Source organism: Carassius carassius, chromosome 2 (genome assembly GCF_963082965.1).
Source record: "Carassius carassius chromosome 2, fCarCar2.1, whole genome shotgun sequence".
Classification (NCBI taxonomy): Eukaryota; Metazoa; Chordata; class Actinopteri; order Cypriniformes; family Cyprinidae; genus Carassius; species Carassius carassius.
The window spans coordinates 24,155,838-24,227,926 of record NC_081756.1 but is presented as its reverse complement, the minus strand read 5'-3'; the positions used below and the strand labels follow the sequence as shown (position 1 = coordinate 24,227,926).

At 39.7% G+C, this 72,089-nt stretch overlaps 1 protein-coding gene across 2 annotated transcripts; it reads right to left on the bottom strand.

Moving 5' to 3' along the window:
- Nucleotides 1-24,446: 24,446 nt before the first annotated feature.
- LOC132106964 (cyclic AMP-responsive element-binding protein 3-like protein 1) lies at nt 24,447-54,803 on the bottom strand. 2 transcript variants are annotated; one of them, XM_059513087.1, is made up of 12 exons: nt 54,377-54,803; nt 41,887-42,091; nt 37,979-38,154; nt 35,080-35,164; nt 33,240-33,439; nt 32,964-33,113; nt 32,745-32,803; nt 32,114-32,182; nt 29,473-29,572; nt 28,064-28,214; nt 27,177-27,420; nt 24,447-26,526 (listed from the first exon to the last, which is right to left on the bottom strand). In XM_059513087.1, exons 1-12 carry the CDS (start codon nt 54,476-54,478, stop codon nt 26,490-26,492), a joined length of 1,578 nt encoding a protein of 525 aa, XP_059369070.1. In that variant the 5' UTR covers nt 54,479-54,803; the 3' UTR covers nt 24,447-26,489. The 2 variants fall into 2 exon arrangements, with proteins under 2 accessions (XP_059369070.1, XP_059369076.1); XM_059513093.1 differs by lacking the exon at nt 24,447-26,526 and having other exon boundaries at nt 27,173-27,420.
- Between the last annotated feature and the right edge of the window lie 17,286 nt (nt 54,804-72,089).

The window sequence follows — 72,089 nt, the reverse complement described above, 5'->3', positions numbered from 1 at the left end:
GGTGGTTGTCCTGCTTCGTCAATAAACAAGCTACAGGTAGTCCAAAATGCAGCAGCTAGAGTCCTTACGAGGTCAAGAAAATATGATCATATTACCCCAATTTTACAGTCTCTGCACTGGCTACCTATTAAGTTCCGTATCAGTTACAAATTATCTATAAGGCCCTAAATGGTTTAGCTCCTGCGTACCTAACTAGCCTTCTACCATGCTACAACCCATCACGCACCCTAAGGTCACAAAACGCTGGACTTTTGGTAGTTCCTAGGATATCAAAGTCCACTAAAGGAGGTAGAGCTTTCTCACATTTGGCTCCCAAACTCTGGAATAGCCTTCCTGATAATGTTCGGGGTTCAGACACACTCTCTCTGTTTAAATCTAGATTAAAAACACATCTCTTTCGCCAAGCATACGAATAATGTATCTTTTAAATTGTGAGTGTAGTTGCATCTGATCAAATGTGCATTCTTATTCTTTAGCTTGGGTTAAACTAATTTTACTTTGTTGGATCAGCAGCTATGCTAATGATGTCTCTATTTTGTTTCTATGTAACTAGGATTTACACGAGCTCCAGTCTGGATCCAGAACACCTGAGAAGAGATGATGCTGACCCTCAGAGGACCCCAGATGATCCTTACCTTGAATCAACAAACAGAACTAACAATTATTGCTACATGTGTGACTGCATCATATAATAACTATTAATTAATAATATTGATAGTTCATCGTTTAGCTGACTACGTCTTGTATTATTATTATTATTTTTATTTTTTCTAAAATCCTGTCAAACGTGCACAAACTACTAGCTACTACTAAATATTGTAGAAACAATTTTCTGTAAAGTTGCTTTGTAACGATTTGTATTGTAAAAAGCGCTATACAAATAAACTTGAATTGAATTGAATACTGTTTGAGTAAATGAATTAGGTCCCAATTTATATTAGGTGGCCTTAACTACTATGTACTTACATAAAAAAATAGGTACAATGTACTTATTGTGTTCATATTGTATTGTAAAACACTTTTGCTGCTATTGAGGTGGGATAGGGGTAAGGTTAGGGAGAGGGTTGGAGGTATGGGTAAGTTTAAGGGTGGGTTAAGGTGTAAAGTATGGGTCAACAGTGCAATTATAAATGTAATTACAGAAATTAAATACAGATGTAATTACATCTAGTTTTTTTATAATATAAGTACAATGTAAAAACATGTATGTACACAATAAGTACATTGTACTAAATTATTAATTAAAATGTAAGTACATAGTAGTTAAGGCCACTTAATATAAAGTGGTTCCATGAATTACTCCGGGATATTGGTTTATTCTGACTCAGAGGGGGTGTCAGTCACGTTAAAAAAGGTAACAGCTTAAGTAATTTGTGGATTAATGCTTATTGGAAACGTGAACCGTTTCAAATGATTCAGTTCGATTTGGTGAACTGGTTCAACCGGTTCACTAAGAAGAACCGGTTAAATTGAACGATTTGTTCACGAATCGGACATCACTAGTTCACATCCAGCTTGCAAAGACAGACAGTCACGCACACTCATTTGTAGGGGGGGCATAATCTCATTGTGAAGCCAAACATTTAGGAAGACTCACAATTCAAGTTGCATTCCACAAAACAATTGGCTTTGATCTCCTCGTGAAGTGAAACACTCAGGAACTGTCGCAATGCAACTGCCATGACATAAAATTATAAACACTCTAATCTGAGGATCTGGAAGAAAGACCATTTGTTCGTCAGTGCATTCAACCATCTTTCTCCCCTGGGCAATTGGTCCAGGTCACTAAAAGCTGACAGAGGCAAATTGCTATGCTCATATAAAACATTTACTATATCTTCAGAACTCCTGATTATAAACTTTTCATGTTTGATATCAATTTTACAGTTTCGGTGCAATTGGAAATATAATTTCAGTCCCATTTCAGTAGAACAGACCAAAAATGCAGATCTCAAATCTGAGAAAAAATCTGTTCGTCTGGTATGGGTTGTGTCCCTGATAAGGTCTTTGTTCTTCTACTCCAGGTTAGATATGGCTTTCAGGTAATTTCATGTCCCAGTAAAAGGTCCTGTGAAGTTGGGATGGGCGATATATTGCATGCAATTGTCATGTGCATTTCATCAGTAAAGCCGGTTCCCTGATTACCGGTAAATCGACATCACCTGCTTTCAAATGGAGCGCCATTTAATAGACAGAGCCGTAGATCACTGACAAGCTACTAAATATCGCATTCATTATCGTCTTCGATATATATCGCCCATCCCTACTGTGAAGCTTTTATTATGCTAAAGTTATGATTGTTTTGTTTGGATTTGAGTATTTAAAGAGGATTGGCGAAACATTCAAGGAAGCATCTGTAAACAGAACTTCCCACATGATTTCCATGAGTCTCTCTAGGTGCCAGGTATGCAGACTCTTTGATATGATTTCAACATTATTTTTCTTATTTCATGTTTTTTTGTTGATGCTGATAATACATAAATTGCAAATATCACCAATACTGTCAACCATTACAAGCTTCTGTCTAAAGAGCTGTACAAAAGTGGGGCAATTACAAGGGTAAGCTGCAGGCATCATTTTATTTGGTCTGTAGTAATGGTCTAAATATGCATGCATGTCTCTTACATCATGTCTATAATTGGTGCAAGCAAAGTCGTGTTGTGCTGCAACAGCTTGATGTTATCTGTAAGTTAGATCACCTCTCAAAAAAAGGAAAAACAAAAATGCTAACAAACTACACATTCTTGTCACTTGTGATCTACATACAATGGGGCTCAAAAGTTTGGGCACCCCTTGCAGAATCTGTGAAAATGTGAATAATGTTCAAAAAATAAGAGCGATCATACTAAATGCATGTTATTTTTTATTTAGTATTGTCCTAACCCCATTCAAAAGTTTGGGAACCCTTGGTCCTTAATACCGTGTGTGGTTACCTGGATGATCCACGACTGTCTTTCTGTTTTGTGATGGTTGTGCATGAGTGCCTTGTTTGTTCTGAACAGTTAAACTGAACACTGTTCTTCAGAAAAATCTTTAAGGTCCTGCAGATTCTTCCATTTTCCAGCTTCTTTCGCATTTTGAACTCTTTCCAGCAGTGACTATATGATTTTGAGATACTTTGAGATCTTTTCATGAGATACAATATTAAGAACCAAGGGTCCCCAATCTTTTGAATGGGGTTATTTTAATAATTTCAGCAATTTTGTCTTGTGGACTAAATGTAAACATCTTTCATGTGCAATATCTTACTACGGACAATACTAAATAAAAAATAACATGCATTTAGTATGATCTCTCTTATTTTTTGAAAATTATTCACATTTTCACAGATTCTGCAAGGGGTGCCCAAGCCCCACTGTAACTGGCTGCAGTATTTTAATCACTAAAAACTAGAGCCCGACCGATATATCGGCCGATATAAGCTAATTGCATTTAAATCGGCATCGGCATTTATAACGGCCGATGAAACATGAGAAACAGAGTCTCATGCTTCACTCATGTTATGAGTGTTGCATAGTGTGCCCACCAGAGGGAGCTCTGCAGCTCCAGAGTTAACAACAGCGCCAGAAGTCCACTACAGAAGAAAGCGATCAGCCAAGGAGATGAAGGAGATGTAACTTACTGTTTTGACGGTGAGTCTGTCGTTCGTCATGTGAAATGATTGTAGATTTAGTTCATACCCTGTATATAAAAACTGTGTGGTAGTTCTAGCTAACGGTCCTATCATTATCACTTCTAAATATTCTGTAACATCACTTACAGCTGCTAATGCATTGCTATATTAGATTAGCCACAAAGCTAATACCATGTTTATCAGTGGAAGAGCGCGAACGTTAATAGGAGGTCAAACTATAACGTTAGCGTTTAACTTATTCTTATTCTATTGCGGTGTTTCCCACATAATGACCGCGTAATTGGGCCTTTCACACAGGACGCGGTATGCACGGCGCTTGCCGCTGGGTTCAGCGTTGCCCTTTAGATACAACGCGATTTGCGCTGCACTATGGCGTAGGCGGAGTTTTAAAAACGTTTAGCGGGAGCTCTTTCATAGTCTGTTGTTCCTCCTTTCGGTCAGAAGCCAACATGTATCTGTCCCGTTGTAAGAAGCGAGCGATAGCGCTAGTCCTGCTGTTGAGAATTAAGAGAGAAGCAAGGAAGAAGAGGCTACCCTCAGGTCCAGAGAACAATTTGGTGAATTCAGGCTGGTTACGTTCCTCTAACGCTAATAGCTTCCTTTTTAGCAGGCCCCTTAAATGTTTGCTATTAACTTGTTTGAAGGTGGTTATTCTTCTTAAAATTGACAGCGGTGTGTTCATGACACTAACGTTAACCATTCAACTTCGAATTGATTCCGTAATCTTCCGGAAATAGTAGGCAAGACGATGTTCTGTGAGAGCAAATATAGTGTAGTTACAGTAACTACAGTAGGTGCGTCAGTAATGATTAAACCAGAGGGGACATGTAAATAAATGTGAGCTGAACTAGCGCTTTTTTTTTTTTACATATTGTTTCAAAGCAGCTTTACAGACATAACAGGAAAATGTTGAAATAATATTGTTAAATATAAGTAGGTAATACCTATTGCTTGACAAATAAAAAATATATATATATTTCTCATTTTTGCCTATGTAGGAGATCCCAGTTTATTATTATTATAATTCTAATGATGACATGAGTAATGATACATGGTGATATTATTAATACACATGCTTATTCTTTCTCTGTCTCTCTTTCTGCCTACAGATGGCTGAAAAAGGTGAATGCTGTAGCAGCAAAGTGTGGGACTACTTCTGCAAATACTTTAACTTTAGTATTATAATTTATTTACAGTAAACACACAGACTGTTAAAACCAGCTTCAACTGGAAGAAAGTAAAAGTGTTAAATGTTTAAAACCAGACTGTTTTTTGATCATTAAAAAATATATACTTTTGATGTGCAATTGTTTAGTCATTGAGACTGTAATCTAAGGCTTTTTTTTTAACATAATCCATTCTGGAAAATGGTTTATACAGCCCACATACATAGAACAGGCAGATATTTTGCTATTGAATGTTGTGTAAGTGCAGTTTATAGGAAATGGGTCTAATATCCAGATTATTTTTAAAATCAAAATATCGGATTATAAATCGGCTCTTTTCGAGTTAATATCGGCATCGGCCCCCAAAAATCCATATCGGTCGGGCTCTACTAAAAACAGCAGGACATTCAAAAATAAGGTACATACTGTATCTGGTCTTTTAATATCACTGTCTCAGTACTTTAGTACTTGGTACAAACTGGAAAAAAATAGCTGGCTTGCAAGCATGTAAGGGCCTGTTTATTACTGGTCACTTCAAGCATTTCTTCTAATCGGATAACTATCTGATTGTGAAAAGAACAGGTGTAAATACCCTCTTGAAACGCTTTCAAGACAGATTACTGTAAATCCAATCACTCAAACCAATTCAGGAGGTGGTCTGAGACAAATTCTAGATGAAACTGGACAAGAGTATATGCATCTTGTTGTTGAAACCACAAATGTAAATTTTACTCCTCCCAGTAGAAGGTAAAAAATGTGTGAGAGCGTGTTATAGGCAATATGACGTTATAGTCAGATATGACAGCAAAACTGAACACAAATCGACACAGATGAGTAGCTGAGTTTCTGTTCAGCAAACCAACTCAGAAACTGCCACAAATGAGGCCATCCTTAAAAATATTTTGGTTTGCAGTAACAGTTTTTTTTTTTTTTTTAAAAGGGTCGGTAGGTCGGTCTTCTTTTTTTTTTTCAAGTTTCAATGTAAAAAAAAAAGTAAATTTTTGTGATGGTGATGACATCGGTATGAATTTAAACAAATTAGCATATCGTGACGTCACTGACTGGGTCTTCAACCCGTGCCTTCGGGCGCATCATTGCAAACCTCATTTTGATACAGGCTATATAGAGCACAAACAAATTTAAATCTTTGTCAAAAACATGTTTATTGCATGAATTTCAGGTGAGAAAAAAATGAGGTAGCCTACTGTTTTACTTGCATCCACCGCTACGTATCAATGCAACCTACAAATGAGAGAACGTTTACTTTGCTTTCTTGGGTTGTCACTTTTGTGAAAAAAAACCTGTTTGATTTGAGTGACGAGTGTTCATTGAATAGATTGTAAAATCGATTTTGCATGTCTAAAGTTTTATACGGCAAATAACACCAAATAAAGGTAAATCCACGGACAACAGGCAGGAGGAATGTAAAGATTCAATATATTGGTAAAGACCAATATTTCTGATGATTTATTGGCGTGAAGTTACGTGCAAAATGACAAACAGGAGTGCAACATTTTCAAAAACAATAAGCAGAGTGGACTGCCATAATGCAAAACATTTACTGCAGGCTTCAACATGGCTGTGTTTACGATTAAATTTCAACAACAACAAAAAAATCGCATAGGCGATTTTCTTAGGCTATCAAAAAAAATATTTTTTTGAATATTCTTCAAATTTAATATAAAAATCCACATTCGAATGCGCATATGAATTTTAGGTGTGCATTAAGGAAGCTGCCTTATGAGCCCCGGTACGTGTTCCATTCCATCTCACCGCGCGCACAGCTGTGTCTACACAACTTTCAAAGGCGGACAAGCTGGACACGCAGTATCTGCTTTCTCATCTTTCACCTCGTGTACACGAGATGCGATGACAATATATGTGTTCATGCATTATAAGGTTATGTAACCTTATCCAGTTGAAGCCACTTAAAAAAAAAAATAATAATAATAATCAATGTGGAGAAGATCTTGTTTACATCAAAACTGAAACTAAGCCGTTCACACAGAACGCATATTTCGCGCATCTCATGTTTTTAAATGAAAAAAATGTATCCTGTGTGACTGGTTTTCCGCCCTTTTTATTTATTTAACAATGCATGCATACATGATGCTGTTTTGTTTATAGTTCTTTAAGCAACTTAATTAATAATAATTGGTTCATAAACATTATTTTAAATATTATGTTTTTTTTTCACAGTCATGTATTCTAATGCTTTGAATAAACATGCAGTAATATTTTGCTCGATGCGCTATCTTGAGCCTCAGAAGAGAAGCAAAAAGCTTTTCTTCACCCTAACTGAAATTATGCATTTAAAATTCGAATACAATTCGAATTTTGATCATATTTAAGTAAAAAATTCGAATTTAGTTTTTTCAGCTATTTTGACAGCCCTAGGCGATTCAAGCCCGAAACTGTATGAGACTGAATACCGGCTGAATTCACATTTCTGTTGTAAAAAGAGAAACATTGTGCAGAAGTATTATTTGCTGTTATGCGTGTTTGTCCGAAGCTGCAGTTGCTATGTGAGGCCTTTTCAAAAAAAAAAAAAAAAAAAACCTGGACGCGCTCCGAGAAAAGGACGTTAAAATCATTTTCTTATTTTTGTTTTCGAAACTTGTGTTGGTTGATTCGTGCTTGATTCGTGCAATAGATTTTCGAACATAAAGTGACAGTCGACACGGTCACGGTTTTAGACTAGAGAGGAGAAGGGATGGGAAAAGATCTGGGCACAGTTTTTCCAGAACTTTGTGCCAAGTTAAAGCGGTGTCGAGCTGTTTTAATGAATTTTTTTAGATGTATTATGGTGCCCGAACTCGTATGACTTTGAACAGTGACCGCGAACATTTAGTTTACTGCAGCCGCGGCCATCATTACCAAGCGCGAACCGTTGACTCTGACAGTGAGTGAGAGTATGAGACGAAGCGAACGCACAGGCCACAGTTTGACATCCGTGTAAACACAGATGACGTCAAGGGTATTTTTTTAATTAAAGAAGATAGCCTTCATTTGTATGTAGGCCAAGGCAATTTATATATTAACAATACTTACTTAAATATAATTAATAGTATTTTATTGCGTTTGTATTAGTTGTTTGAAGAGTAAAAAAATAATTGGTCGGTCTTAACGCAAATTTATAATCGGCAAGTCGGTCGGACTAAAAGCAAAAAAAAAAAAAATTTGAGTCGGTGCTAAATTGACAGGGTCGGTCGGGTTACGGCAAACAAGAATATTTTTAAGGATGGCCTGAAACAAAGTAAATCACAAATCAACACACAATCATCTTCATTAGAAGTAGTGAGACTACATTTTATAATTTGACTAGTGCTGATGCCACTCTTTCTCCTATTCCGGTCTTCGATCTTGAGCTTAGCTGAAGATGATAAGAAAGCAGCTTGTATCTGTTGCTTTAATTGACGTGAACTCAGTTAAATTAGCATATAGCACAGAAATCGATTGGATTTATATTTGTTTCAATATATGTGGATACGTGTAAATGGAACCATTAAATATTTTTTACCAAATATCCAATCTGTAAAAAAAAACATTATGTGATCAGGTGTAAACAAAAATTTTCTCTGAAAAAAAATCTCTTTCGAAACTACATGGCTTCATCGTGTAACGTAAAAAACAAAACAAAAAAAAAACAACTCTTAATTTATTCCTTCTTTTACTAGCTTGTACTTATTTGAACAATGTCTAAAACTTCAGACACTTCCTGTGTCTGTTTGCCTCTTTAAGAAGAATCGCTTTATGTATCCCCCAACTGTAAGTAGCTTTGGATAAAAGCGTCAGCAAAATTACAATGTAGATGTAATGTAAATGTAAACAGTCGCTTATGGAACAAAAACTCCTCTGATTGGCCATCGTGTTTATGTGCTCATTCAGCTTAACAGACATTTCTTTGATTGGCTACAATGAACAATGCTACAAAAACATGCTGTAATCAGAGACTGACACTCGTCAAAGAGCGCTTACATAAATACACACAGGAGCGTCTGAAAACAGCTGTCATATTCATGAGATGAAAAAGCTGTCTTTAAAATCTAAACTTGACATTATCATGATATTCACAATATTCACATTGATATAATCACAATATCTTAGCTGACAATATACACTTATATTTTATGTACTGCTCAGCCTAGCACTGCATGAGACTTGGCATTTACAGCGGAATAAGGACAGACGCACATATACAAAGGGCCTGGATATACTTAGCCTATATTGAGCTACATTTACACTGTGACTGGTTTCATAAGCAAACGGATGTCTGGCCACAATCTAAAGAGGCTTCAGTTAATGAGTCAAGACTCTGCGTTTCATTTGAGCTTCGTTACGTTGTCACCTTTTACTGGTCTACATACAAGAAACTCTATTTTTAAAAGTATAATATAATTGCTAACACCCACCCACCCACCCACACCCACACCCACACACCCACACACACACCCACACACACACACACACACACACACACACACACACACACACACAAACCTATCCACAACAGATGAACAGAGCTCACAGTAAAACTTTGCTTTGTATTCTTTTGGCCAGGTGTGCCTGAATTCCTCCTTCTCCAACTACATATTCAAAATGACCTAAAGAACAGCACGGTTTCTATTACGGTTGAGAAGTGAAATTTTAATTTCAGTAATTTCATTGTTCATGGATGTAGATGCTGCCATAGGAGCACACTGACAAGAGAAGAAAAGAACACTCACTATAAGGGAGAGAAACAGAACATGTCAAGACAGAAACAGGGTTCAGTCATTTTACCATAAATGAAAAGTCTGACAAATATGATCAGAATTCTGTGCTCCACAATAAAAAACATGTTCTTGTCTATAACCAGAATGATAATGTTTTTACAACGATAGGCTTTCCTGCCAGTCATTATCCTTATTACCGCATCATTCCCCTTTATGACCTGACCTTTCAGGTATTTCATTACTGCAGCAGTGGCCTATTCTGCAGAAGAACACATTTTCTTCCCATTTTGATCCTCTTACTTCCCAGCAGTACAGAGAAACCTTGGTCATTATCTGGCTTTAATAAGCCCCAGTCTTGAGTGCTCTGGTTTCTGGGAAATCACAAGTCCCCACTCTGGACAATCCACATACTGGTGTGTACAGAACAAACCAGCAAATAAAAAGAGAAAATCTAGTCATTGCAGCCTACAAATGCCTTACTTATAGATGTCTCCAGATACTAAGATTTTAGAATATTATGGTGTAAGACTTAAATATTTGTTTAATCCAGAGAAGGTCAAACAAGGGCCTGCAGGTCAAAGTCGGCCTGATTTTCTTTTTTTTTTACTCTTAATTAGCGAAGATACAGAATGGAAGTAAAAAAAAAATCAGACAGGGTATGTGTTGTATGAATGGACATGAGGTTTCTGGTAATAGTATTACGTATTGAATAATGTGGTGAATTCAATCCATTGATACAGAACACAGCCCTGGTAAAACGGAGAACTGTTTTGGAAAAATCAATGCAACACATGGCAATCCGAGTCCATGCAGGGCCAGCAGCAACCCTCCCCCCAACTTCATCAAAAGCAAATCTGATACAGACATGAGTAACTCTTCTTGAACCATATCACCGTCTCCTTCATCTTAATCAGGTCTGGTAGACTACAAAGCCCATTATTCATAATTCATGTAGGTCTGTTGGTTTTAATGTCATTAGGCCGCTTCAATGGGCCATGTGTGGTTTCAAAAAAGACCAGCTGGTGGTGTGTCATCTGTATAAAGACAGATCTGCTCAGTTTCTGCGTACATCTCCAAAACAAGGTCTGAACCATCTGACTGGATTGTGTCCCATGCCACTGAGCTTTGATTATCAAGATATCTCAAATAATAACTTTTTATGGATGGTGTTCCCTAGATTTTTTTAATTTAGATTTAACATTTAAGTTCTTTTGTTCTTCATTTTAATCTCTCATTCCAACCACAGCTCCAAAGATCACTACATAATATGGTATTCAGCTCATCATTTAACCTAAGAATTCTGGTAAAAATTAATGTTAATACATTTCAAATAAAGACATAATCTCTTTAAAGGCTGTGTGTTACAGTGTGTTTTACATTTTCAACTTCCTTTAGTGCATAATGTTGCTGTTTGTGCATGAAAAAGCTCTGCAAAGTTACAAAGCACAAAGTCCACTCCAAAGTAGTTATTATCTATTTCAGTAAGAAATGTTTCTGAACTTCCTTAAATGCCTCGACTCGAGTCCTGAGTTGTTTTTCCAGGAACAAACAGGCCACAGTAGTATCCCTCATTTAAATAATCTGCACCCAAGAAATACACAAAAATAAATATGAGGGGGCGAGGCTGGATTGAGTTGCATTAGTAGTGTGTTGCCACCATGTCCAAGAGACTGTGTAGCAGATCTGACCCGAATCAGACAAATTAAAGAGTCGATTAGGACTGTGGTTGAAACACGAGCCGAATTCCTCAGAAAGGCAACAGGAAGTCATAAAACATTCTGTGCCACAAGTCCCAAGCAAGATAACCAACCAACCAACTCTTTCACAGAACAGCTTTGAACATTAACACCACTAGAACAATTACTGACAATTTCAATTTGGAGAAGAGATTTTTGGGGCAATTAATTGAGATGCAACGCCGGACATCACATGTAAACCCATGAGAGTTATACACCATATCCTTAAACACTTCCCCCACCTAGCAGAACCAGACTGAAATTCCTAAGGGCGGCCTTTTAACCTCTGGTCTCCACAGAACATCCCTATGTCAGATAATGGCACAGAAACTATGTCTTTTCTACATAAATATGGACCAAAATGAACTCAGAAAGATTTATAAATGAATATCAGTCCATCGCTTCACTCCATATTCATTTATATGTAACCCACACATTTGACTATCATGTTATAATCACTTATTGTGTTTGTCTTTTAATAACTATTGGATAGCTTAAAGGAGCTGTATGTAAGAAATCTATTTCAATTAATCATAAAATGGCCCTGATGCGTCACTAGACATTAAGAAATCATGTTCATTTCAAATACTTATATCACTGACAACAGTAGTCCAGCCAGGATATTGTCATTTAAAAAGTCAACTGATGTTGATGTTGTCATTTTGTGTTTTGGCGCCTCCCTCCACCTATCTACCAATCACGAAGTCAGTAGTGTTTCGGGATCCGTGTTGCCAGCTTTGCTGTAACCTACTCTAACTCCAGTCGGATAAAAATGTCTAATGTTACTAAATCAAAAAGACCTCGTTATAATTCAGAAATTCATCGTGACAAAGTCCGAAATAAAACCAGAATTTGTATTGGAGATGCTTTTGAAAGATGGAGACGGCTGAAAACGGAGAAGAATTTGAACACAGACGCCAACGTTGCTAATTTTCTCCTGGACAGGTAAGATTCATCTATGCTTGGCTAACTTGTACTTGATGTCACTGGACATTTCATATATTCATGACAGTCGAACAAATTTATGCAAGTTTGTATAAAGTAACAATACGTTAGATCACATGGACGTATGCTAACATTAGCAATGTATTATAGGAGCCCGTTTCTCTGTCATTATGCTGAGACGCTGAGTAAAACAACATTAGCACGCCCATTATGGCAATTTGAAACGTAATTGAGACAGTAGCCTGATGTTACCTCAGTAAAAATGATTCGTCATTTGTTCTTCACGTACATCGTGGACTAAGTTACACATAAGTTACACTAAGTTACGCTGCAAGTTGACCTGTATGACCATTGCTTATGTAATTTAGTTACTCTAACAATATTTTCTGATGGAACTGATGACAGATACATAACGTTACAAGTTAGACTAACAGCTACTGTTCTGTCTGTCACGTACGGGCATACATCTTTACGATTATACGGTCACATACAAGCATAAATCTTTACGATTATACTGTCACATACGAGCATACATCTTTACGATTATACAGAACTGTCACATACGAGCATACATCTTTACGATTATACAGTACTGTCACATACGAGCATACATCTTTACGATTATACTGTCACATTTGAGCATACATCTTTACGATTATACAGTACTGTCACATACGAGCATACATCTTTACGATTATACTGTCACATACGAGCATACATCTTTATGATTATACAGTACTGTCACATACGAGCATACATCTTTACGATTATATTGTCACATACGAGCATATATTTTTACGATTATACTGTCACATACGAGCATACATCTTTTACGAGCATACATCTTTACAATTATACTGTCACATACGAGCATAAATCTTTACGATTATACCGTCACATACGAGCATACATCTTTACGATTATACTGTCACATACGAGCATAAATCTTTACGATTATACCGTCACATACGAGCATACATCTTTACGATTATACTGTCACATACGAGCATACATCTTTACGATTATACTGTCACATACGAGCATACATCTTTACGATTATACTGTCACATACGAGCATACATCTTTACGATTATACTTTCACATACGAGCATACATCTTTACGATTATACTGTCACATACGAGCATAAATCTTTACTATTATAGTTAACTAATGACAATTAGTAAATTTTTTAAATACATAATTACTTATCAAAATATCTTTCATGAAGCATAAACATAATTAACAGAAAAAAAACTTACTGTGTACGTCTGTTCGTCACTTGCCATTGGAAGCTCATTGAAGCAGCCTACGTTTCTGCTGAATCCTGCAGCTTATCTGGCAACCTCGAGTCAGGGGGTAGGGGGAGGGGATACATCGCTCTACAGTATTTTTATAGTGATTGCAGTACCAGTTTTGGCCACAATCCTACATACGGCTCCTTTAAGGATACATATTCATGTTTAGTGTGTACGTGTTCGAATCTGTTAGCTTGAAACTGTCATGACCATCAGTTATTTGTCAAATGTATCATATTCTTGTTATAGGAATCATGTCCAAAATTATACCCTGCAAGAGCGGGAAAATTCGGACCACATGCTTGATAAGATAACATATGATTTATGATACCCCCGAGCCAAGACAATATCTGATTGGTCAAGACAACATTTGAGGTGTGGCCAACAGGCCAGTTTAAATACTTAAGACACCATAAAATTTCGCTTTTAGCTCCTAGCTTGAGTCTAGCTTCTGCTATTAGTCATGCAAGCTTTTAGTTTGCTTTTAGTTTTAGCTAGTGTTGTCATGGTACCAAAATTTCAGTATTCGGTACCGATACCAGTGAAAATCCACGGTTCTCGGTACCAATTTCGGTACCAAAGCAAAACACAAAAATATGCTACTTAAAAAAAAAAACTTTTTAGCACTAAAAATAAAACCAATGCCATTCTTTATACTTATTTACAATTGTGTTTAAAGTTTTTCTACAAGTTATATAATTATGAAAAACAGTAAACATGTTTAACCCAAATTTAATTTGCCTTTTAATTTATGAAATTTAAACACATTTTATTTTTGGTAAATAAAGGGGATTTGCTATTAAAATTAAAACATGGAAGAAATATTGTGATTTATTTCTTTAAAAAAATTAAGTTTTATACATTTTTTCAACAGTAGTAGCAGTATCACATACATTTTACTAAATAATAGTAATATTTCTAGCACAATGCCTTTATGTAAAAATTAACTTTTAGGCCTGATGAATGCATATTTGTCATTTTAACTGAACTTAAGACTGGTGGTGATGCTTAAGATATTTTTGGTCATTGAGGGTTTCTGTAAAAAAAATAGTAATAGATCATATTAATTATTATTAAAAGATAATACTACTACTACTTCTACTATCATACTAATGTATATACAATGCACTATGAATTGATGAGCTGCTGGGTTCATGAATATTAAATCACGTTGTCTGCGTTCGGTCAAACTGATTTGCTGAAATCAAAACAGGGAAGGAAACCGGTATGTCTTCTGCTTGTTTGAAAATGAATATGAATAATTCTAAATGAACTCCATTATTTTGACAGGAGAAGACAACAAAGAATAGTTTACATATAGCGTGTCGATTCAGTGTGATAAGACTCTCGCTCTCTCTCTCTTTGCATGTGTGAGAAACAGCGCTATCAGTAAAGCGACAGTGAGTCGTGCGCCTTAACAAAGAGCTTACAGAGCATCAAATACAGGTGCGCTGTGCGTCCATTGAGATGAACTGAAAAGTTCAGATCGCTTGATGGAGAGAGAACTCTGAAGCTCAGATGCTGAAATTAATGCAAGCGTCATGCGCTTCAGTCTATGTAGTAAACAAACCCGCACGTCTCTGCCATTCATTAATTCACACAGAGACGTGCAGAACACGGATTCATATTTCAAACAACTTTTGCGGCTTAACATTTACAGATACTGGTCTATATGGAGATTTGATTTGATTAATTTATGCTAACTTTTTTTTGCTATCAGTCATGCCTGCTTTTAGTATGCTTTTAGCTTGTAGCTTTGCTTCCTAGCTTTTGCTTCTAGCCATGCTTTTAGTCATCACTGTTCTTTGAGCGCGGTTCCAGCGTGCTTCGGCCTGAACGCCTGCTGCTACTTAGCCACGATGAGAAGAAACACCACCTAGTCTCGTCAAACTTTACTTCTTTTCTTTTCCGTTTGAGAGTTTCGTGTTCTGAGTTAAGTTTTGTAATGCCGTGTCTGACCTCGACTGCTCGTTCAACTTCAACCAGCCACACAACTCTGCATCGTCAGCCAACGCCCAACCACGGGGGTCCCAAGACGTCACTTCAGCGACTACTGAACTTCTAGCCAATCAGCGACATCGGGAAACCCCCTTTCAACGACAACTTTACACAGGCAATGTACCTCCAGACATCTGTACTGGCGTATCTAATATAATTTTAACCTCATTGAGGAACTCAATGCGAGGGCTAATTAAGTGATTGATGGTTGTTCATGTCTATGCAATTTTACGTATTGCTGTAAACTTGGGATTCCACATTTCCATTCTCTTAAACTCATCTTTCCCTAACTTTCGATCTTCCTGCAACTTGTGTGAATGTGTGAGTGCGTGCGTTTGTGTGTTAGATTAGTTTATATGTCTTAGATTTATCTAATAAAGCCTTATTCATATTGAAAAGAGAAGTATCTTGTGTTTTGTGCTTACAAGTTAATGTCTTAAACTGCCGATCTTGTTACTGTGCTAATTGATAGTGTTTTCACTATACTTTGGATATTAATATCCAGCGCAGATTTGATGTTAAACGGCTCGTTCAGTGAATCGCAGGGCGTCTCAGTGATCAGCCGTGAAACAGTGATTCTGTTCAAATTCCCTTTAAAATCTTAAATGATTCCCTTTGAGCTAAATTGACCTGTTTCCCTTACAACTGATACGGAATCACTGATCCTATTTCTTTAGGAACATAATTATTCAGGAATTATTAAACATGAACGTATTAGTATCAGTAATGGATTTGAATATATTACAATGAATAATACAATTATGTTGTTAATACTGCTCTATAATGAAATGAAAAGCATCTTGGAAATAAAGCTTTAGGTCTTTAAATCCTTACTGTATACAGTCAGTTATTTCTCTGAATAAATTCAGATTTCAGAATGAGCACTTTGTCATTTGTTATATATATGTTGAGGTCGTGTCCGTCTGATGTTTATCATGTTCATGATGTTTGCTACTGTAATAAACATAGCTTTTTAATAAGTAGGTGAAATTCCCAAGATTTAAAAAAATAACTGTTGACATGCCTAGGGTGTTTCCATTGTAAGAATGTACAGAGATTCTTCAAATTTATAAATGCTGACTTGTTAGGTGATGTTTTCTCATTAAAATCATACAATTTCCTATTAATTCAATGGAACGTTTACGCACACTAGAGATTACCAATACTGCGGCGCGGCGGCTTCACTTTCATGACGTCATGAGCAATCCAGTTCTAAAGATCACTGTAACACACAGCCTTTTGTGGATTATGTCTTTATTTGAAATTTTTTAACGCCTTCTTTCTTTGTGTACACATCTGGGCGGTGTTATGCAAATCTTCCCACACAGTGACCTAGATATGTGGGGCGTTTGAACGAGACGTTTTAGGAAGGCTTGGCTGAGCCTTCACTTTTAGAAAGAATATGTCTTTAGGTTTGAGACTTTAATCTTTGCGACTTTACTGATCTTCTGTGTGCACGAACAGCTTTTAACACTCCAAATACAAAAGAAAACATGAAATTGCATATTAATCATATAAATAAATTTACCTCACAAATTCCTTGATTCCTATATGTGCACTTGCTTATACTTGTGTTTTGGCCCATCATGTTGATTTTTAAAACTGTAGAATAAGTATTATAATATTGTTTTGTGCCTATCACAACTCTTACCACTAACAGCTCTTTTTACAAGATCTAGGTCTGAGGTGTCCCCAGAATGTGTCTGTGAAGATTCAGCTCAAAATACATTGCAACATTTATTATGCCATGCTGTAAATGCCTCTTTTTGGCTGGAAGCAAAAACATGCTGTTTTTATATGTCCTTTTAAATGCAAATAAAGCTGCTGCTCCATAGGTTACTATGGCAACAACAAACATAAAATCAGTTTGTTTTTAATAATGATCATCTCCATTGCGCTTACATCATGACATTGCTGTTCTTAAAGGCCCTTTCACACCGGATGCGTAACGAAAAAGCGAAACGAAAAAGCGAATAGTTCGCGTGCGAATAGTTCGCGTCAAAACCATTCACATCAGCTGCGACGCGAATTTGCGATGTCTGTGACGTTCAGAGAGCTTCAACATTCCAAAACTTTCGCGCCGACAATTGAGAAAATGGACACTTCAACATCATCCAGTGAAGACGAGCTTTTCATTTTCTTTAAAAGACAGAAAAGAAGGTTTTGGGTGCACCCAGTCCTAAAGAACAGAGTCTGAAGGGGAGTATGCCAATCTTGTACAGGAGCTAAAACTTTATCATGGCCGGTTCCGCACTTATTTTCGGATGTCTGTGGGACAATTCAAGGAGCTCCTTCAGATAGTGGCACCGCATCTGACAAGACAAACCACAAACTTCAGGGAACCAATTGATCCGGAGCAGCGTCTGGCAGTCTTTTTTGCTGTGACGTTACCTTTGTTTCCTTGTATGTGATTGGCTGAAGCCTTTTTGTCGCCTCAAAAGTAAAAAAAAAACGACATCGAAGCAAAAAAAATAAAAGTCGTTTTTTCGCCTCAGCACATTCGCGTTCGGTGTGAAAGCACTCATTACACAAACAGCTGATCAAAAAATAAAACCATCGCGCAAATTATTCGCGCATCAAAATCGCGTCCAGTGTGAAAGGACCTTTAGGTCAAATACACACAAGGTTATGTCAATATGATCATATGTCAATATGAATTCAACCTCATAGACGAGACAGTAACTTGTTGCACAACCGTCTATAATCTAAATCAAAATCTGTGCTGCACAAAGACCTCTTGACTGCTGTTAAAGGGATAGTTCACCCAAAAATTTGATGTTTATCTGCTTACCCCCAAGGCATCTAAGATGTATAGGTGACTTTGTTTCTTCAGTAGAACACAAACCAAGATTTTTAGCTCAAACCATCCCTATAATTTACATATACCTTCATATTTATATGAAGCTCTTTTAAATGCAAATACCAGAACATAATGCTGAAAGAAGCATGTCGTGACTGCAGAGACACTTTCAGATCGGATCAATATTACATTTACATTTATTCATTTAGCAGATGCTTTTATCCAAAGCGACTTACAGATGAGAACAGTGGAAGCAATCAAAAACAGCAAAAAGAGCAATGATATATAAGTGCTATAACAAGTCTCAGTTAGGTTAACACAGTACACGTAGCAAGGGCTTTTAAATAATATAATAAATAAAAAGAAAACAGATAGAATAGAAAAAGAATAGAGGAAGCTAGTGTTAGATGTATACATATATATATATATATATATATATTATACACACATAATTGCATAATAAATGAAAATAAAATAGAATACAAAAAGATTAGAAAGGTAGTTAGAATTTTTTTTTTAAGAATATAATTTTAATAGTAAGTGCTAAAGTTAGAGGGTCAAGTAAAGATGGAAGAGAGGATATAAAAAAAAGGAAACTGATTTTAGTCCTACAATATAATATCCTAGTAGATATTTACATCAAAACACAGCAAGAGCAACAAGCTCAGGTTGACTAGATAGTCATGTATTGCATTGTTTTGCTTTGTTAATATTCTCATGGGCAGCTGTCCACATATTTTGCTCTTTTTTAGCTGCTAATCGACTCCCACTCTAATCAGAGCTAGAACGATGATCCACATGATGACTGCCCCAAACACATTAGTGAGGTCACAATAACAGCACTGAGGTGGAAAGCTACAGGGAACGATTGGTTACTGTTGTGTTTCCACCGGTTATTGACTGATTTGGTGGTGATCTTCTTTCTTTTCTTGCTCTGACTGATTGGCTACCGATTGCTATCGGCCGATAATCGATTTGGAAAATTTGATTGGTGGTCCCTATAAATTCCTATCTCATAAACCGATTTCACCCTTATAAGCCATGCACTGATTATCCCTTTTTCCCCTCGGCCTGTCGCATAAAACGCATTTCATAGGGCCCTAAAAATGTACTTTTGTTATAATTTTAATAAATTGTTGTTAAATTGTATACGTTTCATGATTTCAATTCATATATATGCCTTTTGATTACAAAAAAAAAATTATCCATTAAAACGAAGACCAGGAATAACATAAATGGGGGGGGCTGGGAAAAAAAATAAAATGGGGAAAAAATATAACAGAATTAGGGAAAAATTGCGAGATTGCATAGGACCCTACCACTAAGGTTATATCAGCATCTGCCCTCCATGCATCAGGGTCAGACAGGCATTGACTGCTTTCACCAATGCAAAACCACTTCCCTCATCCTCTTACATAACACACTCAGAGCAAAGAAGAACCCATCCACCATCAGACCTACAGACACATATGCAGGTCCATCACTTTTCACTGCATAAAAACCCTGAACATTATTACATAATCAGCACAGCTGCTGCCGGTTTCATCTGAGATTAAACCAAGAGAGGAGAGCAAATCTGCTGTAGTATTTCCCAAAGATCCTGTTACAATGGCCAAGAAAAACTGAGGGACCCCACACTTCCTCTTTTTCAGACCATTAAAAGGTCAAGACTTTCAGCAACACAATCATAAACCTTATCTGTAGATGTTGCAAACAATATCCAACACAAAAAATGTGTTAAACAATAAAAACCAACAAATTTATAACCCTTTTTTTTATTTAACATTATTTGACTCCATTAAAGTTTCATCATGTCAAATAGTTCGTCCTACATTACTGTGACTACAATAATACAATTTACAATCACTATTCAAGGGAACATGAAGTCCAATTGCCTAGCCCATGTAACATAATACAGTCAACTAACATGACACACCAAAGACGAAAAGAGCAAAGTGTCCGCTAGGAACAATGACAAAACAAATGCATTAATTGCCCAACATGGCATGGCAAATTGACCAGTAAAGCTACAACCCCACTAAAATAACAGAGTTAGAGTGCACACACAAATGCATTCTAAGAAACCAAGCATGTGCTGCAATAAATTCCTCACTGTGTAACCATCAGCAGACGTGGCATTTTGCACAAATAAATACACATGGCTGATGTCACCGAGGTTACATTGTAAGACCCTTCCAGCAGGCCTACAATAGCTGTCCTAATGATAAGGACATTAATAATACTGTATGCAAGTAGATTATGGCATCTGACACCATAATTTAATTGACGACCCTGATGACAGGAGAGCCATGTTGTTCGGCCTGATTAACTATAATTAATCACCATTTTCTCATAGACTACCACACTACATGTCAAAACGAGCTGCAACAAATGTAAATGTACATGTAAATTTGTGTATGTGTGTGTGTTTGTTTGTGTGTGTACCTACCTAACCATATTTTGGGGACAAATTTGTGCCCAAAAGTGAGCAAAACCTGATTAGACCTCATTAGTAAAAGTGGTATAAAGTAAACAAAAAAAAAATCTGAAATTGTAAAAATACATCAAGTTTTCTGTGAGAGGTAAGCGTGGGTTTAGGCTTAAAAAAAAGGTGTATAATTATCTGTATATAAAACCAATAAAAGTCTAGGTAATGTATTCACTTAGCTACGTAAACGCGCGCGCGTGTGTGTGTGTGTGTGTGTGTGTGTGTGTGTGTGTGTGTGTGTGTGTGTGTGTGTGTGTTTGTGTGTGTGTAAGCGTAATTTAGTTAAATAGAAGGTTACAAGAATGTGGTGTTTCAGCTTATGCTGCCAGTGATACAGATCATTCTGCAGAATCACGGAAGACAGTTCCAAAGTAACCGACATCATTCAACATGTTGTAAGTTAAATAATTGTCTGTGACTAACTATACTAACAAAACAATTACCAAAATTATAACTGCCGTTGGTCAAAGGTCAATTGAACCAGGTGGGAGTTGGTTTGCGCTGCTCTAACGTTAGTTGTTTACCGTGAGCGAGACTCACCTGTATGACACCTGTTTCCGGATGGTGAGGTGTAGGAACTCGCTGCTCTCCGCCTGGTTCTCAGGAGACAGTCGCTCAGTACCGTTCCCCGGACACTCGTGAGGTTTTAAAGTTGCTCCGCCGTGTCCGGTTTCAGAAAGGAACACGTCCTCCTCTTCCACCACGTCTTCCAAGGTCGTGGAGATCACGACCGGTGAGTCTGCGGAGCTGAGCGCCTCGCGAGACGAACCGTCAACGGTCGCGTCTGTTGCTTCTGCCATTTATTAAACTAACTTAATAACCGTGAAGTGTCACACTGAGAGGTGCAGACGACGTCAAAAGAATATGTGTGGTTACCGTCGCACGAGTGTAATAACAGTAGAATTGTTGTTTCGGGGCAGTTTGTGATATATTTGGTCATCACAGTCAGTTACGACGACCACCTCGAAGCACACACAGCTGACTGTGTCAAATTAAGGCCCCGCCCACATGTACTACCGATTCAGGTTTAGCCAATCATATGTGAGAATGTCAATAATCCCCACCCATCGTAACCACAGCCGCGGAATCATCCAATCACAAAAAAGAACACAATCTCTCTCTCGCTCTCTCTCGCTCTCTCTCGCTCTCTCTCGCTCTCTCTCGCTCTCTCTCGCTGTGTCACCATAAACTAATCCTAAACAACAGGCTCAGAGTCAGACTCAGACTGGCACAGAGCCACAGCACTTCAAACAAGACTCAGCGCAGATTCCTTGTACTGTCAAATTTGACCATTACAACATATTGTGTCAGAAGCCAAAGTTGTCCATATTATTCATTTGTTGACAAGTCGACACTATTTGTACATAAATGTGTACAAAAGTGTGCTTTTAGAAATAGAGCATTGTTTTTTATTTGAATAGTATGTATGCGTGTGAACATCTTGTGATATTAAACTCAATTCAGTACAATAATGCAAAAACTGACATTTCACTATTTTCACTGGCGATTATATTCCAATGGTATTGAGTCATGTAGGTCGGTTTACAGTCACCACTATGCAACACATTCACAGATCACTGGATGCAATACCAGGAAGCTAACATTCCACTAATGACATAACAGTATGTGTGAATCTGAACCCATCAAATGAGTAATCAGAATGTTGTCATCCTGAATGAAATTTTGAATTATATTCACACATATTCTCAGCTCTCAAGTCCCAACAGTTGCTGGAATTTTAATGCATTAAAGCTTCTGTGTAAATGCTAGAGCGCAAATCTTTTTGTCTCAAATTCAGATCACTGATGATCTAACAGCCATTACAACCTCCTACTGTACTCCACACACCTCTGCAATTTTGAGTTTCATCTGAAAATGTGTAGTCAGTGAGTGAGCAACTTGTGCAAACAATAACTGAATTATATTTATTTGTTTTCCTGCCATGAAAGGATCCAAAGAGTGAACTATTATTATTATTATTATTATTATTATTATTATTATTAATTGATTTATTGGTGTTGATAGAATTGTATGGAAAGCTCGGTTTGTTGAAACAGAGGCAGAGAGAATATTTTAAATTCTGAATTTAATAGGAACACTTTTCTTAACAAACTCATAACACGAGGTCCCAGTTTCTCCTGAGAGAATCGGCTGTTGGTATGGGGAACTATGGATATTTGTGTGGGCAGAACACAGTCTATGTTATTTTTCTCCGCCTCCTGTCTTAATTTCTTTATCCTCCATCTCTCTCTCTCTTTGGCTTTTATTTTTCTTTACACAACCTCTGTGAGAAGTGTGTAAGTGTTCTTACAATAAGTACTTTTATAGCACAACATGGCTGATGTTACATTTATAAGATCCTAGAAAAGACATAACCTTCATCTATCAGGAAATATCATTAACAAGATGGAGCCCAATTTAACAGCACATACAAATTGAGTGACTTACAGTGTTGTCATTGTTTAGTTAATAATATTAGGTCAGAATGAATTCTGTATGCAAGATTGTGTGCTGCTGGCCAGTTTCTGGATGAGGCCTGAAGTCATCAAGTGGATGAATCGATATGGAAACCAAAGAAACCACGGAGCAAATTCTCTCCACATAAAATAGGTGTTGCATTAAAATGAAGAAATATTCATAGGTGGCTCGTGCTGCATATTTTAAAATGTAATGTTGTAATCCTTTAAACTGCAGCAATGCTAGACATTTTGAAATATACTAGGGCCCCTGAATGAATCCAATTTCTATACAGCAACACTCAGTCCTGCACAATCATTCTGACAGTGTTTAATGCCTCAAGCCTAAAAATCAATTACAGTTAATCTGGTAAAGAGTTTACTTGCACATCTTCAACATAGTAGTTTCATGTATGTTGTTAAAACAATTTTAAACTATTGTGTTGCTTCTATTTGACCTCAACATTTTACAAGCAGCAGACATGTTCACACAGTCATCATCATTGACTGACACCTTACTACCGTTCATTACTAGATGCATTTTAAACCTGATATACCAGTTTGAACTGATATTTGTTCAGTGTTGTTTATCATATCATCCACTCACACATAGTATAGTTTGCAGAAGCAGAATATGCGGTACTGTTTTTTTTTTAGTGCAGTGCCAGGTTGAATGCCAGAAATTCTCAGATATTTTGGTAGAGATTGCTTAATTTATAAATATATTTGTAAATATCAAAAATATATAAACTATATATTGCATTAAAAATTACATTAAAAATAAAATAAATTCTGGTCATATTGTCATAGCCCAATGAAACAAAAAAAACCTAACAGTATACTGCACAGATGTGTATAGTACCGGACAGGTAAAGGACTGACACCTGCTGGTCATAATATGAAAATACAATGAACACTTGAGACAACCCATGACCCTAAAAATCAGTTGGGACACACAACTTTTTAGGTGAAATAATAATAATAACTAACATATTTCTTATAAATTATAATATATTTCTTATATTTTTCCTTTTACCCGTTTCACCTTACAATTATTATCTTATCATATTTATTCTTGTATTTTATTGTCTTTGTTAAGCACCAGTACATCAAGACAAATTCCTTGTACACATATACCCAGATTGGCAATAAAGCTGATTCTGATAAAGATGGTATAAAACTGAAAATAAGACAGGAGACATTGGGTTGCATCTGCAAATTTTTGTATTTTGCTTCATTCTAATTCTACTTTAGATAAGACAGAAAAAATAAGAGGTTCAGAGCCTAGATACAGAGCCAGATTCATACATAGAAACAAATCAACCCAAGCCGCGTGGTGATTAACAAAATGCACTGGAAATATAAAAATACGTCCTCCATATTTACAACCAACCATATAATTAGTCATATGTACAAAGGGCAGAGATACAGGTAATATCAGCAACAATTACATTTAAAACATAAACTCCATTGATAGTCTGGGCATTAGATTCAATTCCAGAAAACTCAGATATTCTGGGGTTCCAGGTTTGAGACAAATTTTCTGTGAACATTGTGCAATGAAGTCAAAAAGCTCTTTAAAACTACGGTGAATATTCCTGTTAAAAACCAATAAACATTCAGTAAAAAAAAAAGATTTACACTGACAATAGGATGTTATCTACAGTTGTGGTTTTTTCTTCCCATTGTGTTATGGCACATATAACACAGAGTAATTTATTAAAACTGGCAGTGATGAATTCCTTTGTGGCAACCACTTTCATTACTATAGTTTAATAAGCACCAAAAAAAAACAAAAAAAAACAACAACTTGAGCATGAAAATATCAGTGGTTATCTCTAGCTGTACGATAAAAATTATATTGCGGCTAAAGCATCAGAGGACATCATGGAAATTGATTTAATAAAGAGAAATCAAAAGAAAATGATTTTATGAATAACAAATTGTTTCTAAACAGTGACATCTATAACATAAAAACAATTCTTTCCTTTAAAAAAAAAGAAAAAGACATCTGTAAAGCATTTTTACATAACTGCTCTATCAACTCCCAGATATTTGCGGTGAATTTTACAGTGGTCACAGTTCACTCATGTACAGAATATAGACAGTCTAAACCAGCAAGTATTCCATAATCAGAAAAATGTCTTTAAATAACATTAATTTTTAAAGAGGTTCACTTTTCTTAAAGGGAACAACTTTGTTTTCAATTGTTTATCCATTATAGCCAATGTTTTGTAATGGATTCATATGGATTGTACAGAATTCTTCAGAAATTGAACGTGATCAGACGTGCACAGGATTTGATCATCCCTGTTCCCTTTTCTTTATATATACAAAACTTTCTTTACACAGAAATAAAAATAACTGAAAAAAAACTGTTTAACAGTTATGACAACAAGACCATGTAAACTTTACATCATCTTTCATTTAAAAAACAAACGATCAATAACTTTCATATTTTTTTTTTGTGCATAAAATAAATATGCTCTTTTTGGATGCTGCAAATACTAGAATATATTATGGATAAACTTTCATTTCAGTACAAAAGCCTCTGCCTTTTAAAAGTAGAAAACAAAAATAAAACGCATTAATAAAAGTAAGTGAAGTAAAAGAGGTTTAAGAGGAAACTATGCGATTAGGAGCATCTTAAATATGACTATGTGAAAAAGAATGTGAAGGCACTTAAATCAATTGGTTTTCCTAGTACAAAAAAAGTGCAATCCAGCTAGAAAAAAAAAAAACAAGCCAAGATGGCAGAGGAAGAAAATCCTGTCAAAGCAAGTTTTGCAAAACTGCAAAGTACGTCAGGCACCTGTGATTACACCTGCTGGAAAACATTCAGAGATTTGAAAAGTCATCATAAAACCAAGAAAGGGGGTTGAAGTAAGGATATGGAGTAAATGGACAGTCTCATGGCTTTTTAGAAAAATCAAACAAACACTCATGTACTTTCCCTCCCGCACCCTGTGTGTGAAGGGTTTAGAGAATTTACTCTCTCAGTCCATAACTTCAGTGCTTGCTGGTAAAGGGGAGTTTCAGTGTATGGATGGACACATTTCTCTTCTCACAGTTCTGGGGCTGAATGTCATTGGAATGCATGTCAAGTGGGTTGGATTGTGGCATGAGGCTTGTTTGTTTGTTAGGGCGGGGTCAGGAGACACAGGATCTGTAACAGCAAGGGTCGAAGGCCAAGTAGTGCCGGATCATCTGATGTCAGTGGAGGCCTGTGTGATGAGGCAGCTCGACCCAGAGGGGTTAAAAATATTCAGCTCCTCCCTCAGGATCCTGCTTTCTGAGAGAGAAAGAGACCATTACTATTTATTCACATTATGCACTGGCATTCAAAAGTGTGGGGTAGGTACAACTTTTAAATGTTAAATGTAAGTCTCTTATGATTATCAAGCCTTTTGAAAACAGTTGTGGTGAAAGTTCAAAAGAACAGCATTAAAATAAAATAAATTTAAATGTTTTTTTTTTTTTTTAAGTAAAAGTCTTTACTGTCACTTTTGAGCAATTAAACGGCACTTTAAATCTGTACAATCAGTTATCAGTTGATATTAAATTTTCAATATCAAATGATACCTGTACAATAAAAAAACTTTTTCCATCATCTAACATGTTTAATCTATAAAAATGACAAAATTTAAAAAAAAAAAAAATGAAACATTATTAGCAAATCTCAAAATGAAAATTAAGTTGATAATGTTATGATGCCTAAATTATTTTGTAGCATTTCAAATAAATGATTTTAAGTGTTTGCATGTTAATGTATGAAGACAAAATAGTGTAAAATTTGAACACCAGCTACTTATCAGTTATCTGCCATAACTTCAAAATAAGCTTTAGCTTATCTACATCACCAGATTTTTTATATCACTGCATCATTAATATGCCACAAACTAAACCTGACTGAATGAAAAGCACTGTCAGTGTGTGCCTCACCTGGAGTGGTAGTGTGCTTCTGGGGGACGGAGTGGGGCCGCGGACGAGTTGCTGTAGCTTGCAGGCTCCGGTTGGGTCTGGCTCAAGTACCTGCTCACAAGAGCAGACCGATCCTGCACGTGTCTGTCTGTCAGGTCCTGTACATGTCGCGGCACCCCCTCCATCCTCTCCACGCTCAGCACGCCCCTGTGGCCGTCCTCCACTGGGGCACCCTCGTCATAGAAGAGCAGGCTGCGGGAGCGGACTACACACACACAGAACAGAGATACTCATGTCACACGTCTTGCATGCTTTGCTTACTCTCGACTCTCATGAGATTTTGTATAGTGAAGAAAAGCATTTTTTGGAAGAGAGTTTTTAAGGGAGAAAGAAAGAGCAATATTTGGAGTGAGCTGCTCTTTTCGGTGAAACAACATGCATTTTCAGTAACTACAGCAACCCCATCACCATCATCCAGCTGAAGCCCCTTTCAAGAGCAGCTTTGATGGAGCCGAAGGAGATGTGGCTTGGTGTGTGTTGTAACGTTGAAAGAGGATTTGTTCAATCTCCTCTTAGGGAAGTAATGATTTTAATCTAAAGCTCTCTGGGATGTCTGACAGTTATTTGAGGGTGAGAATGGGCACTGTCGGCCCAGGAGCTCCGCTAATAACCTTAAGAAGAGAGACAGGATGGCAGTCTTTCAGACTCCAGTGGGGGGAATGAAATAGGCGCTGTCCAAGACCCACAGCTATTAGCTAACTGGATAATTCAATGTGTCTGAAAAGCTGGATGACCTACAGATAAATGCTTCTTTGCACATGTGCAGGAAAATGTAATCATATCATGCAAAGTACACAATGAAAGTTGATGACCTTAATCTACACATTACGGGCAGGGATGAAACATACCCTGGCTGGTTGTGTAGAAGTCACCTGAGGGCAGCGGTGCTGACTTCACCGTGTGTGAGGATGATGAGGATAAGGAGCAAGAGTAGAGGGAGAGCTCGGGCAGGCAGGGAGCCAGCGAGCCCAGCACCAACACAAAACACAGCGCCACCACCTGGCCAGGAGGAGGAACCACACACACGGTGAGCACACCGCCCCACTGTAATCTACTTGCACTACAGCTGACAGAGCAGCCTGACCTGCCTTTACATGCTTAGGATTAAAGGACTAAACTAAATAGACAAGATATTTCAGTAAAGGAATAGTTAAACCAAGACATAGATTAGTTTGTTTCCTCATCAGAAAAAAATTGGAGAAATTTTGTACACACCACTTGCAGAGGATCCTCTGCAGAGAAGTGGGTCAAATCAACTGAAAAAAAACATCACAATAATCCACACAACTCCACCCATCAATTAAAATCTTGTGAAATGAAAGTTGCAGTTTTGTAAAATAACAATAACTCCATTATTAAGGTGTTTTAATTTTAAAACTTTGCTTCTGTTCAAAATACCAATTCATAATATTGCTTCTTCCAATGAAAAAGTTCTTCCACTTATCTCCTTACATCGAAATCCACTAACATATTTGTTTAGAAGAGTTTTGGCATTGTAAATTTACATTTACATTTACATGTATTCATTTAGCAGATGCTTTTATCCAAAGCGACTTACAGATGAGAACATTGGAAGCAATCAAAAACAACAAAAAGAGCAATGATATATAAGTGCTATAACAAGTCTCAGTTAGGTTAACACAGTACACGTAGCATGGGATTTTAAATAATATAAAAAAAACAAAAAAAAATTGAATGAATAAAAAAAGAATAGAGCAAGCTAGTGTTAGAGATCTTTTCACACACACACACACACACACACACATACAATTGCATAATAAATGAAAATGACACTTGATCTGTGCATATTTCATTCCTGTTAAGACAACGCTTTCATTGGAGTAAGCAATATTATGGACAGAGGACTGGAAGCAACCGTTTAAAGTTAAAAACGTCTTAATAATGATTCTGACAAACATACAGCTTTTTGTTTCACAAGATGTTAACTGATGCCCTGGAGTCTTGTTTTGGATTGTTGTAATGCTTTTATCAGCTGTTTAGACTCTCATTGTGACTGCACTCATTCACTGCAGATGATCCATTGATGAACAAGTGATGTAATGAAAAAAAAAACTCATATTCATCTTGGATGGCCTGAGGTACATATTTAGCTTTTTTTTTTTTTTTTTTTGGGTGAACTATTCCTTTAAGACACTGGTTTGTTAGAGAAATGTGAAAAGAAAATGTATGTGTGAAAATGAGTGTTTGGAATGAATATGTGTGTTTGTACAGTTAATGTGTATATATATATATATACCATTAGGCATGTTCCGGTCTGTGTGGAGGCAATCTTGCAGGACCGAGGCACTTTCCCACTCACTAGAGCCTGAAGTCTTTGAAGCTGTTGGAGTAGAGACCTAAAGATGATACAGAAAACACATCAGAAAAGAAGAATGATTAGTAAATTCTTTAGATCCCAGTGTAGGCTATCCGTGTTCTTCTCAGTGCCGTTTTGTGACAGTAGGTTCTTATTCTTGAGCTCAAAGAGCATGTGAGGATAATACAGTTCTTATTCATCACTGTGTTACATAAACTGAACTCCCCTTCACACCACTCACACAGTCTCTCGCAAAAATGCACTCCACCTCCTCCTCAACGCTGCTGCATGTGTGCAGTGGGTGTTGATTTATTTCACCTTCAACTACTTCCTTTGTCAGCAGCCAATCAAACATACACTTCCTCTCACACACAACTGCAACACTTATAGCCACATGATCTACTAGTACGATATAATGGCATTCTACACATACTATTTTTGGAGTATATATGTGGTATGTATGGAAAACTTCGATACTTGGATGACAAGAAATGTGCATTACACAATTACAGTAGAGAGCAAATGGCATGAGAAAACATGTTCAACCTGGCCTTTCATTTTCAATGTCATGAATGAACTGGAATTCAAATGAGCCCCAGACTTTTCTCTTTCTTGACTGATTTACACAAAATGACACTAAACATGTATAATAACTATTTCAGAGATTATAACTGAACTTAATTAAACATGCAGTGTAATGAGATAATCACATATAGCTATGATAAACATGAATGTAAAAATATATTTAAACATATTCCCCGGTGTATACAGTATATAAGCTGTAACCTGTGTTACAAAAGGACATTGAGCTCTCTCTAGTGGAGTAACTAAGAAACAACATCCCATGCAATAATGAAGAGCTCCTTCACCACCAGAGAGAGCCATTGCAACATGTTGGAAAACAAAACAAAAATACTACTAAACTATTTCAGCAATTGCCAGACTCTTTTATCCAATGCAACATACAGTACATTATAACAGAGACAGTCCCTCAGGACCCCTGGAGTTAAGTGCTTTCCCACTTGGCTAGGTCACCCCGAAACAAACCTTTATATTAGTTTTCAACTTAACATACACATACAGAATCGCTTCTAATGAGTTCTCCCGACAGTATGTTTTCAGCATTGAAAACTAACCCTACTAACCTACCAATAATCATCTCAATTTGATCCTATAAACAGTGGTTTTATTCAGATTAATATTCGACCCACCCTCTAACACACGTCTCTTTAAATTCTCTTAGATATCTCAGTGAGAAGGATCTATCCTAATAAAAATCGGCAGAGCGCCGACACACACGGTTCTTTTTATCCTGTAATGAGGGGCAGGCAGGCACCGTGCTGCGTGCTACTTTAAGTGTGTTGTTAATAATGGCCTGAGCCAATCCTCTATAAAAAAAAAGCATTACTATACACTTAAACACACACACTCAAGTCACTCTTACCTACATACTGAAAACACTGATGACAATAGCGAGCTACAGTATAGCTTCAATATCTAAAACAATATCAACAGCATAAAAGTAGTGGCTCAGTAAGATTTTGTTTCTGAAAGATGTTTCTTATGCTCACCAAGTCTGCATTGCTTTTATCATAAATACAGAAACAGTACTATTGTGAAATATTATAGATTAAATTGTTTTCAATTTGAATATATTTTCAAATGTACTTTATTCAAGTAATGGCAAAGCTGAGTTTTCAGCTGCAAACTTCACTGTCTCTAGAAAGATCCTTCAGAAATTTCAAAGATTTTGTGCTCAAGAATCATTTCTTATTACTGTTTCAATGTTGAAAACCGTTGTGCTTCTTAATATTTTATTTTTCTGGAAACCACAATACATGTTTTTCTGTATTCTTTATAATTAGAAAGTTTAAAAGAACAGCATTTATCTGTAATATATATATTTTGTAACATTATAAATGTCTACTGTCCTTTTGATCAAAGTGCATCCTAATTTCTGAATTTTATTTTTCATTCTAAACATTTCCAAACCTATATAGCATACTTTCATGTACAGAACACAGAAGAATATATTTTTAGGAATGTTTAATTGTTCACAAAATGAAAGTCAGGATACTCCAAAAACACTGAACCATTCTTCAAAAAAACTTTTATGTTCCACAGAAGAAAGAAACTCATACAGGTTTGTAACGACATGATAATTAAATGATAAGAATGAAAAGACAGAATTTTAATTTGGGGTGAACTACCCCTTTAAGTGCTGCTCTCTTCAATAAGGTTTTACAGTTAATCCACAAAAAAAAGAGCTGACTTTGATAACACCCTATCCCTCATGGTGCTCTCTCTTTCTGCCTCTCTAAACAGTAGGAACAGACAGCGCCCCGTCGACAGCGCCTATGTTCTGACTAGGCCACCCAGGAGAGAATGAAAAGGTACTGCGCTATATGATCGGAAGGGGATGTTAAAACCTTTGTGCATCTGGACTGACTTAGCAACACCTGCTGACTGCAAAGAGGCTTCTGCGTACACTTATTGCAAATACGGTTACAATTACGTTTATTAAAATCCACCTATAAAGTATTCCCTGTGATTAAACAAAAGCACACATATGTTCTCTCACCTGTTGGCATTCTCGAGTGTCTCTACTTTTTTCCACAGTTCGTTGTTCTCTGATGTATAGTTCTCAACTCTGAGAAGGAGAGAAAGAGAGTATTTTTGCACACAGTCACAATGACAGAATGAAATGCATAAATAAACCGTTTCCATAAATGCAACTATACATAACCCTGTCGGCTTGACTGACTACAGCATGGTGGAAAAAACAGTGTATGTGTGTGTCCAGTGTGAGTCCAGTCTCTCCAGCACATTATCCAAACCCTGAGAGCCTAACAGCAGCTCAACAGGGAAAATGACTCATGCAAACGCCAAACGCACACACACCCCAATGAGTGCATGGACTGTAGCCATTGGCCGCATTCACACAACAAAAGCCATAAAATAGCAAGCAGGATATAGAGTATTTTGCAGGGAGAGAGTGTGGAGGGGTGAGAGAGAAGAGAGGATTAAAGGAGAGGAGGTCAACGAAGAGGAAGAAGGATGAAGGCACCAAGACAATATAGAGGAGAGTGATGCTAGACAAACAATGCACGAGAGGGCAAGAGAAAATAAGAGCAGGAGAGAAAAGAAAAGCTGTAAGAAAGGGAGAGGGAAGAGTTGGAAGAGGTAGAGAACAAAGGAGTAGAGTCAATTACTTTTTCTCCAAACACTCCACATATTCCTTCTTCTTCCGGCGGCTTTCCTGTGCAGAGATCTAAGACAAAAAAAAACACATTTACGTCAGTATTGAAGTATGATATATATATATATATATATATATATATATATATATATATATATACATCAATGTCCTATAATAGGATGATTCTAACTGAATTGATTCAATATTAATAGTATGTGATCATAGGTAATACCTTATTTTTTATTTTCCTGCGCACCCGTTTGAGGGCTTTCTCCTCAGTTTTGGTGAGCGGTAGTTTGTTGGGGACAGGATATCCCTCAGCAATCAAAGTCCTCTTCTCTTCCTCTGTCAGCATCAAAGGGCCTGATGTTCCTTGCAGCTTCTGCATACAACACAAGTCAGCGTTTTTCACTCTGTATATATGTGTTTAATAGCTATATATGAATTTCCATTTGGATTCTATAAAATGAGCGTGCTGTGTCACATGCTGAAATTGCTTTTGACTCACATGCGGGGCAGTGAGGAGAGGGGACGAGGAGATGGCTGTGGAGGTTCGGGCCTGTAGCCGGGCAGGGCTGGACGGAGGCAGTGAATGTGGGCTCTGCAGGTGGCCAGGGCTTAATGGTGGCAGTGAATGTGGGCTCTGGGATCCATCGCTGTCGCTGCCATGACTGCTGGGAGGAGTGGGCGGCAACCGCAGATGCTCATCTGTTGGGAACAAAGAGATAATCGTGATGTACCTGAAACACCTGTGACTCGTTCACTGTTTGACATTCACATCTTAATGATCAGGTTTGATTCTGTACACGTTACACAAACACGGCAAGTTAAAATTTGCTCTTTTTTTTTTGCAATGCCAGGCCTAAGTGTGAAACTGAAATTCAGTCTATTCACTTTTCATCATGAAAAGCCAATAAAGCCTGATTCTTTGGGAGCTTTCAGGCATTTTGCAACACAACACATGCATGCACAATGCTTCTAAGTGTGGTGAGTGTTGGATTGATCATGTGTTTGTTCTGGCAATGTCTCATTACATACACAGCACTGCTCTAATGCCATTTTTCTGGATGAGCAGAATGAAAGGACGTCATACTTCCAGACAGACAACACCTGCTGGAGCTATAGGTTGCTTGCCATTAGTAGATTTTCATCCAAAATTATGTGTGGTATACTGAGGGGACAGTCACACTGGAGAAACTTAGGGTTTAGTACCTTTTCTCAGCAGCACAATTTTGGTAGGGCAGGACTTAATTAAACCTGTAATCTTATTATTACGAGCTCAGATCCTAAAAATTGTCTTGAACCAACACCAAACATTAATGACTGTATTAAATAACAACAAAGTGTATGTTTGTAGAACACACATGGAGATCCATCTTATCAATATCATGACCATCCAGTTAATTTACTGTTCTAGTATTCAAATATACAGCAAGAATAAAACATAAAACTTTTGCATTGCCCATGCATCATATTATTTTAAAACGTGTCACTGTATCTATAAACATATTGAGCACTAAGCAGCACAATGGTTTTTTAACATAAGAAATGTTTCTTATGGATCAAATCAGCATATTAGAATGATTTCTGAAGGATCATGTGACACTGAAGACTGGAGTAATGACTGCTGACAATTCAGCTTTTCCATTACAGCAAAAACAATAAATAAAAAAATTCAATCAGAAAACATTTTAAATTGTAATTTCTAATCTTCAATATTTCAAAATATTGCTGAATTTTTCATTAAATTAAAATGCATCCATAATTAGCATAATTAAATAAATAAAAACTGACCACAATATGCAAACAATTCACTCACTATACAACAGACTAAAATGCATTTCTCAGAGGTTGCATCAGACTTGGTTTCCATCAATGGGCCATTCAGAAAGAGCTAAAGTTGAGACCTGAGAATTTTGTCAAACACATGCAAAAGTTAAATAAAGAAACACTCACACTAAGCCTCATTTCCACTGGAAAGGGAACCCCATTAGAGTATTTATAACCCTGAACGTACCGTAAAGAAATGAAGCAGAATAATAGAGGGCTAATTTGCTTAGTTTTGCCATCTTTAAGCTAGTGTGGAAGAACTGCACTGGTCATATATGGCAACTAAGTGCTATATGTTGAGTACATTAGTTTGTTGTTGTGCATTTAAAGTAGAGGGCTACTGTTCATGCTTTTTAGCCTTGTATTTAAAGTACAGTCATGGTATACAGTAAAATATCACAGTTGCTATGTGTTCAATGCTGGGCCCAAGCATAGTCACTACCAGTCATCTTAACTAGCTAAACCAGCAAGACTCGGTCAAACAGCTTAGCAGGGCTGAAGAGAGATTTCACACCCACCTGAGGGCACACTGAGGAACTGGTTCACCTCTCTGGGCTCTACTTTGATGGCAGGAACAGAGTTTGAGCTCAGGCCTTTGGAACTCTAACAACAAAAACAAACAGCAAAACAATCATTAATGTCAACATGACATCAAACTTTAATGCACGAATTAAAGCACATTCCTGGTCTCACACAATCATATGTCGTTTTTGTGTCATATATTTTAATATTTAATAAAAATTAGCTTGCTACTATAATAACTTTCATGTTCTCACCCTACATTTTTTTATTCATTAAATACCATGTATTACTCAAAAATATTGCACTTTAAAAAGGTAAAGTAAAATTCTCATTCATTACAACATACAACAGATGCTTATTCACTGAAGTACTTGTGAAAGAAGCATCCTGTCTGTGTTTTCTCAATGCACGTTACAGCAATATGTGGCACAGAGACATCATTTATCTTTATCTTTGAGCCTCTGATGATATCAGACTGCAGTGGTCTGTAGTATTTAATGATTTTTGATGGTACTGAACTGGCAGGGTACTGGACTAAATGTGCTCCATGCTGAATGTCTGAGACAGTAAACACAGCTGAAGGCAGACTCAGACTGTTTACACTGACAGAGCAAAGGCTATCTGCCTGCTAACCACACACAGTCTGGCCAGCGACCAACCGTCATGCACAAAGTGAGGTGACATGAGCTTCAGATCAGACGGGCTGCTTCACTTTTCTTCATGCCTCCCTCTTATTATTATCTGGGTCAGTGGACATGGACGGCATTCCCACCAACCTAAACTAGTAAAGGCCTTTGCACAAACAGACTAAAATACTGTGCTGTAAAAATTTAGGTGGTGTGCTATTAGCTGGAAAGTTGTCAGGCTATATTATAACTATATTATACACTATATTATGTAACCTTATGCGTATTTAGAGACTGAAACTACATACACTGAACCACATTAGCAAGAGTGCTGTTGATATGCTATTGGTATTTGTGTGATATTGCTAGTTGCAAGTTGACACATTTTAGACACAACAGCATCATTCACAATGTACTATTTTTCTGTTACCTGCACCCAGATATCCCTGTTTATTTGTCAGCAATTGTCTGCCATATGATACAAAATTCAACTTTTGATACAAAATTAAACTTTTGCTGACAAATAAATGGGGACGTCTGGGTGCAGGGAACACTGAGAAAGAGTACACACGGTTTATTTACATATACTATAATCATTGCAACAAAACTGGTTAAAATAAGCAAACTTAACCTTTATTGAATCAGCTGAGTCAATGATTCAATGACTCACTCATAAAAACAATCACTTGATAAGTTCCATAATGAATCACTGTTTTAAAAAAACGGTTCAGTCAATGATTCATTGAGTTGTGCATAAAGTGTCCAAATATGCCTAATAAATAGTAGGTGAAAAACAGTATAGTGAAAGAGGAGTATGTACAAATTCATAGTATTCATAAAAAAGCAGGCAGAAAGTACCCAGGCAGTCAACTGCTTTCTGCAGTTGTGTTTTGTACAAAAGTACAAATGTGACTCAAGATGTCACAGGAAATAAATGTAAATGGCAATGAAGCGACGAGACTAAGCTGTAAGTCACATGACAATAACATTTTGGGGATGTGGTATGTCTGGATTTCATTCATACTGCACACATTAATACTATATAGAGCTTTTTTTAATAGTCCAGTGTAGCACCTCCAGTGCCAGGCTGTATGTGCACTGCACAGCTTAGTCACTTGTCTCTACATACTTGTGTAATGATTTAACATGCAGAGAATCACTGAAAAATCTTTACCACTATACACCCTGCCAGCCTCAAATCCGAGGACTGGGACTGTTTTATAAAACAATACACAGACACAAATAAACTGTAACTGTAACTGAAACATATTTCAAATAGCTAATACAATGAACCTTCTTCCTCTTCTAGTTAAGCTTCATTAAATTTAATTACAGCAAAATCTTTCTCTGTTTTAGTTGGACCAATAACTTGGACTTCTTCAACATTCCAAGGTGGCCTCAAGAAAAACTTCCAAAGCACTGCCTGAGGATTATGTAATATATGCATATCGTGAATTATAGTTATTATGGTGCCATGTTATATATGGTTTGTGTTTATCTGGTGAGAGCTGCTCTTCCTGTGGCACACGGTCCCAGTCTCCAAGAGGACGTTCTCCAGTACAGCTGCACTCTGACATTACAGCAGAACAGCTTTACACCACGTGTGCGTCTTGCTGCCCTTCTTAAATAAAGGACATGTGTTCACACAAATTCCATCAATCTAGCCAAGTTATTCTTCTCACTTTTTAAATTATAAGCAAAGAATGTTCAGTCCTTTGTTGTGTGTGTTTGCTTATTTTGTTGACAGGTATCTTCACACACCACAATCCAGCTCCCTGGAGAGGGCAGAGTTTATGGGAAGTTAGCTGTTGGAAAGTCTGGCCTGAGTTAGTGTCAAGTCGAGGAGAAGAGAGCAGTTCCATGGCTCCGATGTTCAAAGAGAGTCCGGTGCCAGATCGGAGAGGCCTCAGCAGCTACAAAGAACTAATCCACGCTCAACTTAATACTGATGCTGCTGGAGCTGATGCTGCAACTCCTCACACACACACACACACACACACACTCGTACTGCGAACATTTTAACTGGGCAGAGAAGTCGAGCAAGCTGCCAGCTGAGCAAAATAGCACATGAAGCACGAGTGTGCTCATGTGTTTTATTGTCATGCTAACACAATGGTCCATCTGGTGTGCAGTGTGTGTAAGGTTCATTATCATTAGCTCACTTACATCTGTTGATATCCACTCTAGAGTAACATCTACCTGACTAATACAACAAGCATTTCACTCCAATGTCAGTTTTTAAGATTAGTTGCAGGATGACTAGCTTTACCTTCTCCCCTGTGCGGTTCCTCTGTGGCGGAGGGGCAAGAGTGAGGGGTTGTGAGCAGGTGCTGGTGTTGGCCAGAGGGGGCGCTGTATCAGGGCAGCTCTCTGACATCAGGCTGGGCTCCTGCTTCACTAGAATGGCTGTGAGATCCTGACTGAACGACCACATCCCTTCAGAGTCTGAGGGAAGAAATAACAGGCTCAAACAACCGGAAACCAGAGAAAAAGTACTGACTGTTACATTTCAAAAGTGTTTTTAAGAAATGCTTTGAGGAATGACATTTGGAATGATAATACTTAATAAATAAAGTCTCTCGAGAGACGCAAGGATCACATCAAATCAATCAGATGTGAAAAAACAGGGAGAGCTGCTGAATCAAACGAAGCGCAGATTTTGTCAAAGCACAAATTCAAATACTTGACAGATGACGTAAATCCACATTGGAAAAATCTAACCACAAAATCCTGTGGACAGTAGGCCACAGATAAGCTTATGTACTATGACACGAAAACAGAAAAACAATCAATATACTTTTTTACTGTATATTCAGTGCTTTAGATTGTCCACAGTGTCTTTGTGTTTTTTTATCTGCTTCAACTTCATTTATTTAATCTATTTATTCAGCATACCAATTAAAAAATAAATTAAATTCACTGACGGACAAAAGATAATTATATATGAATAAATTATTTAATTCATCACTGTGTGTCAGACAATATTTAGTCATGTAATGCATCTGTGTGCTTTAAAAAAAGGGCCTTATGGGAAAATGTGTCTTAAAATATCATGCAGGATCGTAATCAATGCGTGATATTTTCAGGGAAGTGACACATTTCACAGTCTAGACCCCATGTAGGGGGTTTCATGCAGAGCCTGTTATGCTGCAGGTGAAGAGGACAGACTCAGTTAATGACCGGAAAGGTAAAGCAAAGCAGCTTTTCTTTATACTGTTAACATAAAAGCCTATGGTGTGAGAGGGGCAGGTGAGAGATTGGGGGCATGTAGGGTGGCTAGAGAACAGCTCTACATGTCTGGACACTTCAAAGGGGAGGAAAGCACTGTGTATAGTGGGAGCCCTCGGTAGCATTTGTGTGCAGGCTCCATTGCCGAATCGATAAAACATTATGCGGCCTTGTAAAAGAAGGATGGCAGGTTTTTCATGTTAGTCCTCTGTTAGGGAAGGACATCAGCAGGAGTCTGATTACAACAGGAGAGGAAAGCTCTTTAGGAGCTCTGCTGTTTGGTGGAGAACGCTGGATTTTATACTTCACCGCTCTCAGTCTGTGGGGAACCTCTGTAAAAGTACCTAACCCTTGAGTTCAGTACACCAGATTAGACCATAAGAGTCTGTCCTTCACCTGGGTGCACTAAAGCAAACACACTCTTATGCGTAGCTTCTATTGTGAATAAAGGATTAGTCTTTTTTACAGCTTTTTCTAACATGATTAGACCGAATGTACACTTTTTGAAGGATCTGATAGATCTGAGGGTTCTCTTAGATCTATAAGGAATCTCTCATTCTCACTGCTTGTCTCTATAGTTTAAGGACATCTCTGCTGAAAAGACCAGCTGACGCCAGCACCAAACTAGCAATAACCAGTATAAACCAACATGGGATGGCCGGTGAACCATCATAAATTGCAAAACTTTACTTGTGAAGCAGTTCAAGCAGAAAAATCTTGCTAAGTCTTGCTAGTTCTGAAGTACCCCTCCGAGGACCTCAGATGACGCCAACCCTGAACCATCATACAAAACTACCAAATTTTCCATAAGATTGATCGCAACATATGATCATTGTTGTTAAATAGTGTTCACAGTTTGTTTGAATCCATGTCATTAACTAACTGTGTGATTTTTACTGTACATTTCTGCCATATGGACATCACCTTGACATAGTCATCATTGATAAGTTATTCCTAAATGTAATGTAGAAATAAAAAATTTCTGTGAAGCTGCTTTGCATCCATTTGTAAGTGCTATACCAGGGGTGCCCAACCTTGTTCCTGGCGATCGACTGTCCTGCAAAGTTTGGCTCCAACCCTAATCAAACACACCTGCCTTTATTTTTAAGTGAGCCTGAAGACCTTAATTAGTTGCTTCAGGTGTGTTTGATTAGGATTGGAGCTAAACTTTGCAGGACAGTCGATCGACAGGAGCAGGGTTGGGCACCCCTGCGCTATACAAATAATCGTAAATTTAACTGAATTGAAGTTCACAACAATGGGGATTAACATCCTTTGAAAGAATGAGGTGACACACAGTACACTGTGTCATGTACTCAGACATATAGATAAAGACCAGGCAAAAACGTGCTGTAGCTTGACAATAATTGAACATTTAAACATACTTGTCCCTTTTTCTCCATGTGGTAGCTTAAATGTGGCTTAGAGCTGCTGTTATTTAATAATATGGACATATTTTAAAAGTCCCTCCTTATACTCCACAAAAGCTACTGGGTCCTGCCCACAGGGCACTGTAAGTCTTTGATGTCTCTCAGGACAGCAGGTATCCTGGTGAGGCGACTCCAGGCCGGCGGAGATGGAAAAGCGATGCTCATTAGCGGGTTTAAAGTTACTGCAGAACAACAGGAGAGAAAGTAGTGAACCAGCCAGTGCCTTCTTTAACTACCCCCTAAAGCCACTCTCAGTCTTTAATGGATCAGAGGGGATATCACACATTACTGAAACACATCTATGGTTATCTAAACTCCCTACACTCTCAAACAAAAGCTGTGCAAACACTGTATCTAGTCACTGCGGTGGTACCCTTAAAACAGTGATCCTCAAATCTGGCTCGCGAGATCCACCTTCCTGCAGAGTTTAGCTCTAACCCTAATCAAACACACTTGAGTTTGCTTATCATTGTCTTCAGGATCATTAGAAAATCACATGTAGGATTGTTTGATTAGGGTTGGAGCTAAACTCTGCAGGAAAGTGGATCTCGCGAGCCAGATTTGAGGATCACTGCCTTAAAGGGACATCTTTGTTACCTATTTACCTCTAAAAGGTTCATATTAGAATGGCAACAGATGGCAGGGTATAGATGGCTGAAATATTTTTACAAAATTTTTACAGCTCAATACCTCATGAGGCCTGACGATTTTATCATTAAATTTATTGTCAATAAGTTAATTGTTAATTCAGTTTAAACTGTTATTTCTTACATTCATGTTTCCAGCCATAACCCTAAGTGTACACATTTTTCAGTAAATTCAGTTCTTTGAGCTAGAAGACACACAGAGAGAAAGAAACAAAAGCATGAATGTGTTCAGAAAGACCTTCATTTTGGATGCTCAGGGCATTACAGTCTGGCTAAATGGATCAGGAATTTCTGCAGTACCTTCATGCTTCTTTAAGTATTTGCTGATTTGAAGCCTGACTGGAAAGAAGTCTGAGCAGTGCACACACAATCCTCGCATGGTCTAGTCAACCTAAGTTCAGGATGATGAAATTCTCTGAGCCACCCCCACCAAATTCTCCATCTGAAGCTGGAAACCAGATCCCTTTTTATTTTATGGATGTCTACAGCTCCTTGGCCTGATCGTGGCTTGCGTGAGAAAGAGAGAGAGAGAGAGACAGACGGAAGAACTGACAGAAAAACGAGCGAGTGTGAGTGTTGGCTGTCTTCCTGGAATTCCCAGCTTCCAATGGTAGACGGAGCTCTTGGCTAGAGCTTTGTCAAGGAACCCTGTGCTGCACGGGTGCTTCGGGAGATAAGGAAGAGCGATGCAGAGAAATGAAAGAGACTTCATAGAAAAACCAGAGCTGCTGATGGATGATGCTTTGAGCTATGGCATTTATCAGGAGTGTGAAATCTTCTCCTGATAATCTAGCACGGATAGCTGCTTTTCTGCATGGATGGATGACAAGAAAGAAAAGGAATGAATAGGGTATGCTGAGCTGCTTGCTAACCTGCATCATCATCTGATTTGATGGGCATGGAGGGGCTCTGTGGGGCAGAGTCCCCACTGAGAGAATAGCTGTGTTCTGCCTGGATGTCAGGGTTTGGAGGGTCCAGATCCATATCCAACAACGGATTCCTCTCCGCCAACAGATGATCATCAAAGAAACTGTTGAAAAGGTCATTGGAGAAATCCTCCATCTGCTCGGAGAAGTGCTGGGGGAAGAGACCACAAAGACAATATTTTTATTTAAATGAAATTATTAATATTTTTATCCAGCAAGGACACTATAAGTTTATTAATACTGACAATTATCATATTAGCATGATTTCTGAAGGTTCATGTGACACTGAAAACTGGAATGTTGACTAAAGCTTTGCCATCAGAGGAGTAAATTACCTTTGACAATATATCACAATAGAAATGGTTATTTTAAATTGTAAGAATATATTCACAAAATTACTATTTTATTGTTCATTCGATCAAATAAATGGAGTGAGCATCAAAGACTTCCAAAAACATCTTACCAACTGTAAACTTTTTAATTGTAGTGTATCTTCTAACAGTAATGTGTGAACAAATAATTACTTGGCTGAATTCATCCCACTCCCTGATCGTGTTATTATTAGCAAAGATAGACTCAAATAGCATTGAGATACTTATTTGATATACAACCTCTTTTCAAATGATCATTTAAATATAGTCACTGTTGAAATTCAGAGCAACACTTGATAAAACCCTTCTGTCATTTAGATCGAGGAGTGTGTGTCTGAAAAGTATGTATAAAAAAGAGACATGCATTCTTCTATGCATGAGTGTGTTTATAATGTGTGTCGTCATGTTGCGAATGTAAAGACGTGTTTTCGCATCTCTGCAGTGGAGGCATGCAAATATGTGTTTGCTGAGCAAGGGTGTAAAAAAGGTGTGAGAGGACCTGATCATGTTTACATCCTGGTGAACGGTGACAGGTGTGTGAATGACACACCTGTAGCACATTGACCGTAAACCAGCCGCTATGTACATATCATAGATATGTACACGTGCACACATCCACACTCCCAGCACCTGGATGAGTTCCCACACAAACCCCTAGCCACTTCAATAATTCTATGAAGAGGGGCCTGGGAAAGCTGTTCTGTTATGAATATTTACTCTGGCTGTCTCTAGTTTACCAAACAGAGCTTCCACAACAATGAACCTGAATTGAGAATTATGGGAGAACGGACTATTGGAGCTCATGGTATGTGGTCAAACTTGTTGTTCACCAAATGGATGCATAAGCAAACCCCCCCCCCCCTCCCCCCCCCCCCCAAAAAAAAACCTGCAATGGCAGTTATCCGTATTGTTTGACGAATGACATCCTGGGAACACCCTGTTAATAGATTTTGTGAAATGACGCAGCTGTCCTGCCGTCAGTGCTGGCTAATCACCACGGCTGAGCATGACAATATAAACAGTCCCACCCTTTGAGGTTAATTAAATGTTCCTGCTCCTGGATGTGTGGGGCGGATATATTTACAGACTTGATTAATATGAAGTTGCTATTTCATAACTCTGAGCTGCATATGCTACCAGGCTGTGTGTGTGTGTGTGTGTGTGTGTGTGTGTGTGTGTGTGTGTGTGTGTGTGTGTTTTAATTAGCTAAGTAGTTTTGTCAAGTAATACATTAGCCTCGTGCAAAATGCAAACAACAAGGATCCCTATAACGCATGAGCTTCGATGAAAACCTTTATTCACGTGTGCGACTTCCCTGTCTGTGTGGTCCTGTGTACATCTGTTATCAGAGCAGATAGTCAGAACGCTTCTCCAATTGGTTTTATCTCTTTGTAGAGCGCTTTCCTGTTTTGATAAGAGTCAGTAAAGAGTGTAGTGTCTGTCTGGTTTTCAGATGACCTTGCAGGGGCCAATGGTAATGATGCAGTGCTGGGGTGCTGATGTAGGAGTCTTGATATTCCACACCTGGAAGGCTCCTCAGAGGAGGAATACCAGAAGAACTTGGAAGAACTGGAAAAGTGTGTCTCTGTCATTAGGGTCAGATTTTAGGAGAAATTAAATCAAGGCATATCTCAGGCTTAACCCTATGTTGTATTGAGTACAACAAGGAAGACAAAGTCATATTTCTGCATTCTATAATTAGAAGAAGTCTTCCTTTATATGCTATATACAGTATATATATATATATATATATATCAGTACAGACCAAAAGTTTGGACACACCTTCTCATTCAAAGAGTTTTCTTTATTTTCATGACTATGACAATTGTAGATTCACACTGAAGGCATCAAAACTATGAATTAACACATGTGGAATTATATACATAACAAAAAAGTGTGAAGTGAAGTGACATTCGGCCAAGTATGGTGACCCATACTCAGAATTCGTGCTCTGCATTTAACCCATCCGAAGTGCACACACACAGAGCAGTGAACACACACACACGCACACACACCCGGAGCAGTGGGCAGCCATTTTTTATGCTGCGGCACCCGGGGAGCAGTTGGGGGTTCGGTGCCTTGCTCAAGGGCACCTCAGTCGTGGTATTGAGGGTGGTGAGAGAACTGTACATGCACTCCCCCCACCCACAATTCCTGCCGGCCCGGGACTCGAACCCACAACCCTTCGATTGGGAGTCCGATTCTCTAACCACCAGGCCATGACTTCCCCCTGTAAACAACTGAAAAATATGTCATATTCTAGGTTCTTCAAAGTAGCCACCTTTTGCTTTGAGTACTGCTTTGCACACTCTTGGCATTCTCTTGATGAGCTTCAAGAGGTAGTCACCTGAAATGGTCTTCCAACAGTCTTGAAGGAGTTCCCCGAGAGATGCTTAGCACTTGTTGGCCCTTTTGCCTTCAGTCTGCGGTCCAGCTCACCCCTAAACCATCTGGATTGGGTTCAGGTCCGGTGACTGTGGAGGCCAGGTCATCTGGCGCAGCACCCCATCACTCTCCTTCTTGGTCAAATAGCCCTCGATGCCTTCAGTGTGACTCTACAATTTTCATAGTCATGAAAATAAAGAAAACTCTTTGAATGAGAAGGTGTGTCCAAACTATTGGTCTGTATTGTATATATTTATATATATATATATATATATATATATATATATATATATATATATATATATATATATATATATATATATATATTCTTTCAGCTTAATACTATCATTTAAAATATTAGTCAGTTGTCACTTGGGCGCTCTTCATAAATTGTTAAAAATGAACCACAGCTGCAGCAGTGCAAAGCATGTGTGCACAGGCTGAGCAATGCTCTATTTTTCCATCTGATCCATTTTCTTGAAGTAACGTTTAGGTCATGTCCTGGTCTAAACGGGCTGGTAAACTGCCCGGCTGCTTGACTCATCGCATTCCATTCCCTTATTCCAGACCCCCATCTGCACTCCAGCCAATCGGAGCTCAGTATGTAAATGAGGAGAGGGGAGCTTGTCATTTTGGAGCTGGAGTGCAGGGTCCGAACGGAGCAGCACGGTGCAGAAGAAAATAACGCATTAGTCTTTGGAAAAATAAATACGCTGATAAAAATCATTTAGCATTTAATCATTTGGAATTGGGTATACAGTCAAACCCACAATTTTTGGGAATATGTGCCTCTCGCAGAGCAAAAGATTTATTTCTGAGAACAATGAGTCACAATGAGGAGATTCATTCTCAGAGTTGCAAAAAGAGAGAGAGAGACGGAGAGAGGGAGAGAAGTTCTTGAACTGTAAGTGGAGTTTGCAGATGTTTAGTGTTTACACTAGTCAACGTGTGATGAATTTAAAAATATGGTCCCCTCATGAGGCATGAACATCAGCTTCAGCCACAACATGATCTGATCAGTTTTATTTGTTTACATATCTAAGTATTTAGAGCTGTCTCTTCAAAGAAGCATGCATGAACTCATATGCACTAGATCTGACATTTTATTACCTAAATGTAAGGGACATTCATGTGAATGTGTGGTCAGGATGTATTTTTGCCTTCATTTTGTTTCCAACCCAGCAGATCTGCACTTTAAAGCCAGTTCATATTCTCAGATTCAGATTCCAGCTGGCAGCTGTGAGAGATCAGAGGTGGGTCAGGGAGGATAGTCATGAACTAACGCTCATTATGATCTGCTCAGCATGCATGATGAACCAGATGCGTGGGGGGTGGGGGGTGCCAGGCCTATGCAGGTGTTCACAGGTGAGGACTGATTTAGATTACAGGCATGGCGTCAAGTTCACAAGCTGCAGTCTGTGACTCTTGTAAGCTTGCCACCAGACACAGACCCATTTCTCTGGAGATCAGATCACACAGGTTTCTCACCAAAAGGATTTCAAAGAAGCCAGTTTTTGTGTTTATAACCCAGAGACCTTTTTGATAAGATACTGATACTGATAAGATGGAGAACGAGGTGCTAGGTAGATCTAAAGTCTGCATGTGCGGTTTTATTCTAGTCCCTGCTCTCCTCCTGCTCCCTCACTCCCTTCTCCCTCTTTTTTCCTTTCTTTCTTTGTCATTCCTTCTTACTTCTTCCTCCCATTTTAACTTTCCAAATACAACTCTTAGGTCCCTTCCCCCTCTCACTTTCCTCTGGTTTCTTAATTTCAGTTCCAGATTTTTCTTACGTTTTGCTGTCAGCCACAGAGCAAGAGAACCATGACCACAGGAGTTAGTTGGACTTCAGCCCCACCTCCAGTCGGGAGCCACTGAGGGCCAAAAACCAGACAAACTCTTCTGGAGGTGAAAGTATAAAAAAAATATATAAAAAATTGAACTAGATTTTTGTGACAGACTCTGCAACCGTTAGAGGAAGAGGGGAAAGGGAACAAGGACACAGCTGAAGTAAAGGGATATCCTAAGGAGCGCGGAATCCCCATAACCAGCCTCTATTTTCCGCTACGGTTGCATTTCGGGAGGGGAGGGGGTCTCCAGATGTGTTCCCCATCCCCACCCCCCTTCAAAGGGCTCCCTGTACTCTGTAATTTTGTCTAGTCTAAATTGGCTCTCTCAAAAAAGCCTGTGGCAACACAGCCCTGGGCAGAAGAATATCCTGTATACAGACCAAATAGCTGTGTTAGTCTAGTCTGTTCCTGTTTGACCACAGCGAGGAAAAGATGAGGCTTTGATGTTGTCACAATATTTTAAATATATTATTAAAATCACTATTGAGAGTAAATAAGTCACAACTGTGGCATATAAAGTCTCAACTACAGGAAAAAGTTAAACTTGTGAGGAGGTCACATTGTGAAATATAAAGTTGCAATTCTCAGAAATAAATTTGCAATTCACATTTAAGAAAAATATAATTGCAACTGTGAGATATAAAGTGGCAATTACGAGAAATAAAGTACAATATGTGCGAAAGATTCAGATTGTGAAATAAAATTGCAAAAAAAATAGACTCACAATTGTGAGAAGTCAGTTGTAGTCACAACTACAAGAAAGTCTAATGTGTGTGTCATATTATGAATTATAGCCACAATCAGATATAAATTCACAGCTACAAAAAAAACTGAAACGTGAAACAATCACATTTTGAAATATAAAGTCACATTGTGAGACAAGAAATGTGTCACAATTATGAGAAAGCCACAATTACAAAACATGAAGTTGCAGTTATGAGAAATGAAAATGTAGTTATGACAAAGTTGCAATTAGGAAAAATAAAATCACAATTACATTAAAATTTTTACTCTTGAGGCAGAATCACCCTTCATTATAGTTTTGATAGGAATTAAATATATTATCAACTGCAGCTACAATAATAATAAAAACTCTGATTCTGTTATAATGCATATTCAAAACTGTTCCCTGGAATTAAAAGTCATTGTGTAATTAACATAATCAGCTGGGTTTTTGATCCTCAGTAGAGAGGGAGCCTGGGAAAATAATGCTGGATATCTGAGTTATGCTGAATATCTAGGGACCTCAAGGTAAACTGAGGACATGTTCCTGGAAACACTGACACCCACCTGACATGTTTATTCAGAGCCTGAGGGGTGGGACAGAGCTAAGAGTAGGTACACAATTGTCTCTGCAGGGCTCACTATGCTTAGAATGGGGCTAAGAATATGTCTCCCACATGTGAAGAATAAGTTATACATGCTCTAACGCAAAGGTTAGGAGTCAAAACACATACTGGACACAACCCAAGAGTACAGTTTAAAAGGTTCTGGAAACGTCTTACCCCAAAGGCTCTGTACCTCTGTAACGTAATATGTTCCAGCTCAGACTTTCTTTTTTGATCAAGTTTTTGGCAGCAATTCAGGCCAACATCTAAGTCGCAAAATAACACTCTGATAGGATTTGAGCAAAGCTAGATAAGTGCTCTAGATATAAATCAGACATTATCCTGTCTTGTGTCCTAGCACTGCTGGTCATTTTCTCAATGAAAGTAAAGACAGCGATCCGCTAAACTGGTCTGGATGTTTCTTCCATCATGATGCCAGTTTGCAGTTTGTTTCAGCTGAGATAGGAATCTCTGTGGAGGTTAAATCTAGTTCACTTCAGGGGGTCACTGAACAGAGCAGTTGATTGACATCTCTATGACATCCACAGTTCTGTTCACTGCTGCCCCTCAGGAGAAAAACACAGAGAGAGCGCCTGGAGAGCAAGAGGAGTTCTGGTATGTCAAGAAAGTCCTGCTAAAACATTCGCTGAGGAGAGGAATGAAGAAAAATTCATCTGGGGTATTTTAGCACTTCAAACCAGTTAATAATGTCAAGTTAAATGACACCTGACTGTTCTCCAACCACAGGCACACAGTTATAGCACTAAGTACTAAAATAAGTCTAGATTGTGGATTTTCAGCCCTTTTGTTGAATGCATGGACAGACCTGGAACCCCCATTACATATTTTCAAAAATTAGAGGGGCTTATTTATGTTAAAATGCAAAAGTACACTCTAATTAGTTATGGTAATAACATTGTAGAGTCAATAAACTGATTTATGTACAGGGTGATAAGCTTTTCCATAATATGTTTTGTTCTGTGAGTTACAATGCAATATTTATGAGAAAATTGACCTTATTAGCTTTGAACTTAATACTGCCTATTTAATTTTCTCAAAAGAGATCAGAGTGATGACTGAGATCCTAATTTGGGTTTGTTTTATTTGTTTATATTTAAATAAAATAATTATGTGAAATATATTTAGATGTCTTTCACAATAACAGGGTTGGCGCCCACTATTATCAGTGAACAATTGCTTGTCTATTAGGTATTTTACAAATGCTTCAAAGCTATTCAAAGCATCTAGCAATTTGAAAAAAATTAATAAATAAATGAAAGGATCTGGTCTGACAGGACCAAAGCTAACACACCCTCAAGCCTCTAACTGCTGATTTGGTTATTTTGTGCGTTTGTGAATGTGTGCTCACGTAAGAACATACCTCAATGAGCTATCTATTCTCTCTCTTATGTCCGTCATGTGAGCAAACCCAAGCCAAAGGTATGACAACAGCAGCCATACTTAACCTTTACTGAGGAATACAAAATACAAAACTGATCGTCATTATTGTCCTGTGCAGAACGCATAAAGGATGTGTGTGAAAACTAAGCATATGTGAGATTTACAGAGTGGTTGAATTTAGATCAGGTGATGGATTCATTCTGTAGATTTACACACAGACTGGGAAAAACAGACTTATTAAAAGCTTTAACCTTCATTTCGGTGGCAGTCTGAGAGATGTGGGTTAAATCGTGTGGCTGTTATGATGAATCAAACTCCATGATCATAGAGTTGAACATCTGTGGCCTCTATTTCTGTATCACCCAGAAAGTGTCATAAATTCTTCATTCTTTACCGTCATCTTAATTGTAGCTCACAGATGTTGAGAGTTAAGATGAGAGTAACAGTTAGAGCCGTATCACTACTATCTTTATCGTTGGCCCAGTCATTCTGAAGATTACGCAACCTCTCTTCTTAATTTCTTTCTCTTTCTTTTTCTCTGTGTCTGTTTTTTTTATGTGGACAGGTTCCATCAGAAGCATCAAGTATATCTGAGAGAAAACTCTGGAGGAATGTGCTGCCTTTCCTCCACTCCTCCCGTCCAGATGCTTCTCACCTCCCCCTACTCCAAACCCTCAACATTCACCTCCAGACGTTCTCTGTCACTCCTAATCAAAGACTATCATTTCAGATTTCAGTCACATGCAATGCTTCAAATGCATCATATTTTGCTTCAGATATTAGTTATGGTATCTATGCCACCCAACCCTTCAGGCTCAGAGTTTACTAGATGAAACAGCAAAGCAGAAACAACCTTTAGGACGAGTGGGACCTGCTAAACCTGTAGATATCAACTCTTGTCTTCTTTAGTAGTGTTTAGACACGCTACATGCTTTTAAAGAATGGTTTTGCATCTGATTCATCTTCTTCACCTCAGAATAGATTGAGGAAAAGCATCCGACCACCCTTGCTATTCAGGTTTCTGTTTTTTCCTCACATGTGGGAAGTGATTGAACAGATAAAAGATGTTAGACTGGTAGATGACTTTTTACCATCGTGCAACAAATTACCTCTCAGAATTTTATTCATACATTTCACTGACAATATTGTTGCATGACGTCCTGCATAAATGCATAAATAAGAGAGAGAGATTTTAATTGAATTTATATTAATGTATATTTCTGCATTGTGTGAGCTAAGATCAAATGCCATTCAAATAAACAGCAGATACTCATTAACTGTTTTTGGTCAGACTCTTATTTCCATATTAATGTCTTCTCTTTAGTGTGAAAGAGACGGATCACAGTATCCTGTTTATGACATTAACACGGCGAATCTCTATCACTAAAGCCATTGTCAGTTTATGAAATTGGGCAAAAAACAGCAGTATAAAAACAACAATATAAATCCAAAGAAAGAGACAGAATCACAACAACAGCTCCCTTTATATAAAGGATGCACCAATGAAATTCAGCCAATATATAATATAAAGTCATTTAAATAAGCCTGAGGTTTTTCTGCGCTGTTGTGGCTCACAGTCCTCTCTGTGATCTTACTGTAGCTTTAACACGCAGTAGAGTGAGACACACTGATTTCCACCCTTTAGCACAAGCCATGCAATTATGCTAAAGTCGTGATTTAAGCAGCCAGACTGGCACACACACACACACACACACACACACGTTCTTATATCACTGTAGGGACTTTCCTTTGCCTTCTATAGTTTTTTATTCTGAGATAGTAATATTTTTATGATACTTTTATGGTACTCAGTTGTGCTTTTAGAAATTTGAAAGCCTTAGACCCCATTCATTGCACTGTTAGAAAGTCATTCTGATTGGCAGTGCCATAAAGCTAGGTAAATTATGACAAATTACATTTTTGGCTATACTATCAAGCTATCAGTTTTCCTTATGATTTCAGGTGTTACTGTCTTTGGTCCCCCATACACATACACAAATTCATACTGTGGAGGAATTTCAGATTATAAATAGATCTCAATTCAACAGCGCCGGAGCGACCCACTAACATTTAGAAATACAATGGCAGAAAGAATTAACAAAAACACACAGGAGGTCAGAAACCAGTGTGTGTAACCCAGGAGCAGCTTCCTCTCCGAGGGCACAAGGCAGTCATTCACTGAGCCTTCAAGGGCCAGTGTCTCTCTCACACACATACAAACACACACACACACACACACACACATGCCAAGGGGTAGAATGGAGGACCATGGAGGGTCTGTAGTGGTCTTTCACAGACATCTATTCACACACCCACACAGGAGCATAGTGGCATGCATACGCTCATGCACACATACACAGACAGCTATCAGGAGCCATGAATGAGCCTCCTTCACTCACAAGCCTCTCTCTCTTTTCATCACTCTCGCCTTAGTCAGGTCCTTACAGAGCAAACTGGAGCACAGCTGTTACTCAATGAGGGACATCTGGATTGAATACTACCCGTTAAATGCTCTCAACAACCAACAGACCAGCAGGAAAAAAAAAAGACAGACAGGCGCTAAAACAAAATCTTCATAAGAAACCCAAACTCTCTAAGCCTTATATGAAAAGACAGGTTTTCATTAGAGATCCACAGCCAGACAGTGACTAAAATTATGTGTCTATATTAGTTAATATATATCACTTCTATTTACGGTAGTTTTTTAAATTCATCATCAAGGTTGTAAGTCCAATTTATATATATGTATAAGGGAAAGTGTATATTTTGGGTACTGTAAATATCCACCATTTCTTCACCAACTTTAATTAATTACACAAGTTAATTTTACGTCTATAATAAAAAAGGTCTTCCAGTGTGATAAATGTTTTTTTAAACATCTCTAAATTTTTAGTCTCTCAATTAACATGAGGACACAATATGCATACAATCAAATAAGAATGTGAAAATATTATTTAAATGGACAGTTCACAAAAATAATTAAATAATAAATAATAATAATTAAAACTTTATTTAGTCCATTCAATAGAAGTCAAGGGTCACCAAAAATTTTCAGTTACAAACATTCTTCAAATGATCCTCTTTTGTGTTCTACAGAAGAACATCAGTCAAATAGGACTGGAATGACATGAGGGTGAGTAAATTATGAGATAATTTTCATTTTTGGGTGAATTTTACCCTTAAAAATACTTTTAGATTAATTATATCGTGTCAAACCACAGGACACACAGTACCTCTGTTTATCTGACCACTGCTTTCAACATTAAGGAGGAATAATATAGTTTATTATGTATAGTTTATCAACTGACTTTGTATTGTAGATAATAGCATTTAGACTCAGGTAGCTCATAAGAAGCTACAGAATACGTCTCCAGTCTGTCCATCCACACAAGATCCTAAGATGATGCTGCAGCTTCCCTGTTAAAATAAAGGTCAAGACTGTTCCATCTCGTCTGAGCCTCATAATAGTGACATTTGTGATGACTCTTTTGGTCTCTTTCTGTCTCTCTGGGAAGGGATTAAAAGAACCTTAGCATGAATGTGTCAGTCAGAAGCATTAGCCATAGGAGTGTCTGAATCACTGCGGAAACCGCAGAAGTGTCCTGGGCTCCTAATGGATCATATGCACATGGAACATTACGCTAACTTCAAGTGAAATGCATTAACTACAAAACATTACTTTCCTACTGACCTAATTAAAGGAATATGTTATGCAAAAATGAAAATAAAGTCTTCATTTACCCACTCTCATCGCTCCAAACCAGTATGACTTTCTTTCTTCCGTAGAACATCTTTAGGAATAATGGACTGGCCGCTCTTTTTCATGAACTGAATGGTGATCAGATTAGTCTTTGAGGCCACTTTTGTAATACTTTTCTCCCCCACACGTTTTGACTTTGGAGCTTGACCGCTCCAGTCTTCATGCACTTTCAATAAATATAACTGGGCTATTTTCAAAACAATTCACCTTTAGATTTCCACGGAAAAATAAAAGTCTGGTTTGGAACGTCATGATGGAGTAATATGTTTTTGGGATTAACTATTCCTTCTGATTCCTTCACAGTTTTGTTGTGCAGTTTGTTTGCCCCAAGCTAACTTATATACACCTTTTATCTAACAGTGATCTAGCATTAACTTAACTGCAAATGTCATCTAAGATTAGGTAGGTTTTTTTGTTGTTGTTGGCATGGATAATCATAATTTAGAGTCAACAACTAACACAACGTGAATTGGTTCTCCAGTATATTAGTTTTCTTGCTCTCCTACTTTCTGTGCCAGAACTCGTCAATTGTGTTTCTGGCCTCCAAACAGAAAGCTAACATACTGCAAAGTCCAATAACCTGAGCATCTTACACCCGCTGTGGCCAGACACGAGAAACAGGATGAAGCGATCAGTGGGTGTGGTTTGGAATTGTTGTATGGGCGTGATTTGGTTAAACAGGATGATACGACGTGTGGGCGTGGTTTGAATAAATAACATATTAACGAAGACCACCCCCAACCCCGCCCCCGCTCCCCAAAGGTCCGGTTGAAATTGGAAAGTGCCCCTATTTTGTGGGCAGCTGGGCAAACTTCACAGCTTGAGAACTCCTGCCCTTGTTTACGTTTAATTTGCAGCACAACATCCCAGATATGTGTGACAAATAAATACAGAACAGACGAAACTCATATAAGCTATATATATATATATATATATATATATATACACATACATACATACATACATACATACATTCACACACATATATATATATATATATATATATATATATATATATATATATATATATATATATATATATATATATATACATACATACATAAATACATCTAGGCCTATAATAATAAGAAAACGATCTCTACATTACATGCATTTAGCAGACGCTTTTATCCAAAGCAACTTACAGTGCATTCAGACTACATTTGTTTTTTACCAGTATGTCATAGGCTAGTGATATCTATACGAATGAACTTTATAAGAAAATATGGTATAAATGTCAGGATAGGAAAAATTATTATAAAATTATTTACTTAAGACAGATTCTGCATATCTTCCCTCTCTGCTTCTGTTCATAATAATGGAAGATGCGGAGGTTTGACGTACCACATTGGATAAGAAATCGCTCTCATTCAGATCCTCTAGGTCCAACAGGTTGGAATTGGGAAAAAGTTTGTCCGAAGCGAAGTTGTCCAATATGCTGTCCATATCGGCTGTAAATTAAGAAAAAAGGCTTGGAAAGCAATAACAATATCTCAAAGGTGAGATAGGGTGCAAAATTGTTGAAATCCAATTCAAAAATCGCAACCAGTAATGTGTGGCTTAAGCGACGTGCGCTCGTCTGCACGGTCAAGTCGCCTTCATCCACTGAGCGTCTCTAGTCTGCCCATTTACACTTCTCTGGAAGTGTCGGAGGAATTAGACGTGATTAAAGCGAGGTGGCCGTGCGTGTTTCTTCCAAATCTGTATCATTCATCTGCGTTGAGTCTCTAAGGGGTAACTAGACTCATAAATATTTAATATTGTACCCGCCCTGCTCTCGCTCTTTGCGCCCAATGGTAACACCCACCTTTCACTTCATTTAAAGTGACAGCGCATTGATTTCTGAGCACTTCAGCCATTGACGCACATGAAAGACTGAATTCATCAAAGTATACAGCCTTGGCTGTCTATTACGCAAATCTAAATTCCACTTTTAAAACTAGTAGTACAACGTGTTCAAGACCACAAAACAACTAAAAATCCTTACTGATGAAACAGAGACATATTTAATCATGTTGAATTCATACAAGACCCTTTAAATGGAGGAGATTAAAATGGATCTCAAAAATGCTCTAAGTTGATTAAAATAGGAAAAAATGTGAACTTGAATTTACAATGCAAGGGGACACATGTAAATAGATCTAATAACGGCATAGGTTTTGATGTATTTGTTAAATTCTTTACTCCGCAGTAAAATACATTTGTACTGAAATGAGAACTGACATAAATGATTTCATATTTATGTCATATACAACTAAAGATGCTTATTTAGGTGCTAATAGTAAAACCGAATCTTATAATAAAAGATAAATAGGTATAAATATGTGATGATGTTTTGGAGGAGTGCTATAAGACCGTGTGATGTCTTTTGTTGTCTTCTGTATAAAGTACAAAGGGGTTTTTTATGAAATTTGATCCATTAAAGGCAGTGGACCAGACATCGATTTAACCTTTAAAGCGTGCATTCTTCACACTACCTATTTTTCTACATTTTGAATGACAAATTAACTCTGTCTGACTGGATAATTCTCCAGTTATGTCATTGCAATAAATCAATTCACTATAGGGGGATAAGACACGTACGTGAGTGGAAGATGATGAAGATGATTCAGTGTCTGATTAAATAGATTGATTCCACTTAATCATTTCACTAATTTGGCTCCTTGCTCTCCTCTTTCAGATTATTTGCTCTTGTCTATGGAATGATAAGAGTCCGTTCAAGTGATGAGAAATCAATTCAGATCAAGTGTGGTGGGATCACACAATAGTTTTTAAGAATTAAACCTAAAACTCAGAAATTCTTTTCTCATTGGCAGTTTTCTTAACCTCGGATACTGTTACAGCTCTCTTTCCTGCTTTTTCTCTGTTTCTCTTTCATTCAAGGTGCCCTAGTTTTCCAGAAACCTGCTCTTTAATAATGGAATTTCTATTTGCAGTGAAAGGTGTCATTTTTCAATTCACATCCTACCTTCTACACATTACATTTGTTTACAAAGTGATTTTGTGTTATGTAACTCCAAGCAGAGTCACGTTGTTTTTCAGACGAGTGATGGTGGAAATATCTCTACTTATTATGAATTACTAATAACTGTTAAGGTTGATGTTTATGGACAAAGTTCATATTAGCTCAAGGATATACTGGTGATAGGGTTCTCTCAGCAAGTCTAGTTTACAGGTTTCCCTTACCTGGGATTGCACCTGTGTCATTTCCATTGCAGTCCAACTATAATATTAGGGGTTGTTGTTACAGTGGATTCACTAGGAATTCTGGGCCCACTGGACTGATTTTTATTTTATTTTTTATTGGGAGGGAGGCACTATATGTCACACACCTGGACTCATTTTGTGTGTTTTTGCCCCTGTGACCCAGTTTCTGTCTCTATGTGGTTTGATTAGTTCCCAGGTGTGTCTAGTCATTTCCGCATGTGTTCCATGTCCCTGTTAATTTAGTCATTCCATCCACCTGTGTTTTCCCAATTATCCTTTGTATAAAAGCCTTGTCCTTTCAGTTCTGTTTTGTCGGGTCTACTTGTCTACTTGTTACTTGTCATCTTGTCTACTTGTTACTTGTCATCTTGTCCACTTGTTACCTTGTCTACTTGTCCACTTGTTACCTGTTACTTGCCTCTTGCCTCTTGCCACCTGTTATTTGCTACTTACCTTGCCTATGTTTGATTTAATAAATCCTTGTTTCGTTTATCCCTCGGCTCCTTGTTCCTTCCAGCAGCGTAAGCCGTGACAGAAGACCCGACCTGAAAAGTTAAAAACTGCGTGTTTTCCCTCCGTTTTGTTTTCCGTTTTTTCACAGTCTTTTTCTTTCGGTAGTGTGTCATGGATCCCCTCTATCGCCCCGAATACCTCCTCCTCCTCCTGCTGGAGCAGGAGGGACTTTCTCTCGAGGACCATACTAGACGGTTTCTCTTGATAGCTAATGCCACCAGCTACCCGGACCACGCGCTCTGCACCTTTTATCACGCCTGCCTGAACTCCAGGTGCAGAGCGTTGTCGCCCGAAGACGGTCCTCGGGAGGATTTCGCCGCATTCATAGAGTGGAATCTGGTGAGAAATGGGTCACCTCTCACGGTCGGCCCAATGGAGGATCTCGCCAGGTCCACTCTGGACCCAGAGCCCAGCCTACAATCTCCCCACGGTACGAGGCATAAGCCCGAGCCCACCGATGACGGAGAGCCAGAGAGCAACCCGTCAGACCAGGTGCGAGAGCCGGCGACACTGCCCACCACGAAGGAGCAAAATGTGGAGCGCCAAATGGGTCAAAATGAGGGGGTTTCCAATTCACCTATGCCAGATCCTCCTGTAAGCCCAGGACGGGCTCCTGATCCTCTGTTAAGCCCAGGAAGGGCTCCTGATCCTCCTGTAAGCCCAGGACGGGCTCCTGATCCTCCTGTAAGCCCAGGACGGGCTCCTGATCCTCTGTTAAGCCCAGGACGGGCTCCTGATTCCCCGTTAAGCCCAGGACGGGCTCCTGTTCCCCCGTTAAGCCCAGGACGGGCTCCTGTTCCCCCGTTAAGCCCAGGACGGGCTCCTGATCTTCCGTTAAGCCCAGGACGGGCTCCTGTTCCCCCGTTAAGCCCAGGACGGGCTCCTGATCTTCCGTTAAGCCCAGGACGGGCTCCTGATCTTCCGTTAAGCCCAGGACGGGCTCCTGATCCTCCTTTAAGCCCAGGACGGGCTCCTGATCCTCCTTTAAGCCCAGGACGGGCTCCTGATCCTCCTTTAAGCCCAGGACGGGCTCCTGATCCTCCTTTAAGCCCAGGACGGGCTCCTGATCCCCCGTTAAGCCGAGGACGGGCTCCTGAACCCCCGTTAAGCCCAGGACGGGCTCCTGAACCCCCGTTAAGCCCAGGACGGGCTCCTGAACCCCCGTTAAGCCCAGGACGGGCTCCTGATCCTCCGTTAAGCCCAGGACGGGCTCCTGATCCTCCGTTAAGCCCAGGAAGGGCTCCAGCCCCAGAGCTTACTCCAATGCCTGCTCCTCCAAAATTCCCACCCACTCCTGCCTCCTCCTCCGCTGTCGTCTGGCTGCCCCTCTGCTCGCCCTCAGCCTACCATCATTGTGGTGCGAGCTCAGCGGGACCGCCATCCTCCAGCGACGCCTTGGTCGGCGTCTCCCTCACCTCCGCCTCCAGCCTCTGAGGCCTGGACTCCGCCTCGGCCCGTTGACCCGTCGGCTCCACCATGGCTCCTAGCTCCTTCCTCTCCGCCGTGGCCCGGCAGTCCGCAGGCTCTGCCTGGCTCCCTCGTCCCTCCGGCTCCGCCTTGGTCTGGCGTCGTCCATCCTATGCCTCGGGACTCCACTCCTCCGGCTTTGCCTCATCCCTCCGTCCCTCCGGTTCCGTCAGGCTCCTTCATCCCCTCGGCTACACCTCAGTCCTCGGTCACTCTGGCCTCACCGCAGCCTTCCGGATCCACATCGCCGCGTCAGTCACCAGAGCCATCAGTTCCGCCTAGGACCTCCGGCTCCTCCCCGTCACCCTGGCTCTCCGTCTCCGTCTCCGCCTCGGGCTCCTCCTCCACTTGCTCCGTTGCCGTGGGTCGAGTCCCTGGAGTCGGTGACCATTCCTCCTCCATGGCTCCTTCCACCGTCGGCCCCACCTTGGGCCGTTATGGCTGTGGCCTGGGTCCTGCTGGGTACCTCCTGCTTCAGATCCTTCCTGGCTCCTCCCTCCGTCATCTCCTCCCTGGCTCCTTCCTCTGTAGTCCCTGTCTGCTGGCCCCCTCCTGGGAGGCTGTCCTCCACCGGAACCTCCTCCCAAGTTCCCACCCACGCCTCCCTTTGTTGTTTCTACGGTGCGAGGACGCACCTACCGGGAGGGGGGAGTACTGTCACACACCTGGACTCATTTTGTGTGTTTTTGCCCCTGTGACCCAGTTTCTGTCTCTATGTGGTTTGATTAGTTCCCAGGTGTGTCTAGTCATTTCCGCATGTGTTCCATGTCCCTGTTAATTTAGTCATTCCATCCACCTGTGTTTTCCCAATTATCCTTTGTATAAAAGCCTTGTCCTTTCAGTTCTGTTTTGTCGGGTCTACTCGTCTACTCGTTTCTTGCCACCTGTTATTTGCTACTTACCTTGACTATGTTTGATTTAATAAATCCTTGTTTCGTTTATCCCTCGGCTCCGTGTTCCTTCCAGCAGCGTAAGCCGTGACACTATATGCACTAGTCAGCTAATTAATAAATCTTTTAAAAGGTAATATAATTTAGAAAGTAATACTGTAAGTAATATAAAAACAAGAGTGATCAAACAATGTGATGAGACAAACAGATATTACTGTTACATGTTACTGATGCTGATGATCAGTCAGAATCTTGGTCTATTTTTTTTTTTTAAAGGTACCGTCCCAGTGACAGCTGTTGTACCTTTTATTTTTGAGAGGATATGTGATCACCGACCAGTATCCTACCACACTGTGGAAATGTGGTAGTCCTCTAAAATGAGCATGTGGTGCAGGTGAAGCAGTAATATTTTGAGCTAAATTGCATCCCTCCTTATTTCCACAGATTAAGAATCTCCCTGACGTCAATCAGCCGGTAAACACTGGAGAGCTCTCTATCTCTTTAAAGTTGTCGTGGTAACCCACACACCTGGTCAGCTCTCCTGTCCGTATGGTTTTTATAGTCATGTGAAGCTTCCGTCCTCCCCATGCACAATAAACACACACACACACACACACACACATCTAATAAACAGTATGTGGAATGTGACAAACTGGAAAAACACCATAAAGTAAAGCAACCATGAGGTTTCACTTTATTTACTGCATTGTGTCTCCACATGGTCTGCAAATTCCAATCCCCCCATCCCCCATCTCCATCCCCACACACGCCTCTCAGATCAGCAGCTTCGCTGTATACACTGTTAAATATACTATTACTTTCGCAAAAGTGTCATGCAAAGCAGCTCGAATTAAAATTCTAGGGAAACCACTAAAATGACATCACCGTATAAGAAAGTAAAATTACCTTTTAGGTTAAATTTGATGACAGTTGTGAAATCCCTTTGTGGTTAGCTAAAGTTTTGATTAGAAAATCTCACTTTTCAAATTTCATGCATAATAGTTTTGACTGTTGTAAATTTCCACTAGTTTCAAAACGTGTAATTTCTTAAGGAAAAAATTCAATTCAATTCAAATTTATTTGTATAGCGCTTTTTACGATACAAATCATTGCATCATTTACAGAAAATTACATTTCTACAATATTTAGTAGTAGCTTATCAGTGGTGACTGTCAGTTTATTGCATATGACAGAAATGTACAGAAAAATCAGTTTAAAACGTAATCAAACAGACGATGAACACTATTAACAGCATTATTGTATGATGCAATCAAATTTATAGCTAAATCTGGTAGTTCTGTATCATCTGAGGTCCTCTGAGGGGTCAGCATCATCTCTTCTCAGGTGTTCTGGATCCAGACTGGAAACAAATAGAGACATTATTAGCATAGCTGCTGTTCCAACAAAGTAAAATTAATTAGTTTAACACAAGCTAAAGAATAATAATGTGCATTTGATCAGATATAACTGCAATCCAAAATTATGAGATGCATTATTTGAATGCTTGGCCAAAGCTATGTATTTTTAATCTAGATTTAAACAGAGAGAATGTGTCTGAACCCCGGAAATTATCAGGAAGTGTTTGGGAGCCAAATGTGAAAAAGCTCTACCTCCTTTAGTGGACTACCAAAAGTCCAGCGATTTGTGATCTTAAGGAGTGTGATGGATTGTAGTGTGGTAGAAGGCTAGTTAGGTACCAAGGAGCTAAACCATTTAGGGCCTTATAGGTAAGTAATGATAATTTGTAACTGATACAGAACTGAATAGGTAGCCAGTGTAGAGACTGTAAAATTGGGGTAATATGATCATATTTTCTTAAGGACTCTAGCTGCTGCATTTTGGACTACCTGTAGCTTATTTATTGAAAATACTTTCTCCTAACTCAAGATAATGGTCTCTCCTAGATATGAAAATTTGGTGTTATCATTTACTCACCATATCATACCATAACTGTATGCTTTTCTTCTTCTTTGGAACACAAAACCAGATATTGTGAAAAATGACAATGCAGTGATGGTCATCGGGGACCAGTGTTATTTTTGGGCTCAATAATCTTTCATTGTAACGACAAAAAGAGTTCAAACATTCTTCAAAAGATCTATATCTCACAAAAGGTTTTTGCTCAACAGGTTGCAGACAGGGGTGGGGGGTGGGGGGAACCTGTTTGAAAAGTCATTATTTTTGAAATTCAGTTGGTGTCAAAACCATTTGTGTGACGGAATGAGGAAGAATGAGGAAGAGAAATTCAGAATGAATTGTTGAAAAAGCTTCATTTTCACTTCTCAGAAAGCAATATCTATATGCTTCAGGGTGCAATAGTCCACAAGAGATAATTTTTACAAGCACTATACTTGCTTATAACACAAACACACACAAATTTGAGTGTTTTTGATGTCTGCTGTGCTACTGGGGGACAATGCATGTCGGGAACAGGAAATAAAGGTGAACAGTCATTGCATAATTAAATCAGACATTTCTTTCTCTTAATTAACCAATTAGATGACTGACTAATATTCTCACTGGTCCGCTAATGCTAATGAGGATGAGGAGCAAGGTTATGGTTGTGCACTGTTTGCAGGTCTGTGAAGGTTGTGTTGATGAAAGAGGCTGAGAATACCAGACAGCTGACAGTGGCATCAGTGTATGACATATCTGCTCTCCGTTCCCACAGCATCATCTAATTCATTCATTATCTCCACTCTCTATGTGTGTGTGTGTGTGTGTGTGTGTGTGTGTGTGTGTGTGTGTTATGGGTGAGGGCCAGAACTCTTTGCACCGGTGTCACTCTAAACACAGCAGTATTCACTCAGTTATGAAGATAAACACCAGAATAATCAAGATCTCATGTCAGGTGAGAGGTTCACCCCACTGAACACAAATGAGGTTTTCCAAAGCTTCCCAGGGTGATTCTTATGTGGACAACATGCACAGATATAGGCACACCACACCGAGCTCATGTTGGACACTTACTCCAGACTAAAGCAAAGTGAGGCAGGCAAATGCTCAAAAAACTCATTTTGTAGGGGTATCAAAGTTAATGTGTTAATTATAATATATTATAGTATATTATTCATATATTATATTAATATATGAATTAAAAGTGTTTGAATTTTTTTAAGTGAATATTCAAAATATGTTTCCCTTCAGGTTTATTATCATATTTAATAACAATCAGGTAATATTATTATTTATTTTAGTACAACAACAATATAAAAGCTATTCAATTTAGAAAAAAAGCATGTTGTCTTTATTACACCAAAAATTAATAGGCAGCGGCTATTTGCACTTAGTGTAAATAGCAATAGAGGCTATTTAGAGTAAGTGTAAATAGCAATTAGATGCTATTTACACTGAGTGAAAATAGCATATTTTCTTAGCAATAGATGCTATTTACACTAAGTGCAAATAGTAATGGATGCTATTTACACTAAGTTCAAACAGCAGCATTTTTTGAGTGATTGTTATTTACACTAAGTGCAAATAGCTATAGATTCTATTAAAATTGCAGGACTTTCTGCTAATTATATATATTTGCTCTTTCATTCATATAGGCTACTACTTATTGCAAATAGTAGCATTCTATCTACATCTACTCCAAACAGCATGCAATAACTTTCTGAGTGTAAACCTTCATTTATTTATTTTTTTCAAATTATTAAATGTATGCCACCTTATTGGGACAATACAGCTCTTCGTACATCTACCCTAACCCTATCCGATACTTTGTTTTCAACTTTTTTATTATTTCCTTCATTTTCATTGAAAATAAATGCTTTTCTGATGTGATTTGATTTGAAATTTGAAAAGGGAGAAAAAAGTTAGCCAAAAGGCAGATTCGAACCTTGGTTGATCGCGTCAAAAAAACTGATCTAGCCCGAGAAATAAGCTTTTTATACACTATTTGAGCAAAAGTAACAACATTTATGACACAGTTGTTGTCAGACTTCTGTGTTGATTTCAAATATGAAATTTAATCCTAAACTTAGATTACAGTTTTGGAGAATTTGATGTTTACCCATTCAAAGAGATAGGAGATGCATTTGGCCGCCGAGTGACATGAATTGTCACATAATGTTATATTTGAAATCTCAGCATTGTCTTAATATTGTTTGCCTACAGTATCTTATTATTCCACTTGAATCTGACATAAAATATGATAAGGCTAAAATTCTATTTAAGTGGACATATATCGTCCTGTGATGAGTGGGGCGGGGCCGAGGGATGTGGGAACACGAGTGAGGCCGGTGGAGTGATTGGGAAATCCGCTACACCTGCGACCCACCACCGGTCTTGAGTCCCACAGAGGAGATGGAAGGATATAAAACTGGAGCGATGACAGTGAAGGACGAGAGAGGACCAGGCCTGGTGGTGGGTCGCAGGTGTAGCGGATTTCCCAATCACTCCACCGGCCTCACTCGTGTTCCCACATCCCTCGGCCGCGCCCCACTCGTCACACGTCCATTAAAGGAAAAAGTAATTTCTGTCACTCTAGTTGCCTTGAACTTACTGCTCAAAGTTCACTTCATCTCTCACATGCTAGATCTCAACTTTGCACCCTAGAATAACAGGTGCAAATCTTTCACACACTCAAAACACTTATGCAATCTGAATACCCCAGTGTCACATGTTCAGATAGACACTGAGTAAAATCCTCTTTCAGTCTCTCCATTCTTTACAGTATGTGAGGTAACATCATAGCCACAGGTGAAGGAGTTTCCATATACCCAAAGAAACTGGAGAACAGAGCCTGGGTACTGAAGACAGGAAGGTCAGGACACACAATCAGCGAGCAGCCTCCGAGAACAATCCTTCAGTACTGCCTATCACAGCTCTGGGCCGCTGACAAAGCAGGCCTGTGAAACCCAGCCTTTCTTGCTGAAACAAGCAGGGCCGATAGCCATCAATGTAGTTCAATATTTCAGTAAGTTGGGTGTGAGTGGGTCATTGAAAGAGAAAGAAAGAAATGTCCTACAACACAGCCAGGGCAGGCATGGCTTAGATCAAAACAATCTACAAATATGCTTTCAAATTAAATCCGATGTGGATAAATGAAATCTGAATTGCTGGTTAGGAAACTGTTCTCAGTAGTTTTATGTTGATCTTTTGACATCTCAACCCCACATTTCATATGAAGGCAATATGATTTGAATTTAACATTTCCTGGCTTTGATTCAGTGAAAGTCTGTCTTTGGATGGAGAGTGAATTATTTGGCAAAAGCGACGTTGCATTACACAGGACTCAGTCAACATTAATGAGACCTAACAGTTGCACTGTTAATAGCTGCACCTGTATGATCTTGCCTCCGAGATGCCGTGCTGAGATTCTGACCCGGGTTCAAAATCCATGACAGTCTATCTAGCTACTGTATCCATGACAACCACGCTCGCATTAAATAACATGGGATCTGTTTGTACTGAGGGTCAGAGAAACTGCAGAGCAGTCAACTTCACCATAACAACAGCAGCCAAGTAAAAGGCTGACAGAGGGATTGAAAACAAATGACATTAAGAGAGAAGGAAATATTTTGTTCGAGTCAAACATGTGTTTCACGTATGCTGCAGTGATCATCAGTGTTTCCATGACATCTGGAAGCAGATGACACACTGACTGCACCTGAGTCATGATGTTGTGATCGTAGATGCTAGCTGGTAACATACTTGCGTGGTTTACGAAGCAGTCCACTGTAAGAAGAGCCAGTGGTACTATGACAACAGCTAGAGCAGGACTGATGAATGAACATTCAAGCATGAAATGAGAGGAAAAACGTACAGAGAGAGAGAGAGAAGGAAAGAGATTATAAATTAAAGAGGAAGACAGAACAAGAGAAATGATGTGTTAAAGGATTTTAAATGAGAATATTCCAACTCACAAAAGATCTTAATCAACAAGTGCACAGAAGATTAACATAAATTGTAACTATGTGTAAAGAGGAATCATAGCTGCACTTCACAAATCATTAACACACTGTGCAGAATTGTAATGTAATTAATTTGATATTGTGGGTTGTTCTCATAGGGCCATTGACATCAGGGAATAACAATGGTGAAAACAAATAACCAATCATATAATTACAGTTAGGATAACAAAATGAATTCCATACCTTATTCTACTGATGTCAAAGGCTGGATATATATACAGGTGCTGGTCATATAATTAGAATATCATCAAAAAGTTGATTTATTTCACTAATTCCATTCAAAAAGTGAAACTTGTATATTATATTCATTCATTACACACAGACTGATATATTTAAAATATTTATTTCTTTTAATGTTGATCATTATAACTGACAACTAAGGAAAATCCCAAATTCAGTATCTCAGAAAATTAGAATATAACTTCAGACCAATACAAATAAAGGATTTTTAGAAATCGTGGCCAACTGAAAAGTATGAACATGAAAAGTATGAGCATGTACAGCACTCAATACTTAGTTGGGGCTCCTTTTGCCTGAATTACTGCAGTAATGCGGCGTGGCATGGAGTCGATCAGTCTGTGGCACTGCTCAGGTGTTATGAGAGCCCAGGTTGCTCTGATAGTGGCCTTCAGCTCTTCTGCATTCTTGGGTCTGGCATATCGCATCTTCCTCTTCACAATACCCCATAGAAAATCTAAGGTCAGGCGAGTTTGCTGGCCAATTAAGAACAGGGATACCATGGTCCTTAAACCAGGTACTGGTAGCTTTGGCACTGTGTGCAGGTGCCAAGTTCTGCTGGAAAATAAAATCTGCATCTCCATAAAGTTGGTCAGCAGCAGGAAGCATGAAGTGTTCTAAAACTTCCTGGTATACGGCTGCGTTGACCCTGGACCTCAGAAAATACAGTGGACCAACACCAGCAGATGACATGGCACCGCAAACCATCACTGACTGTGGAAACTTTACACTGGACCTCAAGCAACGTGGATTGTGTGCCTCTCCTCTCTTCCTCCAGACTCTGGGACCCTGATATCCAAAGGAAATGCAAAATTTACTTTCATCAGAGAACATAACTTTGGACCACTCAGCAGCAGTCCAGTCCTTTTTGAAGCGAGACGCTTCTGATGCTGTCTGTTGTTCAAGAGTGGCTTGACACAAGGAATGCGACAGCTGAAACCCATGTCTTGCATACATCTGTGCATAGTGGTTCTTGAAGCACTGACTCCAGCTGCAGTCCACTCTTTGTGAATCTCCCCCACATTTTTGAATGGGTTTTGTTTCACAATCCTCTCCAGGGTGCGGTTATCCCTATTGCTTGTACACTTTTTTTCTACAACATCTTTTCCTTCCCTTCACCTCTATTAATGTGCTTGGACACAGAGCTCTGTGAACAGCCAGCCTCTTTTGTAATGAACTTTTGTGTCTTGCCCTCCTTGTGCAAGGTGTCAATGGTTGTCTTTTGGACAACTGTCAAGTCAGCAGTCTTCTCCATGATTGTGTAGCCTACAGAACTAGACTGAGAGACCATTTAAAGGCCTTTGCAGGTGTTTTGAGTTAATTGGCTGATTAGAGTGTGGCACCAGGTGTCTTCAATATTGAACCTTTTCACAATATTCTAATTCTCTGAGATACTGAATTTGGGTTCCTCTTCAGGAACTCGAGCTGCGTCGAGTGCTTTTGGGGAACGCCTTTGGCAAGAACAACTCTGAATATTGTGTGCAATCAGTCCAACGGAAGAGCGTGATGTCACAGGCGGGGTGATGTAGCGACCAGGAAGCTATAAAAGCACGTGCCACGCAGCTGGCTTCAGCTTCGCGTCTTTCAGCAAGCGCTCTGTGTGTGTATGTTCAAAAGTCTGTCTTGTAAGTCTTATTTAGTGTTGTCTGTCTCAATAAAGCAACATAATGCCTAAGAGCAAAGCTAAGATCAGACATATGAAGGGCGAAACCAAATCACGCTATAAATTGTGTGTTCCTCCCTGCCAACGCTACATCACGGCTGGGGATACACATGATTTATGCGTGGTTTGCCTGGGGTCGAAGCACGCTGAGTCGGCTCTTCGATCCCGGAGGGCTCTCTTCAAGGAGGGAGCCTTCGCCAGCATTCCCCGCGGTGCTGGCCCCGCTTCTGCCGAGAGGCTGCTGCACTCGTGGGGTTCGCAGGTGGATCTGGCGGAGGTTATGGAGACGGGCCAGTCCTTATCTCCTTCCTCATCTGCCAGATCCGCCGCCCAAACCCTGGGTTCGGAAGCACGCTCGTCGGTTTCTTCCCCCCAGGGCGAGGGGTCGACACTCCACCTCTCTTCATCTGATGAGGTGGATGTGGAGACTGTTAGTAGGGATTCGCCACCCCTATCGTCCCAGTATGAGGAGCTGTTGGAGGTGGTTACTCGTGCAGTTGATAAATTAAAAACCGAGTGGCCTGCAGAGAAAAAATATGAACCGCAGAAAAGTAAATTAGATGAGCGGTTTCTGCGGCCGAGACAGCCACCTCCAGCCCGGAGCCTTCCCTTTTTTTCCGACCTCCATGAAGAAATAGCGAGGTCGTGGAAACACCCCTATTCGACCCGTCTCTTCGGCCCCGACTCTCAGTATTACGGCAATGTTGCGGGGCTCGATGAGCGGGGGTACAGAGCGATGCCCCGGGTTGAGCAGACGCTTGCGAGCTATCTGTCACCCGGTTCGTCGTCGTCTCTGAAGGCTCCGGCCTTGCCCACAAAACCGTTAAAGACAACATCTACGTTAATGGGCAAGGGCTATGTGGCAGCAGGTCAGGCTCAAAAGCAGAGCGTCGCCACTCGTGCTCCCCCACGCCGGGACCGTGGGTCTAAGTGTCGCTCTGAGTCAGGGACATCCAAAGCAAAATCAAATCTTTGTGCAATTATCGAAGCTAGGAAGTCCTGCACAAAGAGGTCCTGACGCCACAGATGCAGTGACCATGAGGGTAGCCCCTTCTGGGGTAGAGCGGTGTCCACCTCATTATACGGTGCCCGTCTCACCCCAGTGCCCTCTGGAGGCCGGTCTGCCAACCCTGCCAGTGTTTCAGGGTGCAGCGGTCTCCTCTCGAGAGACTGATTCCCTTAGTACATTATTTAGCAGCGTGGAAACTACTGCCAAATGTATCTCAATGGGTCCTGCACACAGTAGAAAGAGGCTATTGTATTCAGTTCGGCCATCCACCGCCGAGGTTCAATGGGGTTACACCGACAGTCATCGGCCCCCAGCAGGCTCTGGTGATGGAACAAGAAGTGAATACCCTATTAAGGAAGGAGGCCAACGAGGTGGTCCCTCCTCTAGACAGGGAATCCGGGTTTTACAGCATTTTTTTTACATTACATTTCATAGTTCCAAAGAAGGATGGAGGGTTGCGTCCGATCTTAGACTTACGTCAATTAAACCTCTCAGTAATGTCACTGAAGTTCAAAATGCTCACTGTCAAACAGGTTGCAGCTCAAATCAGATCTGGGGACTGGTTTGTCACAGTAGATCTCAAAGATGCATACTTCCACATAACCAGTCTTTCCACAACACAGGAAGTTTCTGAGATTCGCTTTTGGGGGCAAAGCCTACCAATATCGAGTACTTCCCTTCGGCCTTGCACTCTCACCCCGCACATTCACGAAATGTGTAGATGCGGCTCTGGTACCCCACTCCGTATGCAGGGCATCCGCATTCTGAATTATATCGACGATTGGTTGATTTTAGCTCAGTCAGAGCAGATGGCGGTTCGACATCGAGGTGTCGTTCTCGCCCATATGGGGGAGCTGGGCTTGAGACAGAACGCTAAGAAGAGTGTACTTTCTCCAGTTCAGAGAACCACCTATCTAGGCGTAGTATGGGATTCGACCACGATGCAGGCACGTATGTCTCCTGCTCGGATCAAGTCAATTCTTTCCTCAGTCAAGAGAGTCAGAGAAGGCCAGTCACTCACTGTCAAGCAGTTTCAGAGACTGTTAGGGCTCATGGCAGCTGCGTCCAACGTGATACCTTTTGGCCTCCTGCACATGAGGCCCCTACAGTGGTGGCTCAAGACCAAGGGGTTTTCCCCGAGGGGAAATCCATTCCAAACTATCAAGGTCACGCGGCGATGCCTTCGTGCCTTAGACATATGGAAGAAACCTTGGTTCTTGAATCAGGGCCCGGTGCTGGGAGCTCTTGGTCACCGTGTAACACTAGTGACAGACGCGTCCCTCACCGGTTGGGGTGCGATCGTGAGTGGCCACCCTGCCCGCGGTCTGTGGAGCGGTCACCATCTGGCATGGCACATCAATTGTCTAGAAATGCTAGCAGTATATCGAGCATTGAGATATTTCCTCCCAGACCTGAGAGGCTGTCATGTGTTAGTGCGCACTGACAACACATCGGTGGTCTCTTATATCAATCACCAGGGAGGTTCACGCCCCTTATACAAGCTGGTACACCAGATCCTCCTGTGGTCCCAGGGCAAACTCCTCTCGTTAAGAGCAGTGTATATTCCTGGGAGATTGAATGTGGGAGCAGACATGCTGTCAAGACAGGGACGGAGGCCCGGGGAATGGATGCTTCACCCCGAGGTGGTAAAGCAGATATGGCAGATATTTGGCAAAGCTCAGGTGGACCTCTTCGCGACTCGAGAGACACCGCAATGTCCCCTCTGGTTCTCTCTAGTTCACCCAGCTCCACTGGGACTAGATGACATGACACAGACTTGGCCGGGGCTTCTGGGGAGAGTACGCCGAGACGGGGTCCGTCTGTTACTAGTAGCCCCATTCTGGCCGGGCCGAGTATGGTTCGCAGATCTGATCTCTCTCCTCAACGGCTCTCCATGGGAGATTCCGATCAGGACAGATCTACTCTCTATGGCGCAGGGCAAAATAATCCACCCTCGCCCGGAGCTGTGGAAGTTGTGGGTGTGGCCCCTGAGGGGGCACAATTCATAGCTTCCGGTCTCTCAACTGAGGTTGTTGAGACCCTCCTCCAATCCAGAGCTCCCTCTACGAGGAAACTGTATGCCCTGAGGTGGAAACTCTTCACCTCATGGTGCAGAGACCGCCAGCTTGACCCTGTTGACTGCCCGGTTGGTACAATTCTGGAGTTTCTACAAGCTAGGCTCTCTGCAGGGTTAACTCACTCCACCCTAAAGGTGTACGTGGTGGCCATAGCTGCTTACCACGTCCCTTTCGCTGGTCAGTCAGTGGGTAGGCACCCCCTAGTTACACGTTTCCTCTGCGGTGCACTGAGGCTGAGACCTCCAGTACGGTCCCATATTCCCCCGTGGGATTTGGTTGTGGTATTAGAGGCTCTCTGCAAAGCTCCATTCGAGCCAATTCAAGATATTTCAGATAGACATCTGACCCTTAAGACTGCCCTGTTACTGGCGATTACATCTCTAAAGAGAGTTGGAGACCTTCAGGCCCTCTCGGTGGCCCCTAACTACTTAGACTTTGCCCCTGGTATGGCCAAAGCATTCTTATACCCTCGAGCGGGTTATGTTCCTAAAGTTCCCTCTGTTACACCACAACCTATCGTACTGCAGGCCTTCTGCCCTCCTTCCTTTCGGGAGCCAGATCAGGAGAAGCTAAATTGTATGTGTCCAGTGCGAGCACTGGACGCATACGTCCACAGAGCTGCCCTGTGGAGAAAATCTGACCAATTGCTTGTTTGCTATGGCCCTCCTAAAAAGGGTTCCCCTGCCTCTAAGCAGACCCTTAGCCGTTGGATAGTCGAGGCTATCAACGTCTCCTATGAGTCCTCTGGTCTTCCCCTTCCTTTGGGAGCCAAGGCTCACTCTTCGCGGGGTATGGCTGCCTCTAAGGCCTTTCTAGCAGGTGTGTCCCTCTTGGACATCTGCAATGCTGCGGGATGGTCCACACCCTCTACATTTGCCAGATTTTACAATCTTGATATGCGAGCCGCTCCTGGCTCTTCTGTCCTCTTGCCTTAGCTGTGCTCTTCGGATACACACTAGGCAGGGGTTTGGTAGTCGGGCAGCATTGGCACATCGTTCCCCAAAAGCGCTCGACGCAGCTCGAGTTCCTGAAGAGGAACGTCCCTAGGTTACGAATGTAACCCTAGTTCCTCGAAGGAACGAGACGCTGCGTTGCAGAGCCATACTCCCGGCACCCCTGCCGGCGCTTGCTTCCCTATTCAAAGCTGAAGCCAGCTGCGTGGCACGTGCTTTTATAGCTTCCTGGTCGCTACGTCACCCCGTCTGCGACTTCACGGTCTTCCGTTGGACTGATTGCACACAATATTCAGAGTTGTTCTTGCCAAAGGCGTTCCCCAAAAGCGCTCAACGCAGCGTCTCGTTCCTTCAAAGAACAGAAAAAGGGAAGACAGAATTTTTTTGAAAATGTTTATTATTATTATTAGGCAATTGATGAGTTTTCAGTTGTTTCTTGAGGAATGTGAGGGATTTGGCTGTTTGGATGGAGTTAGGTAGGTCATTCCATCAACAGGGTACGGCAAAAGAAAACGTCCTTGAGAGTGATTTTGTGCCTCTCTCTGTACTACTGTGCGTTTTCGGTTGAGTCAAGCAGATATAGTTGCAGGTCGGAGGTGTGGAAGTTGTGGGTGTGGCCCCTGAGGGGGCACAATTCATAGCTTCCGGTCTCTCAACTGAGGTTGTTGAGACCCTCCTCCAATCCAGAGCTCCCTCTACGAGGAAACTGTATGCCCTGAGGTGGAAACTCTTCACCTCATGGTGCAGAGACCGCCAGCTTGACCCTGTTGACTGCCCGGTTGGTACAATTCTGGAGTTTCTACAAGCTGGATAGTCGAGGCTATCAACGTCTCCTATGAGTCCTCTGGTCTTCCCCTTCCTTTGGGAGCCAAGGCTCACTCTTTCGCGGGGTATGGCTGCCTCTAAGGCCTTTCTAGCAGGTGTGTCCCTCTTGGACATCTGCAATGCTGCGGGATGGTCCACACCCTCTACATTTGCCAGATTTTACAATCTTGATATGCGAGCCGCTCCTCTTCTGTCCTCTTGCCTTAGCTGTGCTCTTCGGATACACACTAGGCAGGGGTTTGGTAGTCGGGCAGCATTGGCACATCGTTCCCCAAAAGCGCTCGACGCAGCTCGAGT

Bases quoted from the DNA above. Each gene is read 5' to 3' on its own strand.
- LOC132106964 (XM_059513087.1), bottom strand. From the start codon at position 54,478: ATGGACAGCATATTGGACAACTTCGCTTCGGACAAACTTTTTCCCAAT. The intron at 33,440-35,079 runs GTGGGTGTGAAA...TGTTCCCAACAG, and splicing joins GTTCCTCAGTGTGCCCTCAG to ATGAGCATCTGCGGTTGCCG. The intron at 28,215-29,472 runs GTATATATATAT...CCTCCTGGCCAG, and splicing joins AGACCGGAACATGCCTAATG to GTGGTGGCGCTGTGTTTTGT.